Source organism: Bos indicus x Bos taurus, chromosome 4, assembly GCF_003369695.1.
Source record: "Bos indicus x Bos taurus breed Angus x Brahman F1 hybrid chromosome 4, Bos_hybrid_MaternalHap_v2.0, whole genome shotgun sequence".
Classification (NCBI taxonomy): Eukaryota; Metazoa; Chordata; class Mammalia; order Artiodactyla; family Bovidae; genus Bos; species Bos indicus x Bos taurus.
In genome coordinates this window covers 37,035,977-37,103,054 of record NC_040079.1, presented here as the reverse complement: position 1 = coordinate 37,103,054, position 67,078 = coordinate 37,035,977, and the positions used below count along the sequence as shown (strand labels likewise).

General features: G+C 40.6%; 1 protein-coding gene and 3 gene segments (V, D, J or C); all 4 read left to right on the top strand.

The window, feature by feature from the left end:
• Positions 1 to 7,363: 7,363 nt before the first annotated feature.
• Positions 7,364 to 21,840, top strand: LOC113890894. Its single transcript, XM_027538431.1, has 4 exons — positions 7,364 to 7,442; positions 7,596 to 7,913; positions 21,331 to 21,607; positions 21,759 to 21,840. The coding sequence occupies exons 1-4, from the start codon at positions 7,400 to 7,402 to the stop codon at positions 21,838 to 21,840; spliced, it is 720 nt and encodes a 239-aa protein (XP_027394232.1). The 5' UTR covers positions 7,364 to 7,399.
• A 6,364-nt stretch (positions 21,841 to 28,204) lies between these two features.
• On the top strand, positions 28,205 to 39,766 carry LOC113891295. The segment is given in 5 exon segments: positions 28,205 to 28,534; positions 34,886 to 35,215; positions 36,843 to 36,899; positions 37,689 to 37,742; positions 39,161 to 39,766. Coding segments are annotated over 4 exon segments (564 nt in total).
• Positions 39,767 to 49,680: 9,914 nt separating this feature from the next.
• Positions 49,681 to 50,554, top strand: LOC113891293. The segment is given in 2 exon segments: positions 49,681 to 49,777; positions 49,908 to 50,554. Coding segments are annotated over 2 exon segments (690 nt in total).
• An 8,074-nt stretch (positions 50,555 to 58,628) lies between these two features.
• The window catches only part of LOC113891294, an 11,351-nt gene continuing 2,901 nt past the window's right edge, over positions 58,629 to 67,078 (top strand). The window contains 3 exon segments of the C gene segment in view: positions 58,629 to 58,949; positions 65,094 to 65,423; positions 67,055 to 67,078. The exon segment at positions 67,055 to 67,078 is cut by the window's right edge and continues 33 nt beyond it. Coding sequence covers positions 65,114 to 65,423; positions 67,055 to 67,078 — 334 coding nt within the window.

The window sequence follows — 67,078 nt, the reverse complement described above, 5'->3', positions numbered from 1 at the left end:
CCTATTGAGTGCAGCACTTTCACAGCATCATCTTTCAGGATTTGGAATAGCGCAACTGGAATTCCATCACCTCCACTAGCTTTGTTTGTAGTGATGCTTTCTAAGGCCCACTTGACTTCACATTCCAGGATGTCTGGCTCTAGGTCAGTGATCACACCATCGTGATTATCTGGGTCATGAAGATCTTTTTTGTACAGTTCTTCTGTGTATTCTTGCCATCTCTTCTTAATATCTTCTGCTTCTGTTAGGTCCATACCATTTCTGTCCTTCATCGAGCTCATCTTTGCGTGAAATGTTCCTTTGGTATCTCTGATTTTTTTGAAGAGATCCCTAGTCTTTCCCATCCTGTTGTTCTCCTCTATTTCTTTGCATTGATCACTGAAGAAGGCTTTCTTATCTCTTCTTGCTATCCTTTGGAACTCTGCATTCAGATGTTTATATCTTTCCTTTTCTCCTTTGCTTTTCGCTTCTCTTCTTTTCACAGCTATGTGTAAGGCCTCCCCAGACAGCCATTTTGCTTTTTTGCATTTCTTTTCTATGGGAATGGTCTTGATCCCTATCTCTCCTTCAGTATTAAATAACTAACGAGCAGCCAGGTTGAGGCAAGTGACTGAAATAGTTCCAGCATTGCCAGCTCAGATCTCAGGCACAAGGAGCCATCACAGAACTCATTATACAAGTGTACAATGTGCTTTACTCTGAAAGTGACTAGCATCCACTTATCAATTTCACAAGGAAATAAAACATACATACTAAGTTTATGTGCCTGGATGTTCATTCGTTGTAGTACCATTTACTACAGCCCCTAGTGAACCATAATCCGCAATAAGAAACTGAAAATAAATGATGTCATGTGACAGACTGCTTTGCATCTTTAAAAAATGTAGATTATTTTTAGAAATGGAACATCAATCAGGAAGCGTCATTGAAAAAATAATTTCTGCATTATGAAAGTGAAAGTCACTCAGTCGTGTCTGACTCTTTGTGACCCCATGGATTATACAGTCCCAGGAATTCTCCAGGCCAGAATAGTGAAGCGGGTAGCCTTTCCCTTCTCCAGGGAATCTTCCTAACCCAGGGATCGAACCCAGGTCTCATGCATTGCAGGTGGATTCTTTACCAGTTAAGCCACAAGGGAAGCCCAAGAATACTGTAGTGGGTAGCCTATCCCTTCTCCAGTGGATCTCCCTGACCCAGGAATTGCACAGGCTCTCCTGCACTGTAAGCAGATTCTTTACCAACTGAGCTATCAGGGAAGCCAATCTTCATTACAGTATCCATCAAAAATTTTGGATAATATCTTTGCATGGATCAAAAATACACCAACTAACCTTGCTTGAGCCATTGTATTTACCTTTCTTCCTCTTTAACATTCTGCTTTTGCTTTCTCTGAATCTTTTATAGCAAATATGAGTGTACGTATGAATGTATATGCATGTATACATATTCTAACTTCCCTCTTTATACTCAAAGGTAGCATTCAGCATATATTGTTTTGAACTTCTCTGTACTTACACAACCTAGAGCTCTTTTTCTGCAAATGTACAGAGATGCTCGAATAGCTAGGTTAATAAATAATAATTTATAAAATAATTTCCTGTCATAATACACTATTATCTTACACATTTTGCTATTATTTTTAAAATGCTGAAATCATAATAGTGTTTTATATCATGAAGACTGTGTGTATTTGTCATTTTTATGGGGAAAAAAAGTGAAAGTGCAGTGTAAAGGATCCGCCTGCCAAAGCAGGAGACTCAGGTTCAATCCCTGGGTAGGGAAAATCTCCTGGAGAAGGATATGGCAACCCACTCCAGTATTCTTGCCTGGGAAATCCCATGGACAGAGGAGTCTGTTGGACTACAGTCCATGGGGTCGAAAAAAGTCAGCCATGACTTAGCAACCAACTTTCACTTCACTTTTTTTTCTCCACTCACAAAGTATATGAATGTCGGGAGAGTGTTGTGAAATGTGGGATTTTGCTACTTGGACAAGTGAAAATAGATAAAATCTAATCTACTCAACTCCTTGCCATTTAGTCGCTGAGGTGTGTCTGACACTTTTGGGACCCTACAGACTGTAGCCCTCCAGGCTCCTCTGCCCATGGGATTATCCTGGCAAGAATATTGGAGTGGGTTGCTATTTTCTCCTCCAGGGGATCTTCCCAACCCAAGGATCGAACTTGGGGTCTCCTGCATTGACAGGTGGATTCTTTACCGCTGAGCCACTTGGGAAGTCCAGATCAACTCCTTGGTTCTTAGGAATTTGATCCGACTTCTTTAGACGAAATATGTGGCCCTGGTCTTAGAGATTTGGAACTATTTATTCACTGTGAAAAAAACAGTGTATTTAAGTGTAGAAGGCAAGAAACGGAAACGTGCAAATCACTGAAAGTTTTATGCAGCTGATGTCACAGTCAGGGCCCTGCTGGGCGTGTCTCCTGTGGTTTCCAACTTCTCAGCAACCTCCTGCCCCAACTTGCCCTGGACTGCCCTAGCCTGGGAGGGGCAGAGAGGGAAGGGTAGTGGGCCTGGGGGTGACAGTCTGCGTGGCAGCAGGAGGGGGTTGATGTGCTGATGTGTTGATCAGGTTTCATTTTCTCAGGCTTCTTTGTTCACCTGCTCTGTGGAATGTGGTTGATTCATGGAAAATGCTCAAACTGGCCTCTACTGGTTGGGACTGTGCAAGGAAACGAGAACAGTTAAACCACAGCCAACTTTGCTCACTTTCAAAGGATCACAGCTAATGGAAGAAAAGATCCTTCTGCAAGCACATGTGATTGTTATCAAACACACTCTAGACTTTGTGACCCGAATTCCTCATTATTTCTTTGTATAGTTCCTCTGATGAGCTCCTACGTGAGTTGGGAACTTTATGCTCAGGATGTTCATATCTGTATTTTTGTCTATGCTCATGACCCTGAAGAAAGGAGCAGACAGGACCCCTTGCAGCACTAAGATCATCCCTGACTTTCCACCAGCCACCTAGGGTCTTCCATGATTTGTGATTTTCTGAGGCTGCTACTTCTTGGTTTCATTTTTCTCTGTGTAGACTAGGTGACATAAGACCCAATCTTTGAACCAAGCTTCATGGACAGATGTGACATGCTTGGTTCCTCACAAGAACAGAGATTTGGAGGCCCGATCTCACCTGTGCAATTGAGTCTGTCATGTACTAAGTCATGTAAGTTCTCTAAAAGGGAAAACATGATTTCATAGTCAATCTGAGCAAGGCTTCCTAGGGGCACTAACATCAGGTGACAATGTAACAGGTGAATGACAGAGGGCTGCTCAGACACATCAGGATGAAGAGCAGGTGTCCCACCCCCTCCCCACCTAGCAGGCCCAGGATGGGGGTCCATGTCCTGGATTCCATCTGTCCAGTCTCAGAGGGAAGCAGAGGGAAGCAGTCTCAGACGGAAGCAGTCTCAGAGGGACCACTGCTGAGGTCATGGCTTCAGCTCTCACATTCTGACCTCAGGGCACATTCAAGTCACATCCTTCATTCCTCCTGGTCTCTGCTCTGAGAGCCAACATCTAGGGAGCCTTGCCCTCCTAGGAGGACTGGCTGCATCTAACTGGTGCAGCCAGTGTGTCAGGAGTGGAGTCCTTTCTCAGGTTAAAGTCACATCCTGACGTCCAGCTCAGGCCCCATCTGTGGTGCTGCTGTGGGCACGAGACCACTCCTGACTCAGGACAAATCATTGTGATGACACTACTGAATTCTTGAGGTTTGAGTCCAAGGCCAGACTCAGCATGTTCTCCATGTAAGGAGCTCTCCCTGCTTAGACCCCATCCTCCCAGGGAGCCTCTGTCTGCATTTCTGTCCTGTGGCCCATTCTTAGACCAAGCATGGATGGAGTTGATTAGATCACATAAATGACCAGTTTCCACCCGAGCCAGACCATTTCCTTCATTACTTGAATGACGGTACGTAATGAAAGGAAACTGACAGACACGCTGCCTTCCCATGAAGCATTGCATTGAGTATTTCTGTTTTACAAAGGCAACTCAAAATATAATTGAGTTCATTTGAGTTCAGACTGGCTAAACACAAGGGAAAATGATTTCATAATGTGGGCTCAAAATAAGAGTATTCAGACTACCTTAGGGGCTACATCTGTAAGAAAATTGTTATTTCATGATACATAATACAAAATGCCTGGTACCTTTTATATACATTCAAAACCCATCATGTCTTCTTGTTGTGATCCCAGTCCTTCAGGCCAAATACATAATGCAAAATAGGAAAAACAAAACTAATCATTTTGATATTTCAATATTACTACTTTTTACAATAGTACAAATAGTGCATGTGCATGAAGTAAAAACCTGAGAAGAAATGTAAGGTGTTGAAAAACATAAAAAGAAATCTGAGACATGAAACAAGAATTACCTTCTGCAAATCAAAACAGAAAGAGATTTTGCTTACAAATAAATGCTACGTGAATTTACTAAGAGGTTTTTTGATCAGGAACACAACACAAAACTTTTCTCCAACTTTTCATTAAGAGATCACTCAGTCTCACTGAATATAGGGTGGATCTGAACATTATCTTACCAGCCACAGTCAGGTGTATATATATATATGTGTGGATATGATACCATGTCTGTGAATCAATAAATTCTTTACTAGCCATTCACTAACATCAGCAGTGGGTGTCCTCATTTCAACTTTCAAAACGGAGACACCATCTTCAGTTTTTTCCCTTCTGGTGACTTTCAATTACGTTTTTAAAATTAATTAATTAATTTTTTATTGAAGGATAATTGCTTTACAGAATTTTGCTCTTTTCTGTTAAACCTCAACATGAATCAGCCACAGGTATACATATAACCACTCCCTTTTGGAACTCCCTCAATTATGGTTTTTTTTCATGCTTAAAAAGACAGAACCCCTAAAATTTGAGATGCAATATGAAAAGCAAAAAGCTATATTTTACTCTGTATTTTTATAGCAGTTTATGTATCAAACATGAGGCATGAGATAAACAGTGAAGAGACCAAGGATGAAGTCACCCAAGAATTTAAAGTATTTTAAAAAAGGATCATACTCTTCACATGCCCACATTTTTGCTTTATGTCTGAACACTGTTTTGGAAAAGAGGCCAGAGTGTCTTGGGAACCATGCATTCAGGGCAGGGCTCCTGTATGCTGCAACTGGCTGTTTCTGCCTGCTTGCTTGCTCCTATGCCTGCTGCGCAGATACTCCATTCAACCCACTACTTTTCTCTCTTTTTTAAAAACATATTTTAAAAATTAAATATTATATTATTTTCAGTTATACAAGATAGAAATTTGATATTTTATATATATTGAAATGGTCATCACATTAAGTCAATATCCTTCACTGTATATAGTTACAGATTATTTTTTTCTTATAAGGTAAAATTGTAAGATCCACTCTTTCCCTTCTTGGTTAAATATTTAAGCAGAGTTACGCTTACTCCTTGGAAGAAAAGTTATGACCAACCTAGATAGCATATTGAAAAGCAGAGACATTACTTTGCCTACAAAGGTCCATCTAGTCAAGGCTATGGTTTTTCCAATGGTCATGTATGGATGTGAGAGTTGGACTGTGAAGAAAGCTGAGAGCCAAAGAATTGATGCTTTTGAACTGTGGTGTTGGAGAAGACTCTTGAGAGTCCCTTGGACTGCAAGGAGATCCAAGGAATCCATTCTGAAGGAGATCAGCCCTGGGATTTCTTTGGAAGGAATGATGCTCAAGCTGAAACTCCAGTACTTTGGCCACCTCATGCGAAGAATTGACTCATTGGAAAAGACTCTGATGCTGGGAGGGATTGGGGTCAGGAGGAGAAGGGGACGACAGAGGATGAGATGGCTGGATGGCATCACTGACTTGATGGAGATGAGTCTGAGTGAACTCCGGGAGATGGTGATGGACAGGGAGGCCTGGCGTGCTGTGATTCATGGGGTTGCAAAGAGTCAGACACGACTGAGCAACTAAACTGAACTGAACTGTTTTTATAATTGACTGTATGTTTATATGCTCATGTTTGTGAGACTGAAATATTTTCGTTGATGTTTGGAAGGGACTGAACAATATTATCTGACCTGGATGCACATGGATTCCATCTTCTCTAGCTAGACCACATCTGTCATCGAAGAAGCTCCAAAACACTCCAGTAGAGTGCTGTAAATCCACCACATAATTAGGGTACAAAATGGTAGTTATCTCTCTCTCTCTCTCTCTATATATATATATATATACAAACATACAACACACATATATACCATATATATATGTATGTACACACATATATACCACACCTAGTTTATCTGTCCATCTGGTTTTGGGCACTTAGGTCGTTTTTGTGTCTTGGTTGTTATAAACAATGAACATAGAGGTGCTGGTATCTCTTAGTATTTTTTTTCCTATGGATAAACACTCAGAAGTGAAGTTGCTGGATCGTGTGGTAGTTCTATTTCTAACTTGTGGAGGAAGCTCCATACTGGTTTCCATAGTGACTACACCAGTTTACATTCCCAACAATGGTGCACAAGGCTTCTCTTTTCTCCACATCTTTAACACTTGTTATTTCCAGCCTTGTTGATATTAGCCATTCTGACAGGAGTGAGGTGAAATCTCATTGTTGTTTTGATTTGCATTTCCCTGAATTTCAGATAAACAAAATATACATTTTTAGTTTAAGTTTGTTCCAAATATTGCAAAGCTCCTTGCTTTATTTATTTTTGTTGTTTTGAGAAACGTGGAAACCCAATGTGAGGTGGCTTTTTACTTAGGGATGAACATACACTCTCTATCAAAATGATTCGTAACGCAGACACACACACATATATCCCTTTACTGCTGCTACTGCTACTGCTACTGCTAAGTCATTTCAGTTGTGTCTGACTCTGAGAGTCAAATGCAGACCAACATTATAACCTTAATTTTAATAAAGTGGGCTCAGTTCTTACTGGATTTGCTGTTTGTTGTCTCAAAGTTTGCTTATAGCTATAAGAGGAAAGGTAGCTCGGGGAAGGACTATAGACGTTTCATCACTGGAGAAGACCACGGCAGCAGCATTAACCTTGAACTGCAGGGAACTTAGCCTGATTCAGATCTGCTCACTCCACTAGGCAACAGGCAAGTATTGTCCGTGTTTTTCCATCCACCCCTCACCTGATCCCTCTGCTTGCAGTTCTGAGCTTTCAGAGCTCAGGCTTCTCTTCTCCCGTCGGGGAGGTGGCTGCTCCCAGCCTGCCACAGGGGGCCCTCAAGAAAGGGGTTGGTGTAGAGAGGCGGGGCTCCTCTGTGGGCCTCCCCCAGCACCCACCCCTTCTGGGCTCAGCCTGGTGGTCTTTAAGAGAGATCCTCGCTAACTCCCCTGCCCGTCACATCTGCTGGGAACCCCAGTCTCACTATTGTCCCAGCCATGCTGCGGGCCCCAGTGCTGCTTCTGGTGTTCCTGGCTCTTGGTGAGTGTGTTGCCTGGATGCTCCTGGGATTTTTCTGTATTTTTTGGCAATGGTGTGTATGTATGTGTGTGGTGTGTGTGTGTGTGGGGGGGGTCATACTAAGAAATGCTGTTTCCTCTTCCTCAAGATTTTTTGTTGCTTTTCCCATTGCAGTCACTCAGGTATCTTCCAACATGGAAGGCGACAGGATGTCAATCACCAGGGCAACTGGGTCCTCTGCTGTAATCCCGTGTGATCTTCCTACACAAAACAAGCAATATATCCACTGGTACAAATTCCAGGAGGGAACCGTACCCCGACGCCTTCTCTACTACGATGTCTCCTACTCAAAGGTTGTGCTGGAACCAGGAATCAGTCCAGGGAAATACCATGGCTATGAAGACACAGACAAGATATATACATTTGTAATCTCAAATCTTCAAGAAAGTGATTCTGGCGTGTACCGCTGCGCTGTCTGGGAGAAGCACATTGGTTCAGCCCTCCTTTACACTGCACTGAAATTTTGCTTGTCACTGCCAAAAAACAGCCTGATACACAGGATAGACCAACACCTGCCTCACTTCCTGCTGTCAATGCCAATTCTCTTTACTCTGAACAAAGTGAAATCCTGAGCTCATCGCCCATCCCCCAACTTTAATAGTCAATTGTCACTCACCCCTCCCCACCAAAGCCACAGTTTTTTCTAAAAGCAGGCTTCCATTTTCACGCCTCAGACAAGCAACTGTCAGGCTTCATCTTCTTTTAACTGGCCTAGGAGCTGCTGGAATCTATTCAACCTCCTCTTTAGGAGACAGGGCACCTAGGGTTGATCTGTTAAGGGAAGTATTTAGGAGAGCATGGAAAGGTTGGGAACCTCACGGTGGTTCAGTGTTTAAGAATCTGCCTTGGAATGCAGGGTGCTTGTGTTCTGGAGCAACTACACCTGCATGTTTTGAAGACCCTGTTCCACAACTAGAAGTTCCTGTGCCACAAGGGAAGACCCCACATGATGCAAAAGAGATCCTGCATGTCGCAACTAAGACCTGATGCAGAAAGTAAATAAGTTATCAAAAATAACAAAAATCACAAACATAAAAAATAATGAAAACTTTAGCTATGCTGAATCATTTATCTGATCATTATCCAGAGAAAATGGCCGAGAATGAACCATCTTCAATATTTAGGAGTATGAAGAGTAAGAAAAGAGGAAAATGAAAACTTGGACTTCCTGAACCTCAACCTAGTACCATATTTCTCTTGGACAAACTGACATTTTCCTCATATAACCAATCAGGGCATGGTTATATGTTTGTGCTCTCAGCTTGGACAGAGTGGGGTGCCAGTAAGAGAGGGGGGCGAAGTTTGAATAGTGAGTTTCACTACAGGTAGTGAAAGTGTAGGAAAACAGTGATTTCTGTAACAATGTCAACCATTGTACTCTTCTTCCACTTTGTTTTGAATTCAGTCAGTCCACAACCAGAACTGTTCTGCATTAAACAAGTCAAGCCAGGGGTTCTTTCCACCCTTACCCTCTAGATTAACATGGCAAAGTCCCAAACTAGAATGAGATTTATCAGATTATTTTTTTCTCAGGAATTCATTGTAAAGAATGCTTTGGGTGAACAATTAGACAGTGAATAGTATCTCTTTCAGCTGAAAAGTCATACATGAAAGGAGTATGGCTTTCTTATTGGGCTAGATTTAAGGACGTGCAATTCCTGGTGGCTCAGCGGTAAAGAATTCACCTGTAATTAAGGAGCTGCAGGAGACCTGGGTTCGATCCCTGGGTCAGGAAGATCCCCTGAAGGAGAGCATGGCAACTCACTCTAGTGTTTTTGCCTGAAGAATCCCATGGACAGAGAAGCTTGGTTGGTTTCAATCCATTGGGTCACAAAGAGTCGGACACAACTGAAGCAACTTAGCACGAACAGAAATGTTAGATTCACATGTATGTGATCTCCTGTGTATTGGATCCTCCAAATTTCTATCAGAGGAGTGTTTCTTCAACTGTGGTCCATTGACCACTTGCAGCAGAAGCACCTGAGTTGGGATAATAGTGCTAGTTCTAGGTGACATCCAACACCATGAATACAAACATAGGAATGAAGGCTGAAAATCTGCATTTTTCAATAAACTCCATAGCTGATTCTTATTCAAGTTGGTTTTTAAGAACTGCTGTCCTGGTGGTAACAGATAAAGTGACACACTTGTCTCTGAAATGGACAGGTTCCCAGCCTGACACACAAATGCATTCCAGAATGGTACTCATGGGCTTGTTTCTAACCCAAAACCCTTCCTGTCTTGTTGCACCCTGGATACTCCTGCTCTCCCAGGTCATCCTATTTTTGCTTGAGAACCCACAACCACAGGGCAAGTTTCAGGTTCTTCTTATTTCTGTAATTGCAGGGAAGAAGGAATTGGATAGTAAACAAACCAACTTTAACTTGGTCTCTTATATCAGGGACCATGTGTTTAAACTATTTTACGACTTTAAAAAAGACTGAAGCAGTTATATTTCCAGTTTTTTAAGGAATCTCCACACTGTTCTCCATAGTGGCTGTACTAGTTTGCATTCCCACCAACAGTGTAAGAGAGTTCCCTTTTCTCCACACCCTCTCCAGCGTTTATTGCTTGTAGACTTATGGATTGCAGCCATTCTGACTGGCGTGAAATGGTACCTCATAGTGGTTTTGATTTGCATTTCTCTGATAATGAGTGATGTTGAGCATCTTTTCATGTGTTTGTTAGCCATCTGTATGTCTTCTTTGGAGAAATGTCTATTTAGTTCTTTGGCCCATTTTTTGATTGGGTCATTTGTTTTTCTGGAGTTGAGCTGCCTTATGATCCAGCAATCCCACTGTACCCCAATGTTCATCGCAGCACTGTTTATAATAGCCAAGACATGGAAGCAACCTAGATGCCCATCAGCAGATGAATGGATAAGAAAGCTGTGGTACATATACAGAATGGAGTATTACTCAGCCATTAAAAAGAATACATTTGAATCAGTTCTAATGAGATGGATGAAATTGGAACCTATTATACAGAGTGAAGTAAGCCAGAAATAGAAACACCGATACAGTATACTAACACATATATATGGAATTTAGAAAGATGGTAACAATAACCCTGTGTACGAGACAGCAAAAGAGACACTGATGTATGGATCAGCCTTATAGACTCTGTGGGAGAGGAAGAGGGTGGGGTATTTGGGAGAATATCATTGAAACATGTATAATATCATGTATGAAATGAGTTGCCAGTCCAGGTTCGATGCACGATACTGGATGCTTGGGGCTGGTGCACTGGGATGACCCAGAGGGAGGGTATGGGGAGGGAGGAGGGAGGAGGGTTCAGGATGGGGAACACAGGTATACCTGTGGTGGATTCACTTTGATATTTGGCAAAATGAATACAATATTGTAAAGTTTAAAAATAAAATAAAATTAAAAATAAATTAATTAATTAAAAAAATAAAAAAAATAAAAGCTAAAAAAAAAGACTGAAGCATAAACTTATTGTCATTTATATTTTTCTAATATTGTTTAGGTTTTGTTCTGCATATTTATTTCCCTGATCTGCTTTACACTGAAATTTTGTGTATTGGGAAAATGTAGAGAATTCTCTGCAGAGGGACTTTTTATGCAATGAATTTTTCCTGACTTCTGAGTTCTAGGAATTGTTTTTCAAGGCAAAAAGACATGACAAATCTCTTGAGCAACAGAAAATCATCAAGATGAAACACTAAGATGCCCTTTGATTACTGCATTTGGGGTTGCACTGCCCCATCTACCCTCCTGGGAAAGACAGAAATATTCTTCACAGGTCATGGAAAAGGTAAATGATTTCCTGCTCAATCATGGGGACTGAAGTGAGAGGTTGGTTTGACTGGAGTTCTTCACTGGAATTCTTCTGGACGCACTCCAGACCTCACTGTTAGCAGCCTGAGACAAGCTTATAAATGAAAAACCTTTAGTGGTGAGAACCTGAAGTTTAGGGTGTATGGTGGCAAGGAGGTCATTGTACCCGAGCTGAGTGAGGATAGGTTCATGGAGGAGGTGGCCGCCATATTGAAAAAAAATTCAAAAGTGAATCAAGGATTTTTGGAGGCATCTGTACAAAGACTTATGGACTTATTGTGTGCAGTTCAAAAATTGTGATGAAGCATGTCCCTTTCCACCTCAAAAACCCATTTTTTTCTAATATGCATTGGTGCCCCCACACAGGACACTCAATTACCCTGTTCAACATTCTCAGATTCAGTCTCTCCCAGTTAAAGGGTTGTAATAAGTGTTCCCACCTTGGAGGGTTTGTGGACAATTCATTGGGTCAATCCATGTAAAGAACTTAGACCCATGCTTGTCACACAGTATGAGTTCAATAACTGTTAGTGCTTGTAACTGTTATCTGTGGCCTGGCCTCCATGTAAAGAATATACAGATGAAGCAGACAGGAGTCTTCCTCCCAGGAGCCACTTGCAGTCCAGACAGTTGAAGACAAAACTGCAGCCTTGGCTGAGATGGCCCCATTACCCTGTGCTTCCTCTGTGGCTACTGGGAATACTTGGCAATGGCTGAGCACCAAGTAATTTCCAGACCTGAACTTGACCTCATTTTTCTGACTTAGGTACTATCATATCCTCCCCCACCCCTAATGCATGGTGAACTTGGGATTCAGAGAAACTCTGTAGCATCCAAGATCACAAAGGCATTGATATCAGAAGAGACACAGTTGGAAGCCAAGTATAAATGTCATTTAAACCTATGCTTTTCCCGACACTCTACCCAGAACCAACAAGAAGTAATGAAAGGATAAAGAAGAGAAGTGGGGGAGTCAGGGTGATCTGTATATTCACAGAGATGCAGCATGTGTTCTTGCAAATGTATCCAGGTAGGAAATTGATCCTCTGATGAAAATGGTTGGAACAGAAAGAATTCCCATCTTTTGGATAAAACATGATTAAGCAATATAACAGCTCACATATTTAGAAAACGATGATAGGAATTGCACTGATATTTACTATGTACCTCAAAGGAAATATCAAGTTAAACTAATGATTTGTTCATTTCCTCTAGTCAGAAATTAATGGACCGTTGAGAATGCTTTGTGGAGCCAGAAGATCCAAGTCAATATGTAGCCGAAAAGTGAGAGGGTCTATATATGTCATACTTTGCATGGTTGAACCAATAAGAAGGATCAGTAAATACCTTCTGTAGTTAAGTTTTCTATACTGAAGGGATAAATATTTGTAAAATAGCAGCCTGAATTTTTGATCATCCTCTATCTGGTTGGTACAGGAAAAATAGAATATTTACACCCAGCTCCTAACTTGCCCCTGATTGCTGTGAGATGGGTAGGAATTTCCCTGAAGGACAAGGATGTGTGTGGCTGCCCCACAACCTTGACCATGAAGCTTCACCACACAGAATGTGTCCCAGGATGTTAAAACATCTTTTTCTTTATTTTCAACCTTGCTAATGGTCATTTTATTTATCTCGTGAATTCCTTAGAAGCTCTGACAAACCTGCTAATATTTATTGCACCAGCCCTTCTATGCATCCCCACTGTGTCAGTACAGTGACCTGGGTCCTCAGAGACCTCTCAGTGGCTCATGGCGACCGTCTCTGAAACACGTCTGCTTCCCCGGGATTGCTCCCCTGAAACCAACCTTCCTGCTATTTTTCTTTCTAAAGCACAGATCTGATCATATCACTTTCCTCCCTATCACCGTCAGTATTTCCTCATCATTCATTCTTTTCTAAAAATATATATTTGAAAATGCTGTAAAAATTGCTCACATTCCTACTTTTTAAAAAATAACTATTAAGTAAGGATGTCTCCTGTTCTCTTTCTATTTGAAGTTTCTCTATTCAAGGAGTCAATTAGTCTCTTCAGATCAGATCAGATCAGATCAGTCGCTCAGTCGTGCCCGACTCTTTGCGACCCCATGAATCGGAGCACACCAGGCCTCCCTGTCTATCACCAACTCCCGGTGTTCACTGAGACTCATGTCCATTGAGTCAATGATGCCATCCAGCCATCTCATCCTCTGTCGTCCCCTTCTCCTCCTTCCCCCAATCCCTTCCAGCATCAGAGTCGTTTCCAATGAGTCAACTCTTCGCACAAGGTGGCCAGAGTACTGGAGTTTCAGCCTCAGCATCATTCCTTCCAAAGAAATCCCAGGGCTGATCTCCTTCAGAATGGACTGGTTGGATCTCCTTGCAGTCCAAGGGACTCTCAAGAGTCTTCTCCAACACCATAGTTCAAAAGCATCAATTCTTCGGCGCTCAGCCTTCTTCACAGTCCAACTCTCACATCCATACATGACCACAGGAAAAACCATAGCCTTGACTAGACGAACCTTTGTTGGCAAAGTAATGTCTTTGCTTTTGAATATGCTATCTAAGTTGGTCATAACTTTCCTTCCAAGGAGTGAGCGTCGTCTAATTTCATGGCTGCAGTCACCATCTGTAGTGATTTTGGAGCCCAGAAAAATAAAGTCTGACACTGTTTCCACTGTTTCCCCATCTATTTCCAATGAAGTGGTGGGACCAGATGCCATGATCTTCGTTTTCTGAATGTTGAGCTTTAAGCCAACTTTTTCACTCTCCACTTTCACTTTCATCAAGAGGCTTTTGAGTTCCTCTTCACTTTCTTCCATAAGGGTGGTGTCATCTGCATATCTGAGGTGATTGAGATTTCTCCCAGCAATCTTGATTCCAGCTTGTGTTTCTTCCAGTCTAGCGTTTCTCATGATGTACTCTGCATAGAAGTTAAATAAACAGGGTGACAATATACAGCCTTGACGAACTCCTTTTCCTATTTGGAACCAGTCTGTTGTTCCATGTCCAGTTCTAACTGTTGCTTCCTGACCTGCATACGAATTTCTCAAGAGGCAGGTCAGGTGGTCTGGTATTCCCATCTCTTCCAGAATTTTCCACAGTTGATTGTGATCCACACAGTCAAAGGCTTTGGCATAGTCAATAAAGCCGAAATAGATGCTTTTCTGGAACTCTCTTGCTTTTTCCATGATCCAGCGGATGTTGGCAATTTGATCTCTGGTTCCTCTGCCTTTTCTAAAACCAGCTTGAACATCAGGAAGTTCACGGTTCACATATTGCTGAAGCCTGGCTTGGAGAATTTTGAGCATTACTTTACTAGCGTGTGAGAAGAGTGCAATTGTGCGGTAGTCTGAGCATTCTTTGGCATTGCCTTTCTTTGGGATTGGAATGAAAACTGCCCTTTTCCAGTCCTGTGGCCACTGCTGAGTTCCAAATTTGCTGGCCTATTGAGTGCAGCACTTTCACAGCATCATCTTTCAGGATTTGGAATAGCGCAACTGGAATTCCATCACCTCCACTAGCTTTGTTTGTAGTGATGCTTTCTAAGGCCCACTTGACTTCACATTCCAGGATGTCTGGCTCTAGGTCAGTGATCACACCATCGTGATTATCTGGGTCGTGAAGATCTTTTTTGTACTGTTCTTCTGTGTGTTCTTGCCATCTCTTCTTAATATCTTCTGCTTCTGTTAGGTCCATACCATTTCTGTCCTTTTCGAGCTCATCTTTGCATGAAATGTTCCTTTGGTATCTCTGATTTTTTTGAAGAGATCCCTAGTCTTTCCCATTCTGTTGTTCTCCTCTATTTCTTTGCATTGATCACTGAAGACGGCTTTCTTATCTCTTCTTGCTATTCTTCGGAACTCTGCATTCAGATGTTTATATCTTTCCTTTTCTCCTTTGCTTTTCGCTTCTCTTTTCACAGCTATTTGTAAGGCCTCCCCAGACAGCCATTTTGCTTTTTTGCATTTCTTTTCTATGGGAATGGTCTTGATCCCTATCTCTCCTTCAGTATTAAATAACTAACGAGCAGCCAGGTTGAGGCAAGTGACTGAAATAGTTCCAGCGTTGCCAGCTCAGATCTCAGGCACAAGGAGCCATCACAGAACTCATTATACAAGTGTACAATGTGCTTTACTCTGAAAGTGACTAGCATCCACTTATCAATTTCACAAGGAAACAAAACATACATACTAAATTTATGTGCCTGGATGTTCATTCGTTGTAGTACCATTTACTACAGCCCCTAGTGAACCATAATCCGCAATAAGAAACTGAAAATAAATGATGTCATGTGACAGACTGCTTTGCATCTTTAAAAAATGTAGATTATTTTTAGAAATGGAACATCAATCAGGAAGCGTCATTGAAAAAATAATTTCTGCATTATGAAAGTGAAAGTCACTCAGTCGTGTCTGACTCTTTGTGACCCCATGGATTATACAGTCCCAGGAATTCTCCAGGCCAGAATAGTGAAGTGGATAGCCTTTCCCTTCTCCAGGGAATCTTCCTAACCCAGGGATCGAACCCAGGTCTCATGCATTGCAGGTGGATTCTTTACCAGTTAAGCCACAAGGGAAGGCCAAGAATACTGTAGTGGGTAGCCTATCCCTTCTCCAGTGGATCTCCTTGACGGAGGAATTGAACAGGCTTTCCTGCATTGTAAGCAGATTCTTTACCAACTGAGCTATCAGGGAAGCCAATCTTCATTACAGTATCCATCAAAAATTTTGGATAATATCTTTGCATGGATCAAAAATACACCAACTAACCTTGCTTGAGCCATTGTATTTACCTTTCTTCCTCTTTAACATTCTGCTTTTGCTTTCTCTGAATCTTTTATAGCAAATATGAGTGTACGTATGAATGTATATGCATGTATACATATTCTAACTTCCCTCTTTATACTCAAAGGTAGCATTCAGCATATATTGTTTTGAACTTCTCTGTACTTACACAACCTAGAGCTCTTTTTCTGCAAATGTACAGAGATGCTCGAATAGCTAGGTTAATAAATAATAATTTATAAAATAATTTCCCATCATAATACACTATTATCTTACACATTTTGCTATTATTTTTAAAATGCTGAAATCATAATAGTGTTTTATATCATGAAGACTGTGTGTATTTGTCATTTTTATGGGGAAAAAAAGTGAAAGTGCAGTGTAAAGAATCCGCCTGCCAAAGCAGGAGACTCAGGTTCAATCCCTGGGTAGGGAAAATCTCCTGGAGAAGGATATGGCAACCCACTCCAGTATTCTTGCCTGGGAAATCCCATGGACAGAGGAGTCTGTTGGACTACAGTCCATGGGGTCGGAAAACAGTCAGCCATGACTTAGCAACCAACTTTCACTTCACTTTTTTTTCTCCATTCACAAAGTATATGAATGTCGGGAGAGTGTTGTGAAATGTGGGATTTTGCTACTTGGACAAGTGAAAATAGATAAAATCTAATCTACTCAACTCCTTGCCATTTAGTCGCTGAGGTGTGTCTGACACTTTTGGGACCCTAGGGACTGTAGCCCTCCAGGCTCCTCTGCCCATGGGATTATCCTGGCAAGAATATTGGAATGGGTTGCTATTTTCTCCTTCAGGGGATCTTCCCAACCCAAGGATTGAACTTGGGGTCTCCTGCATTGGCAGATGGATTCTTTACTGCTGAGCCACTTGGGAAGTCCAGATCAACTCCTTGGTTCTTAGGAATTTGATCAGACTTCTTTAGACGAAATATGTGGCCCTGGTCTTAGAGATTTGGAACTATTTATTCACCGTGAACAAAACAGTGTATTTAAGTGTAGAAGGCAAGAAACGGAAACGTGCAAATCACTGAAAGTTTTATGCAGCTGATGTCACAGTCAGGGCCCTGCTGGGCATGTCTCCTGTGGTTTCCAACTTCTCAGCAACCTCCTGCCCCAACTTGCCCTGGACTGCCCTAGCCTGGGAGGGCCGAGAGGGAAGGGTAGTGGGCCTGGGGGTGACAGTCTGCGTGGCAGCAGGAGGGGTTTGATATGCTGATGCGTTGATCAGGTTTCATTTTCTCAGGCTTCTTTGTTCACCTGCTCTGTGGAATGTGGTTGATTCATGGAAAATGCTCAAACTGGCCTCTACTGGTTGGGACTGTGCAAGGAAACGAGAACAGTTAAACCACAGCCAACTCTGCTCACTTTCAAAGGGTCACAGCTAATGGAAGAAAAAAATCCTTCTGCAAGCACATGTGATTGTTATCAAACACACTCTAGACTGTGTGACCCGAATTCCTCATTATTTCTTTGTATAGTTCCTCTGATGAGCTCCTACGGGAGTTGGGAACTTTATGCTCAGGATGTTCATATCTGCATGTTTGTCTATGCTCATGACCCTGAAGAAAGGAGCAGACAGGACTCCTTGCAGCACTAAGATGATCCCTGACTTTCCACCAGCCACCTAGGATCTTCCATGATTTGTGATTTTCTGAGGCTGCTACTTCTTGGTTTCATTTTTCTCTGTGTAGACTAGGTGACATAAGACCCAATCTTTGAACCAAGCTTCATGGACAGATGTGACATGCTTGGTTCCTCACAAGAACAGAGATTTGGAGGCCCGATCTCACCTGTGCAATTGAGTCTGTCATGTACTAAGTCATGTAAGTTCTCTAAAAGGGAAAACATGATTTCATAGTCAATCTGAGCAAGGCTTCCTAGGGGCACTAACATCAGGTGACAATGTAACGGGTGAATGACAGAGGGCTGCTCAGACACAAGCATGAAGAGCAGGTGTCCCACCCCCTCCCCACCCAGCAGGCCCAGGATGGGAGTCCATGTCCTGGATTCCATCTGTCCAGTCTCAGAGGGAAGCAGAGGGAAGCAGTCTCAGATGGAAGCAGTCTCAGAGGGACCACTGCTGAGGTCTTGGCCTCAGCTCTCACATTCTGACCTCAGGGCACATTCAAGTCACATCCTTCATTCCTCCTGGTCTCTGCTCTGAGAGCCAACATCTAGGGAGCCTTGCCCTCCTAGGAGGACTGGCTGCATCTAACTGGTGCAGCCAGTGTGTCAGGAGTGGAGTCCCTTCTCAGGTTAAAGTCACATCCTGACGTCCAGCTCAGGCCCCATCTGTGGTGCTGCTGTGGACACGAGTCCACTCCTGACTCAGGACAAATCATTGTGATGACACTACTGAATTCTTGAGGTTTGAGTCCAAGGCCAGACTCAGCATGTTCTCCATGTAAGGAGCTCTCCCTGCTTAGACCCCAACTTCCCAGGGAGCCTCTGTCTGCATTTCTGTCCTGTGGCCCATTCTTAGACCAAGCATGGATGGAGTTGATTAGATCACATAAATGACCAGTTTCCACCCGAGCCAGACCATTTCCTTCATTACTTGAATGACGGTACGTAATGAAAGGAAACTGACAGACACGCTGCCTTCCCATGAAGCATTGCATTGAGTATTTCTGTTTTACAAAGGCAACTCAAAATATAATTGAGTTCATTTGAGTTCAGACTGGCTAAACACAAGGGAAAATGACTTCATAGTGTGGGTTCAAAATAAGAGTACTCAGACTACCTTAGGGGCTACATCTGTAAGAAAACTATTATTTCATGATACATAATACAAAATGCCTGGTACCTTTTATATATATTCAAAACCCACCATGTCTTCTTGTTGTGATCCCAGTCCTTCAGGCCAAATACATAATGCAAAATAGGAAAAACAAAACTAATCATTTTGATATTTCAATATTACTACTTTTTACAATAGTACAAATAGTGCATGTGCATGAAGTAAAAACCTGAGAAGAAATGTAAGGTGTTGAAAAACATAAAAAGAAATCTGAGACATGAAACAAGAATTACCTTCTGCAAATCAAAACAGAAAGAGATTTTGCTTACAAATAAATGCTACGTGAATTTACTAAGAGGTTTTTTGATCAGGAACACAACACAAAACTTTTCTCCAACTTTTCATTAAGAGATCACTCAGTCTCACTGAATATAGGGTGGATCTGAACATTATCTTACCAGCCACAGTCAGGTGTATGTATATATGTGTGGATATGATACCATGTCTGTGAATCAATAAATTCTTTACTAGCCATTCACTAACATCAGCAGTGGGTATCCTCATTTCAACTTTCAAAAAAGAGACTCCATCTTCAGTTTTTTCCCTTCTGGTGACTTTCAATTACGTTTTTAAAATTAATTAATTAATTTTTTATTGAAGGATAATTGTTTTACAGAATTTTGCTCTTTTCTGTTAAACCTCAACATGAATCAGCCATAGGTATACATATAACCACTCCCTTTTGGAATTCCCTCAATTATGTTTTTTTTTTCATGCTGAAAAAGACAGAACCCCCCAAAATTTTGAGATGCAATGTGAAAAACAAAAAGCTACATTTTACTCTGTATTTTTATAGCAGTTTATGTATCAAACATGAGCCATGAGATAGACACTGAAGAGACCAAGGATGAGGTCACCCAAGAATTTACTTTAAAGCATTTTACAAAAGGGTCATACTCTTCACATGCCCACATTTTTGCTTTATGTCTGAACACTGTTGTGGAAAAGAGAGGCTGGAGTGTCTTGGGAACCATGCATTCACGCAGGGCTCCTGTTTGCTGCAACTGGCTGCTTCTGTCAGCTCTTTTGCCCCTATGCCTGTTGTGCAGATACTCCATTCAATCCACTAATTTTCTCTCTTTTTTGAAAACATATCTTTAAAATAAAATTGACATAAAATATTACATTATTCTCAGTTATACAAGATAGAAATTTGATATTTTGTATATATTGAAATGGTCACCACATTAAGTCAATATCCCTCATTGTATATAGTTACATATTTTTTTTTTCTTATAAGATAAAATTGTTAGATCTACTCTTTCCCTTGTTGGTTAAATATGTAAGCAGAGTTACTGCTTTTATAATTGACTGTATGTTTATATGTTCATATTTGTGGGACTGAAATATTTCCTTTGATGTTTGAAAGGGACTGAACAATATTAGCAGACCTGGATGCACATGGATTCTGTCTTCTGTAGCTGGACCACATCTGTCATCTCAGAAGTTCCAAAACACTCCCAGTAGAGCTCTCTAAATCCACCACATAATTAGGGCACAAAATGGTAGTTATCTCTCTCTCTGTCTCTGTCTCTCTCTCTATATATATACAACACACATATATACTATATATATATATATATATATATATATTTATTCACATATATACCACACCTAGTTTATCTGTCCATCTGGTTTTGGGCACTTAGGTTGTTTTTGTGTCTTGGTTGTTATAAACAATGAACATGAGGTGCTGGTATATCTTAGTATTTTTGTTTTCTATGGATAAACACTCAGAAGTGAAATTGCTGGATCATGTGGTAGTTTCATTTCTAACTTATGCAGGAAGCTCCATACTGGTTTCCATAGTGACTACACCAGTTTACATTCCCACCAACAGTGCACTTGTTTTTTCCAGCCTTGTTGATATTAGCCATTCTGACAGGAGTGAGGTGAAATCTCATTGTTGTTTGATTTGCATTTCCCTGAATTTCAGATAAACAAAATATATATTTTTAGTTTAAGTTTGTTCCAAATATTGCAAAGCTCCTTGCTTTATTTATTTTTGTTGTTTTGAGAAACGTGGAAACCCAATGTGAGGTGGCTTTTTACTTAGGGATGAACATACACTCTCTATCAAAATGATTCGTAACGCAGACACACACACATATATCCCTTTACTGCTGCTACTGCTACTGCTACTGCTACTGCTAAGTTATTTCAGTTGTGTCTGACTCTGAGAGTCAAATGCAGACCAACATTATAACCTTAATTTTAATAAAGTGGGCTCAGTTCTTATTGGATTTGCTGTTTGTTTCAAAGTTTGCTTATAGCTATAAGAGGAAAGGTAGCTCGGGGAAGGACTATAGACGTTTCATCACTGGAGAAGACCACGGCAGCAGCATTAACACTGAAACCTTGAACTGCAGGGAACTTAGCCTGATTCAGATCTGCTCACTCCACTAGGCAACAGGCAAGTATTGTCCGTGTTTTTCCATCCACCCCTCACCTGATCCCTCTGCTTGCAGTTCTGAGCTTTCAGAGCTCAGGCTTCTCTTCTCCCGTCGGGGAGGTGGCTGCTCCCAGCCTGCCACAGGGGGCCCTCAAGAAAGGGGTTGGTGTAGAGAGGCGGGGCTCCTCCGTGGGCCTCCCCCAGCACCCACCCCTTCTGGGCTCAGCCTGGTGGTCTTTAAGAGAGATCCTCGCTAACTCCCCTGCCCATCACATCTGCTGGGAACCCCAGTCTCACTATTGTCCCAGCCATGCTGCGGGCCCCAGTGCTGCTTCTGGTGTTCCTGGCTCTTGGTGAGTGTGTTGCCTGGATGCTCCTGGGATTTTTCTGTATTTTTTGGCAATGGTGTGTATGCATGTATGTGGTGTGTGTGTGTGTGTGGGGTCATACTAAGAAATGCTGTTTCCTCTTCCTCAAGATTTTTTGTTGCTTTTCCCATTGCAGTCACTCAGGTATCTTCCAACATGGAAGACGAGAGGATGTCAATCACCAGGGCAACTGGGTCCTCTGCTGTAATCCCGTGTGATCTTCCTACACAAAACAAGCAATATATCCACTGGTACAAATTCCAGGAGGGAACTGTACCCCGACGCCTTCTCTACTACGATGTCTCCTACTCAAAGGTTGTGTTGGAATCAGGAATCAGTCCAGGGAAATACCATGGCTATGAAGGCACAGACAAGATGTATAAATTTGTAATCTCAAATCTTCAAGAAAGTGATTCTGGCGTGTACCGCTGCGCTGTCTGGGAGAAGCACATTGTTTCAGCCCTACTTTACACTGCACTGAAATTTTGCTTGTCGCTGCCAAAAAACAGGCCGGATACACAGAATAGACCAACACCTGCCTCACTTCCTGCTGTCAATGCCAATTCTCTTTACTCTGAACAAAGTGAAATCCTGAGCTCATCGCCCATCCCCCAACTTTAATATTCAATTGTCACTCACCTCTCCCACCAAAGCCACAGTTTTTTCTAAAAGCAGGCTTCCATCTTCATGCCTCAGACAAGCAACTGTCAGGCTTCATCTTCTTTTAACTCGCCTGGGAGCTGCTGGAGTCTATTCAACCTCCTCTTTAGGAGACAGGGCACCTTGGGTTGATCTGTTAAGGGAAGTATTTAGGAGAGCATGGAAAGGTTGGGAACCTCACTGTGATTCAGTGTTTAAGAATCTGCCTTGGAATGCAGGGTGCTTGTGTTCTGGAGCAACTACACCTGCATGTTTTGAAGACCCTGTTCCACAACTAGAAGTTCCTGTGCCACAAGGGAAGACCCTACACGATGCAACAGAGATCCTGCATGTCGCAACTAAGACCTGATGCAGAAAGTAAATAAGTTATCAAAAAATAACACAAATCACAAACATAAAAAATAATGAAAAGCTTAGCTATACTGAATCATTTATCTGATCATTATCCAGAGAAAATGGCTGGGAATGAAGCGTCTTCAATATTCAGGAATATGAAGAGTAAGAAAAGATGAAAATGAGAACTTGGACTTCCTGAACCTCAAGCTAGTATCATATTTCTTTTGGACAAACTGATACTTTCCTCATATAACCAATTAAGGCATGGCTGACATAGTGAAAGTGTAAGAAAACAGTGATTTCTGTAACAATGTCAACCATTGTACTCTTCTTCCACTTTGTTTTGAATTCAGTCAGTCCACAACCAGAACTGTTCTGCATTAAACAAGTCAAGCCAGGGGTTCTTTCCACTCCTGCCCTCTACATTAACATGGCCAAGTCCCAAACTGGAATGAGGTTTATCAGATTATTTTTTTCTCATTAATTCATTGTAAAGAATGCTTTGGGTGAACAATTAGACAATGAATAGTATCTCTTTCAGCTGAAAAGTCATACATGAAAGGAGTATGGCTTTCTTACTGGGCTAGATTTAAGGATGTGGAATTCCTGGTGACTCAGCGGTAAAGAATTCACCTGTAATTAAGGAGCTGCAGGAGACCTGGGTTCGATCCCTGGGTCGGGAAGATCCCCTGAAGGAGAGCATGGCAACTCACTCCAGTGTTTTTATCTGGAGAATCCATTGGGTCGCAAAGAGTTGGACACAACTGAAGCAACTTAGCACGAACAGAAGTGTTAGATCCACATGTTTGTGATCTCCTGTGTATTGGATCCTCCAAATTTCTATCAGAGGAGTGTTTCTTCAACTGTGGTCCATTGACCACTTGCAGCAGAAGCACCTGAGTTGGGATAATAGTGCTAGTTCTAGGTGACACCCAACACCATGAATACAAACATAGGAATGAAGGCTGAAAATGTGCATTTTTCAATAAACTCCATAGCTGATTCTTATTCAAGTTGGTTTTTAAGAACTGCTGTCCTGGTGGTAACAGATAAAGTGACACACTTCTCTCTGAAATGGACAGGTTCCCAGCCTGACACACAAATGCATTCCAGAATGGTACTCATGGGCTTGTTCCTAACCCAAAACCCTTCCTGTCTTGTTGCACCCTGGATACTCCTGCTCTCCCAGGTCATCCTATTTTTGCTTGAGAACCCACAACCACAGGTCAAGTTTCAGGTTCTTCTTATTTCTGTAATTGCAGGGAAGAAGGAATTGGATAGTAAACAAACCAACTTTAACTTGGTCTCTTATATCAGGGACCATGTGTTTTAACTATTTTACGACTTTAAAAAAGACTGAAGTATAAACTTATTGTCATTTATATTTTTCTAATATTGTTTAGGTTTTGTTCTGCATATTTATTTCCCTGATCTGCTTTACACTGAAATTTTGTGTATTGGGAAAATGTAGAGAATTCTCTGCAGAGGGATTTTTTATGCAATGAATTGTTCCTGACTTCTGAGTTCTAGGAATTGTTTTTCAAGGCAAAAAGACATGACAAATCTCTTGAGCAACAGAAAATCATCAAGATGAAACACTAAGATGCCCTTTGATTACTGCATTTGGGGTTGCACTGCCCCATCTACCCTCCTGGGAAAGACAGAAATATTCTTCACAGGTCATGGAAAAGGGTAAATGATTTGCTGCTCAATCATGGGGACTGAATTGAGAGGTTGGTTTGACTGGAGTTCTTCACTGGAATTCTTTTGGACACACTCCAGACCTCACTGCTAGCAGCCTGAGAGCTGCTCATAAGTGAAAAACGTTTAGTGGTGAGAACCTGAAGTTTAGGGTGTATGGTGGCAAGGAGGTCATTGTGCCCGAGCTGAGTGAGGATACGTTCAAGGAGGAGGTGGCCGCCACATTGAAAAAAAAATTCAAAAGTGAATCAAGGATTTTTGGAGGCATCTGTACAAAGACTTATGGACTTATTGTGTGCAGTTCAAAAATTGTGATGAAGCATGTCCCTTTCCACCTCAAATGCCCATTTTTTTCTAATATGCATTGGTGCCCCCACACGGGACACACAATTACCCTGTTCAACATTCTCAGATTCAATCTCTCCCTCAGTTAAAGGGTTGTAATAAGTGTTCCCACCTTGGAGGGTTTGTGGACAATTCATTGGGTCAATCCATGTAAAGAACTTAGACCCATGCTTGTCACACAGTACAAGTTCAATAACTGTTAGTGCTTGTAACTGTTAGCTGTGGCCTGGCCTCTATGTAAAGAATATACAGATGAAGCAGACAGGAGTCTTCCTCCCAGGAGCCACTTGCCGTCCAGACAGTTGAAGACAAAACTGCAGCCTTGGCTGAGATGGCCCCATTACCCTGTGCTTCCTCTGTGGCTACTGGGAATACTTGGCAATGGCTGAGCACCAAGTAATTTCCAGACCTGAACTCGACCTCATTTTTCTGACTTAGGTACTATCATATCCTCCCCCACCCCTAATGCATGGTGAACTTGGGATTCAGAGAAACTCTGTAGCATCCAAGATCACAAAGGCATTGGTATCAGAAGAGACACAGTTTGAAGCCAAGTATAAATGTCATTTAAACCTATGCTTTTCCCTACACTCTACCCAGAACCAACAAGAAGTAATGAAAGGATAAAGAAGAGAAGTGGGGGAGTCAGGGTGACCTGTATATTCACAGAGATGCAGCATGTGTTCTTGCAAATGTATCCAGGTAGGAAATTGATCCTCTGATGAAAATGGTTGGAACAGAAAGAATTCCCATCTTTTGGATAAAACATGATTAAGCAATATAACGGCTCACATATTTAGAAAATAATGATAAGAGTTGCACTGTGCTATTTCCTATGTACCTCAAAGGAAATATCAAATTAAACTAATGATTTGTTCATTTCCTCTAGTCAGAAATTAATGGACCATTGAGAATGCTTTGTGGAGCCAGAAGATACAGGTCAACATGTAGCCGAAAAGTGAGAGGGTCTATATATGTCATACTTTGCATGGTTGAACCAATAAGAAGGATCAGTAAATAGCTTCTGTAGTTAAGTTTTCTATACTGAAGGGATAAATATTTGTAAAATAGCAGCCTGAATTTTTGATCATCCTCTATCTGGTTGGCACAGGAGAAAATAGAATATTTACACCCAGCTCCTAACTTGCCCCTGATTGTTGTGAGATGGGTAGGAATTTCCCTGAAGGACAAGGATGTGTGTGGCTGCCCCACAACCTTGACCATGAAGCTTCACCACACAGAATGTGTCCCAGGATGTTAAAACATCTTTTTCTGTACTTTCAACCTTGCTAATGGTCATTTTATTTATCTCGTGAATTCCTTAGAAGCTCTGACAAACCTGCTAATATTTATTGCACCAGCCCTTCTATGCATCCCCACTGTGTCAGTACAGTGACCTGGGTCCTCAGAGACCTCTCAGTGGCTCATGGCGACCATCTCTGAAACGTATCTGCTTCCCCGGGATTGCTCCCCTGACAGCCAACCTTCCTGCTATTTTTCTTTCTAAAGCACAGATCTGATCATATCACTTTCCTCCCTACCACCATCAGTATTTCCTCATCATTCATTCTTTTCTAAAAATATATATTTGAAAATGCTGTAAAAATTGCTCACATTCTTACTTCTTAAAAAATAACTATTAAGTAAGGATGTCTCCTGTTCTCTTTCTATTTGAAGTTTCTCTACTCAAGGAGTCAATTAGTCTCTTATTTGTTCCTTTTAACTTACATCTCTCAGTTCAGTTCAGTCTCTCAGACATATCTGACTCTTTGTGACCCCATGGACTGCAGCACACCTGGTTTCCCTGTCCATCACCAACTTCTGGAGCTTGCTCAAACTCATGTCCATAGGGTTGGTGATGCCATCCAACCATCTCATCCTCTGTCGTCCCCTTCTCCTCCTGCCTTCAATCTTTCCCAGCATCAGGGTCTTTTCCAGTGAGTCAGTTCTTCACATATGGTGGCCAAAGTATTGGAGCTTCACATCTCTAGACGTTTTTTAATATGAACTTCACATATATTGTGTTTGATAGAAAATTATTTCTGTTTTCCCAACAGATTATCAATTATCCTAATCTAGTTTTAAGATAACCTCTTTGTTTCCCTACAATTTAAAAACGACTTACCATATTTTTATATCAACATATACTTGAAGTATTTGCTAGAGGACTTCTGTTTCATTTATGTCTCACTATTCATACACCATTATCATGTTATGTCAGTAACTTTGCAATAAAGGTTTACATCTATTAGGCCAAATGTCTATTCAATATTATTCTTAATCATATTTAATGTTATTTAACTTGCTAACCCTGAACCCTTATATCATAGAACAAAAAATGAAATATTTTCTTAATTCTCATAAGAATTATAGTAACTTCATAAATGTGAATTTAGGAAAGATCAGTATCTTTATGATATTTAGTTTTCCTTATACAAATATGATATGTCTCTTTATTTATTCAGGTTTAATTTTATGGCCTTTATAAAACCTTACACTCTTTCTTCTTATAGCTCTAGAATTTTCTTATAAATTTGACAAATGATTTTATAACTCTTTACTTACTCTTTTGCATTTTATTGGTAAAGCTTTCATAGGTTTGGAAAAATAGGCAACTCCTAAAGCTCCTGATAATTTGATTCATGGTCTAGAATAAGGAAAAACAGAGTACAAGCTACCAGAGAGGTACTGAGTGGTACCTCAGATACCACTGAGATCTCAATAGGTCCAAATGGTATTTGACAACCCAAAGTATGAATACTATTAACTTAATTTTCAATTAAAAAAAGCTTTCTAAACAAAATATTCATCCAGATCTCTCGTCTTCTGTGTATTAAGGGCTCAGCTACTATGAATGGACAGTTGGCACTGTGACCTATTTTCATTCTCAGGGCAAAGGCACTGCTTGGTGATAGGACTTAGGCCAGGACCAACCAGGTGGATCTGGCATGGACAGAAGGATACTTGATCTGTCTTGTGTGGGTCCTGGGGGATGGACAGCTCATGCATGCCAGAGGAGCACCCAGATGCCTCTGACAACCTTTTTTCACCCTGATCCAAGATGAGTATCTCCAGATTACGAAACAGTCTCCAAGAGTCTTCTTACAACTTATCAGATAAATGGATATTGTTTTTAAGTTTTAGTTTCAATAAGGAATCTATTATTTCAAAGGAGAGAAAATTCTACAAATTTCTTCTTAAATCCTAAGGGTGAAAAGAAAAACTCATCACAGAACTTATTTTCTCATCTTGTGTTGCCATGGTAAAGAATGTTACCCAGTGAATGGAGAACTTTGCTCACATTTTCCAAGTACACTTGTGATGGAGTATTTACATTTTCAGTGACTGAAGAGTTACCTCCTTTCAACAATATAGCCCCAAATCCCTAAGGGAGAGGTTCTGGTGTTTGTGAGAACGGAAGGGTCTTTCTTTGATGCAAACTCTGAGCAGTTTCAACAGAGTTGAACACCTGGAAATTAAAAAAAAAAAAAAGGCTTAATTCTTTGAATACTATTACTGGAAATTTAGGAAGGCAGGTGGTTAACCCGTTGGTGGTGAACTCTTCTTTTCCTGTTTTTCTTCCTTTCATCTTTCATCAGTGCCTTCAATAATTTCTCCTCCATGGAAAGCAGATATTTGGGTCCATTTGTCTGAGGAAAACTAATAAAACATCAGATACCATAAAACCTATGTTTAAGGACTTTCAAAAGAATCCATAAGATCAAATTTCCAGTACAAAATGTTTAACTTCCAGTCATGATATGAAGTTAGGAGAAGGCTAAGATTATTGTAGGAGCTTCAACCAGTGTGATAGTGCAGGCTGGAAGAAGATATTTGGAAAAGCAACTGAGCTCATAGTAGCTCCTCCTGGTAAGTAATGTTTTTCTCTTTTTTGCCTTAGTTATGGGAAAGTGACAAGTGTTTTTGTAGAGAAAACAATCTGTGCTGTGTGTTAAGTCACTTCAGTCATGTCCGCCTCTTTGCGACCCTGTGGACTGTAGCCTGCCAGGCTCCTCTGTCGATGGGATTCCACAGGCAAAAATTCTGAAGTGGGTTGCCATTTCCTTCCCCAGGGTATCTTCTTGACCCAAGGATCTAAAGTATTCACTTTGTCTAACTGCCGCATGCTTGGTCTTAGCATATGAACAATAATTCTGCAGGTACTGGTTGCTGTATATGGAAACTCAACTATTTTGTAAATGATTTATTCTCTCCTCAAAAACAGAATGGAATTTTTCTTTTAAAATACACACACACAAACATAAACCATTAAAATAGACTCAGACTAGATAGTAAAATGGAGATGTAGAAATGGAGAAGGAAATGGCAACCCACTCCAGTGTTCTTGCCTGGAGAATCCCAGGGACAGGGGAGCCTGGTGGGCTGCCGTCTATGGGGTCGCACAGAGTCAGACACGATTGAAGCGTCTTAGCAGCAGATAGTAAAATATTTGAGGATCATGTCTTTTTTACTGTTTCGTTTATGTGTCAATATTCTTACACCATTAACATATGTCATTACATTGGTATAAGCTATTGATTAAATTTCCTTTTCTTCTAGACAATCTATTAAGTGAGAATCACTTTTCTTAATTATTTCTTCTCTACACTTTGAGATAAAACACAGTGTCCTTGTCTCCCAATATTTTACAAAACTACATTATCGGTTTTCATCCCATCCTAAAATCGGTACATAAAAATTCTTATAGTAAATGACTATAGAACATAGATAAATCCCATTTCTTATTACTGTAGCTTCTTAGAGGGAGGCTGAGATAAGTTGAAATGTATGTAGTCACATCTCTTGTTACATTGCCTGGATATGGATCAGTTTCATGGAATTTGTGAGCTCAATGAGCCCTGTCTTCCCTGGTGGCTCAGGTAGTAAAGAATCTGCCCGTGATGCTGGAAACCCAGGTTTGATCCCTGGGTGAAGAAGATACCCTGGAGAAGGGAATGGCTACCCACTCTAGCATTTTTGTTTGGAGAATTTCATGGACAGAGGAACCTGGTGGGCTACAGTCCATGGGGTTGCAAAGAGTCAGACATGACCAAGAGACTTTTACTCCCTCTCTTATGAGCCATGTCAGCTCCAAAGTCCATGAAAACAGTTTACATGGTTGAATATCCTCATCTGCCCATTCTCTCAGCATTTATTTATTGAGGACAGTTTCTGTGTTGGATGCTGGAGATAAAAGAGTAAGCTAGACAAAGATAGAGCGAGTCCCAACAGTCAAACAGTTTCTATTCTACCAGATGAGCTTTATAGATTCTGCCATGATTAGGACCCATGTTCTATGATCCGTGGCTGCTAGACAGACAGCAGATCTTGGATTGATGGGCTTGTTTCTTTCTCAATTGATGTAATATTTATAGCTTATAAAACTCATGTATTTTATCTGGTGGAAGAATTTAATGAAATGTCCTTACCTTAAGTCGTCTCACTAAAGAGAATTTTAGTATCAGCTGCTATTTACTGAGAATCAGACAGCATAAGAAGTTTCAGTGCTGTATCTCATTCCTCAGCAGGAATCATCTTATTCCTAGTTCATATATAAGGACACTGAGGTTTTAAGAAGCTCAGTTACTAGCCTACAGTCACCTAACAAGATATATTGCAAAGTTTAGGATTCAATAGGGATTTGTCTATTCCAAAGTACATGATCTGGACTGTTATTGATGTTAGAAACATTTAAGTCATGTTTGTATATCCTGAGTATTTACAGTTCCGTAGCCTGACCTTTTCCAGTATCCTCACCTGAAAAATCCCATGGTCAGAGGAGCCTGGCAGGCTGCAGTCCAAAGGGTCTCAAAGAGTCAGACACAACTGAATGACTAAGCACTCAGCCTCACCTTTTAAACGACTACTTTGATTGACTATTTAGTAGCTTATAATTTGCTTTACTGTCATTTGTGAAAACAATGCTTCTGTTCCTCTTTGGTAATGAAAGACATATTTACTCTAAGTGACACTCTTGACCAGGAACTGACTTTACACTGAAAACACTTTTTGAAAGGAGATTTAAAAAGATTCAGGCAAAATAGTGAAAAAAGATGCAACTCTACTCCCAATGGATGTGGGATGGAAACAGAGGTAATCCAAGCAGCCCAGAGAGAGCAGGGAGAGTTCTTCAGTTCTCGGCACATTCTTACCTTATGTGGTTTGCTGAAAGTCACCTCTGTGTCACCGTAGCAGGGTCAACTTCTCCATATATTTATGTAAATATTGAAAAAAGTTGGACAGAAATTCAAAACAGACACAGTTCTCTATGTCTTGCATCTATCTCACAGAACTAGGATTTGCAAACATGTTATCTGATTCCTCATGCTCTGTTGGAGTTGCTGCTGCTGCTGCTAAGTCGCTTCAGTCATGTCCGACTCTGTGCGACCCCATAGACGGCAGCCCACCAGGCTCCCCCGTCCCTGGGATTCTCCAGGCAAGAACACTGGAGTGGGTTGCCATTTCCTTCTCCAATGCATGAAGGTGAAAAATGAAAGTGAAGTCACTCAGTCGTGTCCGACTCTTCGCAACCCCATGGACTGCAGCCTACCAGGCTCCTCCATCCATGGGATTTTCCAGGCAAGAGTACTGGAGTGGGGTGCCATTGCCTTAGAACTTACTAAATTATCAAAATCCAAGGCAGAAAAAGAAACATGCTATTTGTTATTTTATGTAAGTTGCTTGCTTCCAAACTTTATTTGAGAAGAACTCTGGGAGTTGGTGATGGACAGGGAGGCCTGGCCTGCTGCGATTCATGGGGTCGCAAAAAGTCGGACATGACTGAGCAACTGAACTGAACTGAAGATAAAAACACACATACAGGGACTTTCCTGCTGGATCAGTGACTGGGTCTCTGAATTCCCAGTGCGGGAGCCTGGGTTCATTCCCTGATTGGGGAACTAGATCCTGCATGCTGCAAAGAAGATCCTGTGTGCCACAACTAGAGACCTGATGCAGCCAAATAAATGAATACTTAAACACACACACACACAGGTTCAGGCAGGGCAAAAATAGGAATAGAAAATCAAAGACACTCATGGAAGTAGAAGGAAAAAGGCCTGTGAAGACCTGGCAGGAAACACAGTGTAAGATTTCATTCTCAGAGATAGGAGAGATATGTGTATGTTCTATATCTATAAACAAGTGATTGAAAATTTTAAAAGTTGAAAAAATGTAGTGGAATGATATTTTTAATAAAGTGATAAAGAAGCATACCAAATTTTCCAATAAACTATGTTAAAATAATATTAGAAAGAGATCTCAATGCAGGAGTCTTTGGGAGGAAAATGAAGTAATAGGTGGACATTGGCTTCAACACCTATTATATAAAATGGAAGAAATGGTTTTTAAATAAATCCAGTTCTTGCTTCCAGGGCATCAATGTTACGAACATCATAAAGTTTAATGTCATTCAGAGATGACCCTGCAGAGAGAGTCAGGCAGGGAAGGTTTTCATGATGCAATATGACTCTAGGGGAATTTGAGGACCAGGTATCCTGCCATTTCTCTAGTCATCCTGTCTTAAAGGCCCACTGCAAGGACTCACAAGTTGAACTCTGTTCATGAGCTGGATAGAAGTCAATTCAAGGCTAAAATTTCTAGTCAAAGCTTGGAGCCAAAATCAATTGTGGTCTTGACTGGGGGGAATGCCATTTGTTTTTTTTTTTTGGGGGGGGGGGGCTGTTAGCAGGACTGGAAACAAAGCGACCTTCCTCTGCCCCCCTCCTCAACTCCACTGGGGCCACGTAAAGTCCTATCCCTGCCTCCCAACCCGTCTTCTCCACAGCTTACAAGAAAAAAACAAAAAAAAACATTTTATTTCTTTGGAGGTTGGCCCCGGGACAAACGGCGACGTGAACAGGATGGGGTGTATTCCCTCTGCCATTTGTTTTGAACAAAACAAGTGAAGCAGTTTCATATACTAACTGAATATATTAGGCTTTAGCCAATGTTCCTTTTGATTTTTTTAACCCTGGAAATACATTGGCTAAGACAAGACTAATAATTGCCTATCAATTTGGTTTGTGAAAGGCATGTTTCCTGTGATGATAGAGTTGAGGATTTCAGACAATTGAGAGCACAGTGGAATTGCAATCAAGGGAACCAGTGTCCAAGGTTAATTGGCAGGGATTCAGTTGCAACCAAAATACTGAATTCTGATCAGTAAGGATGAGCTCTGGTACCATGATATAAAAATGTCATGTTGGAACACACAATCAACACAAACAAATCACTAATAATGAGAACTATTATCTCTTATTTCCATAGCATTTTTAATCAACTTACTTTTCACATCTTGTTTCGTTTTGGTCTCACTGCAGCACTGGTTTGCTGTTGTTGTTTAAATGCTAAGTTGTGTCCGACTCTTTTGCAACCCCATGGACTGTAGCACATCAGGCTCCTCTGTCCAGGGGATTTCTGGGGCAAAAACACTAATGATTTACATGAACTTCATTTTCAAATAAATAAAGTATCAAAGGCTTTAATTGACCCAGTTGGCTCAGTCACAGAACTTATGAGGAAAATGAAGCAGGACCAGAAGCCTGGTCTCTTGAACTGAAGGCCACCATAGTTTCCCTAGGATATGAAGAAGTCAGAGAAGCTAAATTAGTCTAACGATTTCTATATGGGTTGAATAATTTTGAAATTATTATAGAAAAATGTTTGTTAACGGAATAAAATTTTTGTCATAGGTAGATAGCAGGAGAAAGCAATTTTTTTTTTCAAGGGAATTGGGGAAGGCAAGAAACAATTCAAGGAAAAATATATGGTTCTTTGGAAGGAATGATGCTAAAGCTGAAACTCCAGTACTTTGGCCACCTCATGTGAAGAGCTGACTCATTGGAAAAGACTCTGATGCTGGGAGGGATTGGGGGCAGGAGGAGAATGGGACGACAGAAGATGAGATGGCTGGATGGCAACACCGACTCGATGGATGTGAGTCTGAATGAACTCCGGGAGTTGGTGATGGACAGAGAGGCCTGGCGTGCTGCGCTTCATAGGGTCGCAAAGAGTCGGACATGACTGAGCAACTGAATTGAACTGAACTGTAGAATGTTTAGGAAAAAATGGGAATGTGAAAGAGGATTAGATGTGGAAATCTTAGGAAGAATTTTAAAACAAATCCCTGTTTGTAAAAGACAGTATGGAAAAACACTGTGCAAGGAACCTAATAGGATTTGTCTTGTGTACATGTGGACTACTACTAAGGATTCATGTATAAAGTGTCCAGTCATTTTGAAAGTGTTTGGCCCAAGGTTTAAATTTGTTATTACAAGTAAGTTTTGTGAGTTGACATATTTCCTTTCCTGATGTGGAAGAGTGTTTTCAACGAACCTGGGCTTTGGAATCATGTGGACTTGGAACTTCAGGTGTACCACTTATGCTTATGTGAATTTGGGCAATTATTTTCTGGCCTCAGTCTCTAATCCATAAAGTGGGATAATAATGTATACCCAGTACGGGTTGTATGAAAACTAAATGAGATAATGTGTAGCTATCATATTTGGTACATTGTCTTGGCAGATGATAGGGAATGTATATATGTACCTACACTCAATTCAAATGTTAAGGGAGAATTTTATCCAGTAGGGAGTTGTTTGCAGACAAGAATGCTGACTGAACAAAAATTCTCCAGAAAATACAGCTGTACTTTTAATTCCTCAAATGGAAAGTTATCTTACTGTCCACTCACACACAAAAAATTGAATTTGGAGATATTTGTCTCTCTTTAGCATACTTTTTCTCACTTGACAAGAAAAATGAGTTATAAATATGTTTTTTAATATGCCCTATAGAGACATTTTCATAGTTACCTGGTCTTCTCCCTCAATCCATTCCCACCACGCACTCCCATTCACCCTAAAACAGTCTCCATTATAATAAAATAAAATAGATTTTTAAACAATAAATGTGTTCATGAAGGCTGGAAGCCTTGATATGGGGCAGTTAAAAGTCAAACCCCATTGTAACATGCGGAGAAAGAACAAATGTCAAGGTTAATCCAGCCTCTGTTACATATTAGCTGGGACTTTAAGTTTTATGATGTCTTGAACCTCTCTTCCCATTGAAAACAAGAACAATAAAACACACCTCACCACCTTCTGTGGATGAACAACCAGGCTATCTTCCTCTTACCACTTGCTAGGTTGTTCCAAATAACACCAACATTTGTGTTTGTGTAATAACTCTTTTTAATTACTGTTTCATTTTCTCCTACAGATAGAGACCTTGATATAGACATGTCCCCCAAGCCCACTATGTTTCTTCCTTCGATTACTGAAATCAAGCGTGAGAATACTGGAACATATCTTTGTCTTCTGGAGAATTTTTTCCCTCATGTTATTAAGGTTTATTGGAGAGAAAAAAGAGGCAACAGAGTTTTGCCATCCCAGCAGGGAAATACCGTGAAGACTGCTGACACATACATGAAGTTCAGCTGGCTGACCGTGTCTGGAAACTCCATGGATAAAGAACACATATGTATCGTCAAACATGAGAAAAATAAAAGAGGAGATAATCAAGAGATTCTTTTTCCGCCAGTGAATGAAGGTATGTGAATAGAAATATAAGTATAACTTCCTAGAACAATTTTTCAAAGGGATACTCCACCTCTTCTGTCAAGCATTAATGAAAAACAAATGCAAAACTTTCTTAAATTGAAAGCTATTTCCTTACAGAATAAAAAAAAAAGTGTAGTGTTTGAAATAAAAAAGAAAGAGAAAAGTTCACCTAAACTTTGTCAGCCTTGGTTCATCATCCAAAATATTAAGGTCATAATATAGTATTTTGGGGTTGTTATATGGTTTAAATCAAACAACATATATGGAAGTACCTAACAATTTAGCACACTATAAACACACAAAAAGAGATTCCACTGTTGAAGATCTTAGTTTATTAGGAAGTAAGAATAATTGTATGTCTTTTATGAGTGTTCTATTCATCAAACAAAGTCATCTAACTTCAATCTTGCTTTACTCAAACTGTAGTCCAGAAACGAGTCTTAACATCAAATTGATGTTCTTATGCACGAGCCAGATTGCAGATCAACAGAAATCAGAGTAACTTGGCTACTGTACATTTATTATGGTCCATGGTGTTAGGTTTTTAAGATTTGGATTTTTTTATATATCACTTGGAGTAGAAATTTGTGATTAAAGATGGGGTGAGGCTAGAGCACACAGACTTACTTGCATTCTACATAATGAATGTATTTCTTGCCATTGGAAAATGCCTCTCACCAACTTTCATTGCAGCCTAGCACGTTACGTGCCAGGCCTGAAAGGAGTGTGTACCCATGCCCCTTGCATTGGCAGGCAGATTCCTATCCACTGCTCCACCAGGGACGTCCTCCCCTTAGTTAGAGGACTATAAATGTGATTTGGCCTATTTTTCAGTCCTCAAAAGAATTGCACTGAAATGCTGAGCTCCTGTAATAAAATCATCATTGCTAAAAATATTTAAGAAAGGAAGCTATTTTTGGTGTGGAATTCTGTTTTCTGTCTATAGATTAATTTTTCTGCATTTCTATGGATTATTTCTACAAAGTACTTTTCTCAGCTTTGTCTCATTTAATCTCCCTCAACAATCCTTAGAGTTCTGGCTCTGCCATCACTGATATGACTCTAAGCAAGTTACTTACCATCTAATTCTTACTTACTCCTTTGTAACATGGAATCCTCCAAAATACACCTCAGTCCAGTGTCAGTGGGGGAGTAAATGACGTATTGCATGTGCAGTATGTAAGTGAGTGCCTGGCACAGTAATAATCACTCAATGGCTATCAGCCTTATTAGTATTGTTTTCTTTATTCCCACACATATCACAATTGCAAGAGTATCGGATGCTGGAGATATGAGTGATATAGAAAGGTGTGGCTGGTTTTTTATTTTTCCTCGATGGGAAATTTGCTGGAGCCAGACTCCTTCAAATAAGAGATTCTGTTTTATTTTCTGGGATTGGATGAATTTATTTTGATGCTGACCTGATGTACTGAATTACATAGAATCAGACCAACTCTTCCTGGATTGTAGGGCTCATATTTCTTAATGAATGTTTCTTTCTCAGCAGATTATCTACTTATATATGTGTGTTTTAATAACACATATATAAACATAAATGCACATTGCCAAATAACAGGCGTGAAAATTTGACTAATAATTGTTCTCATTTCTTGTAGTTGTCTCTTCAGTTGTCACTACTACTAAACCTCCAAATGATGGTTTGAAGGATAAAAGTAAGTTTTTGTACACGTTTGCCTTTATGTCATGCTTCAGTCTTTTTTTCCTTCTTATTCCACATCTCCTGCATCTCTTGCATTGCTTTCTGATGAATTTCCCTTTTGAAGTCTACCTGGCTTAAAGTAAAAAGACCAATTACCTGCAATTGTGGGGCTCATCATTGTTATACTTTTAATGACTCCTCTTCTGTCAGGAGAATGTATTCTATCAGGAGAATACATATATGTGTACAGACATATAGACAGACTAAAATAATAGGCAGGGATAATATATATATGACTTCCCAATATAAAGAATCTGCTTGTAATGCAGGAGACCCGAGTTTGATCCCTGGGTCAACAAGATCCCCTGGAGAAGGAAATTGCAATCCACTCCAGTATTCTTGCCTGGAAAATCCCGTGAACAGAGGAGCTTGGTGGGCTATAGTTAATGGGGTCACTAGAGTTGGGCATGGCTTGGTGACTAAACCACAACCATGGCTTCCCAGGTGGCCCAGTGGTAGGGAATCCACCTGCCAGTGCAGGAAATGCAGGAGATCTGGGAGATGTGGGTTCAATCCCTGCGTCGGGAAGAGCCCCTGGAGGAGAAAATAGCAACCCATTCTAGTATTCTTTCCAGAAGAATCCCACGGACAAGGAATCTGACAGGCTAAGTCCATGGGGTAGCAAAGAATTGGACAGGACTCAGCAACGGAGCATGCATATAGATGTCTATATGCACATACGTATCACACTGTCAAAAATAGTTATACACAATCAACTAATACTTGCTTTCCTTTCTTCTAGAAAAACAAGTCCCTGTTGTAAATTCTACAAAAGCATGTCTGAAAGATGAAAACAGTAAGTTTTTGTTTAGTTTTGCTGTTATGTCAGCTATAGCACTTTTGTCCACCATATAAATTAACTTTTGAACTTACTTGGTTTAATGTAAAAAAAGCTATACTGTTGGGATTTGCAGAAATAGACTGAGTGGTATTTTAAGTAAATCTATCATCATTTCTTGGGCTTGGTGGCTCAGTGGTAAAGAATCTGCCTACCAATGCAGGAGACATAAATTCAATCCCTGGGTTGGGAAGATCCCCTGGAAAAGGAAGTGGCCACCCACTCCAGTATTCTTGCCTGGGAAATCCCATGGACAGAGGAGGCTGGTGGGCTACAGTCCATGGAGTCTCAAAAGAGTCGGACACGACTTACCCACTAAACGTTATCATTTCCTAGGGGTCATCTTAGCACAATAAATGCTGGTTTTGGTGTGAGATGACTCTAAATTAGAAACTGTTCATGATAAACTCTGAACTATTTACACAGTGGATTTCATTTGTTAGTGTGGCTTTTGTGTCTAATGACCAGGAAACATGATATGTTTTTGTGTCTAGTATTTTGATTGTGCTGGTAGTTAATACGTGAAATGACACTTACTGAAATCTTCTTATATGGAAGGTATTGTGCTGTATCTTGCACGCATTTTCTGTGAATGCAATGTTCTCTTTACTAAACCCCACTATCCACCCTCTGTGAACACCAGAAAACTTCATGGATTGTAACTTTTGTAGGAATCTCACTAACGCACAACATATAATGGCTCAGATGCTTCCAAGTCAGCAGTTCCACTTGATGTTTATGCTAAGACTTTCCTGTCTGGAGTATTTATCTCATGTGGAGATGCAGGACTCCAGAGCAGTTAAGAATGTGTTCTTTACAGTCAGATTGCTGGGAATAAAATACGGTTTCTGGTATTTTCTAAATGTGTGACATCTGGCAAATTCATTCTCTCCATTCACAGTTGACTTGTAAAATGGAAATGAAAATAACAATCTTATGAATTATTGTGAAATGAAGTAAGATTAGAGCTTTGCTTGCAAAGCTCTCAGAATAAATGCCTGGTATTTGGGGTTAATGAAGATTAGCTGTTTTTATTACTTAGAGACATAGTGAGGGCAAAGAAAATGCTAAAATCTCTTAAAAATTCTTTTTTCCCACTGCATGAATTCATTAAAAACACAAACTTATTTTTAATATTTAGAAAGGTTCTAAGTGAACGTAGCAGAAGTTGTCGATTGGCTTGAACTTTGAGTTGGATTCTGAGTAGTTCTGGTGGTGGTGTGATGGTAGTGGTGGTCCTTGTTGACTGTGGGGATTGGTGATGCTGGCGTGTCACTTTATAGTAGGTCGTCAGAAAGAAAGAATTGTGACCTGCTCCCATCACTGTGTACTGACCTTTCAAAAGAACAGGCAACTAATCAAAGGACTTCTCCTAGATACCCTGCAGCTGCACCTCATGAACACCTCTGCCTATTACACATACCTCCTCCTCCTCATTACGAGCACGGTCTACCTTGTCATCATCACCTCCTGTGTGTTCAGGAGAACAGGCGTCTGCGGCATTCAGAAGAGCTCGTGATAGAGGGGCCCCATAAGAGGATCAACGTTCCTTCATCATCTATGGTCTCTAAAAGCTCTGCTCAGAATCTAGCCTGGTTTTTATTCTGGATTTGGGTTATTCCAATCCATGTGTTATTTTTATATTATGTGTTTATTTTGTAAGAGTTTTTCAAACCATTGGGCAAACAGTTTGACTCTGTAACAAGAAATTCTGCCATTACCCGGGGCCAGGACCCAGGGTGGGTCCGGAGAGCCTCTCCCCTCACTGTCCCCACAACCTCATCAGCTCCCTGGGCTCCTGAGTCTTCACACCTTCTCAGCGCACACAGTAGGCAGCTCCCCGTCTCTTCCCTCAGCACCTCCCCCCAGATCCTGACCCTGACCCTCCCTGCCACACACCCTGGGGCTGCCAGCTTTGCTACTTGAATTCTGTATTCTATTTCATAATAGATGAGGTTAATAAAAAGAAAAACTAAAAAGTCCATTTTTGTCTGTGTGTACTTTAACTTTATGAAATCTAACTAAGGTAAAAGACAGCATGACAACTGAGCTATCAAATTCAGCCCTGGTTATAATAATGATCAACAACACATGTCTAAGCCTTTCCCTGGGATGGTGGTTATGGTGCTTTCTTTGGGGCACTGGCCCCAAGAGGATCCATAGTCAAAGAAAGGTGCCTGGGTTCTTTCTCTTTTAAAGTCAGCGGATTCAAACTTATTGGTTTGGGACATTTCTGTGGTGACTGACACTCAGCATGACTTTCACAGTGTGTGCTCAGATCTGTGCTAGGGTCTCATAAGCACTGCCTCCGGATCCTCATATTAACCCCACGAGAACTGCCCCAACACCAGAGGGGCATCAGGTAGAGGAGGAGCATGCAGACTCTAATCCCCGAGGGCCTGCATTTGAACCCTGGGTCTGTGTTAGCATCTGTGTGACCCCAGGCAGTGATTTGAACTCTCTGCATGATGAAGTTACAGTGCCCTGTCTCCTGGAGCAGGTGAAGTAGATAAGTTCATGATGCGTGGTCCATGTAAACCCTAAGCAACATTAGCATCTACTGTTGGTAGCTCTACTGTAGAATCCATAGATTTCACAATTACACAAATGCACTGAGAATTTTCTCTAATCTCATTCCCCACGGACAGTTTAGATGTAGATGGAACAGGGATTCAGTTGCTACAGTTCACCCAGATAATTCCATTAATCCTCTAAGCACCCTTGGAAGAAGCTACAGTTAGAGGCCACAGTTTTCAGATGAGAGAGGTTATCTGCTCATCACATCTACTTTTAAAGCAATAGTTATTTAGAACTGGATTTCTCTGACTTCTGAGCCTATATTTTGTTGCCCAACATCTCTAATTCACCGACAAGAAGATGAGGTCCCAGAGAGGTTATGAAATATGCCCAAAGGTAAACACAGAGCAGTGCCAAACTCCACTTGGGCCAGGTCTGCCTGACTTAAACCCTGCTCCCTTTTTCAGTACACCAGTGGCTCTCTTATTATAGCTATAAATAAATGATTAGAGAAATAGATTGATAAATGTATAAGAAAAAAAGTCACTGATGTCCAGACTACATCACAGGCCAGGCATCACACTTTAAAAATCCTCCTTCATTAATCCTAATGTGCAGCCGGGTTGAGGCATCAAGTGACTGAAACGGTTCCAACGTTGCCCGCTCAGATCTCACGCAGCGAGGGGCCATCACCGAGCTCATTACACAAGTTAGAATGTGCTTTACTCAGAAAGCGATCTTAACATCCACTCATCAATTTCCTAAGGAAATAAAATGTACTAAGATTTATTTATGTTCATTAACTGCAGCCCCCAATGAATCCTAGTCCCCAATAAGAAGCTAAAAAATAAACTAAAAGACCATTATGCGTCTTCCAAAACATATATATTGTGCATATTTATTGATTATCCCAAAGCCTTTGGCTGTGTGGATCACAACAAACTGGAAAATTCTTCAAGAGATGGGAATACCAGACCATCTAACCTGCCTCCTGTAGGGAGGTCAAGAAGCAACAGTTGGAACCGGACATGGAACAGACTGGTTCCAAATCAGGAAAGGAGTACATCAAGGCTGTATATTGTTACCCTGCTTATTTAACTTATATGCAGTGCACATCATGTGAAATGCTGGGCTGGATGAAACACAAGCAGGAGTCAAGATTGCTGGGAGAAATATCAATAACCTCAGATATGCAGATGACACCACCCTTATGGCAGAAAGTGAAGAAGAATTAGTCTCTTGATGAAAGTGAAAGAGGAGAGTGAAAAAGTTGGCTTAAAACTTAGCATTCAGAAAGCTAAGATCATGGCATCTGGTCCCATCACTTCATGGCAGGTAGATAAAGAAACAGTGAAAACAGTGACGGAGTTTATTCTCTGGGGCTCCAAATCACTGAAGATGGTGACCTCAGCCATGAAATTAAGACACTTGCTCCTTGGAGGAAAAGCTATGACCAACCTAGACAGCATACTACAAAGCAGAGACATTACTGTGCCAACAAAGTTCCATCTAGTGAAAGCTATGGCTTTTCCAGTAGTCAGGTATGGATGTGAGAGTTGGACTATAAAGAAAGCTGAGCAAGGAAGAATTGATGCTCTTGAACTGTGGTGTTTGAGAAAACTCTTGAGAGTCCCTTGGAGTGCAAGGAGATCCAACCAGTCTATCCTAAAGGAAATCAGTCCTGAATATTTATTGGAAGGACTGATGCTGAAGCTGAAACTTCAACACTTTGGCCACCTGATGGGAAGAACTGACTCATTTGAAAAGACCCTGATGCCTGGAAAGACTGAAGGGAGGAGGAGAAGGGGACGATATAGAATGAGATGGTTGGATAGCCTCACTGACTCAATGGACATGAATTTGAGTAAGCTCTGGGAGTTGGTGATGGACAGGGAGGCCTGGTGTGCTGCAGTCCATGGCGTCACAAAGTTGGACACGACTGAGCAACTGAACTGAACTGAACTGGTCTTAGAGATGTAGAACTATTTCTTCATTGTGAAGAATCAGTGCATTAAATGTAGGAGGCAAGAAGGGAAATTTGCAAATCACTGAAAGTTTTGTGCAGCTGATTCCACAGCTAGGGCCCTGCTGGGCAGTATCTCTTGTGGTTTCCAACTTCTCAGCAACCTCCTGCCCCAACTCTCCCTGGGCTGCCCTGGCCTGGGAGGTGCAGAGAGGGGAGGGCCTTGGGGATGGGGTGACAGCCTGAGTGGCAGCAGGAGGGCGCTGGTGTGGCTGATGGGGTTTCATTTTCTCAGGGTTTTTATGTTTACGTGCTCTGACAAATGTGGTTGATTCGTTGAAAATGCTCAAACTGGCCTCTAGTGGTTGAGGCTGTGCAAAGGGTAGCTGGGGTGTCACAAGGAAATTAGAACAGTTAAACCACAGCCGACTTCCCGCAAGCAACTCCTGTGTGAGCTGGGGACCTTATGTCCAGGATGTTCAGTGGCTGCATTTCTGTCTATGCTCAGGACTGTGTTCTGGAGGAAAGAGCAGACAGGACTCCTTGCAGCACTAAGATCACCCCTGACTTTCCACCAGCCACCCAAATCAACACCATTTTCATCACACAGAGTTTAATTTTTCTGAAATGACACAAGTGAATAATGAAAAGGAACTTACAGACATGCTGCCTTCCCATGAAGCACTGCATTGAAAATTCCTGCTTAACAAAATCAGCTCACAGTATGAGTTAATTTTAGTTCAAACTAGCTAAACATACGGAGAAGGTAGTGGCACCCCACTCCAGTACTCTTGCCTGGAAAATCCCATGGACGGAGGAGCCTGGTGGGCTGCAGTCCCTGAGGTCTCACAGAGTCGGACACGACTCATGCGACTTAGCAGCAGCAGCAGCTAAACATAAGGAAAATTGATGGCAATGATGTCATAGAATGGATTCAAAGTAAGAGTACTTGGAGTGGTTTAGAAGATATGTTTAAGAGAGAAACATTTCATGCTACGTAATAGTTTGATACTTTTACATGTATTTGCAAGCCATCTTGCCTTCCTGTTATAATTCAACACTGTAGGCCAAATACATAATGCAAATCAGGAATGAAACTAATCATTTTAATAGGTTCAGGGTTTTTTATTTTGTTTTATTTTTTAGCTGCAGTGAAAGTGCTGAGTCCTAGCCACAGGACCATCAGGGAACTCCCGACATACTCTGTTTTCTTACTTTTTACAATTGTACAAATATTGCATGTGCATGAATTTAAAAACACAGTAGACAGGTAGGGTGTTAAAAAAGATATTAAAAAGAAGGCCAAGTGCCGGAGCCAGCCGGCAAAGTCGATCAGGTCCCGAGAACGTGCACGGCGGGGCTAAGAAAGAAACTAAAGCAAGAGACTACAAAGATGGGGTCGAGAGGTTCAGACACGTCACCACGAAGGGACGCAGTCTGACACCAACTTTATTCAACATCTCATATTTATACAGAAAAGCGTGAGAGAGACAAAACAGTTGACATTTTTTCTTGGTTAGCCTATACATCTTACAAACAGTCACAAGAAATCTTGAGAGCATGGGAATGGCTCCCTGTTATTATTTCTTACACCAGATAACATTTCTCTGTGCGTGAGAAGTTTGCACAGAACTCCAGGTGCCTGCAGTAAATAAGCGCCTAATCTCTGGGGTGGCGGGACAGAGAGCTATGTTTGCAAGCAAACCCTCAAGGACTGAGGCAGCTCCCAGAGCTGTGTCCTTCGGACAAAGGACCCCGTTCTCACGGGCAGCTCCCCGCAGCCAAGACACAAAAGGAAAAAATACCCTCCATTCTGCAAATCAAAATAAAATAAAAAATAAAAAGAGATTTTGCTTACAAAGAAATGCTCCTCCAATATATTAAGAGATCTTTTGGTTAGGAACAAAGCACAGGTCTTTTTCCCAACTTTTCATTAAGAGATCAGACTCAGTCTCATGGAATACAGGGTGGATCCTGACACAACCTTATCAGCCACAGGCAGGCAACTAAGTCTAGGGTGCCATGTCTGTGAAGTACTACAATCAATAAAACCTTTATTAACCCCTGAATAATATCAGCAGTAGATTACCGGTTCAGTTTTCAAAAAGAATAACCAATTTCCAGTCTTTTTTCCCCCTCTAGTGACTTTCAATGAAGGTTTTTCATGCAGAAAAAGAAAGAACACAAAAATTATTTGAGATGTAGCATGAAAAGGCTAAATATTGCATGTTACTTTGTGTCTTTTTTATAACAAAGTCTATTATTTCATGGGCTGTGAAATAGACACTGAAGTGTCTATATGATTTAGGCCACCCAAGAATTTATTTTAAAGCATTTTAGAAAAGGATTTACTCTTCACATGTCCAAATTTTTGCTTTATGTCTGAACACTGTTGTGGAAACAAGAGGCCCAAGTTTGTTGAGAACCCCAGATGCAGGGCAGGGTCTCTGTTTGCTGTGACTGTGGCTGCCTCTGCTGGCCTGCCTGTCCCTATATCAGCTGCCCAGCTACTCCATCCAGTCCTCTGCTTTCCCCTTCTTTTAGAAAAGATTTTATTAGCTTTCAGTGGGGCTATACTTGACATGAAACATTATATTAGTCTCAGTTATCAGCATAATGATTCCATATTTATAAATGGTCCCTGGGCTTCCCTGGTGGCTCAGCGACATGAAGTTTTAAGATCTACTCTCTTTTCCCTTCTATGGTTCAATAATTATGCAGAGTCACTGCTATTACAACTGATCATATGTTTATTTGCTTGTGTTTCTGAGGTTGAAATGTTTCTTTGGTGACTTGAGGGACTGAACAATGAATGTTCCTGGACTTGGAGGCACATGCAGCTGCACTGCTGGCACTGGACGGTGTCGGTCATCTCAGAAGCTCCAGTGTGCTCCAGAGACACCCACTGGTGCAGGATCAGCACGGATCCTGGTACCAGACACGGAGCCTGAGTCCTGGCTCTGCCTGTCAGTCGTGGGACCCTGGACCAGTCACTCACCCTCGGCCTCACCCGTCTCCGTGTAAGTGGAGACAAGGACGGTACCAACCTCCCAGGACTGCTGCCCTCACTGCCTGCAGAAGTTAGGGTTTGTAGATAAACCATGTCTGCCACAGAGACATTCTGGTTACATAAATAAAAGTGAACTAAGTCATCCTTATTTGGAAAGTTGGGACTCTGGGGTGATTTTCATGCTTCACAAATTTGTACCTAAAAATAAAAGGTTAAAAAAAATCTCACCTTATAAAATCATATTCCTGAAATTTTACTTTGAATCTACTCAAAGAAAGGCTCCATATTTAACTACTTTGTCATACAGTTTCATTTTTCAAAGACTTACTTTAACAAAAGAGTTCTCATTGTCCTGAAAGTGGTTTTTCACTATCCTGCTTTTCTTCTGCTTCTCCTGAAGATCCTAGATGGTGGAAAAGAGGAAGGAGAAAAAGTACTGCGTTTGATTGCAGTAACAAATGATTTCTTTTACATTGCAGTACACATGGTTAGAATATAAAATGAGAGGTACGTAGGTTTAATCCTTGAGAGATTTAGGTTAACACAATGCCAAGTGCAAACTAAAGTTTTATTTTATTTCTTGTCAGAGGAAAACCTGTATAACAGGAGCTACCTGTTGCACTAATTTGTCAAAAGGGGTTTCACGTATGTCCATCTAAAAATATTCATCTAGCCCGAGAACTATTATCCACCGTCCCTCCTCCTGCATTTCTTTACTGACAAGCTTGTGCAGGTTCATCAAGTGCAGTTAGTTTGGACTTTGGTACAAATAATTTACCCTTCATATTTGGACAAATGGCTACATTCAGTTAGTGAGAGAGTTCCTAGTGCGGAGATAAAACCGACAGTCATGCTCTCATGCGAGCAACCATTGTGTTACAATCTTCCTTGGTCAGTGTCTCCTGAACCTTTTATTGTTGTTGAATTTTACCCAGACATCCACTCCGGAGTTATCTCCAAACTACACTGTTATACATCTATTTAATGTATGAATATGCTTGATATAATAAATAATATGTCTTTCTTTCTCTCTTTATATATATTAACTTCCTGCATATTTTCCCTATCTATCTCTCCGTCTCTCTGTACTATTGCACAATAACACTGTATGACAAACATCCCAAAGCATACTGGTTTAAAACAGCAATCATTTATTAATCCTCATTAACTCTCTGGTCAGCTGGGCTGTTCTCCTGATCTGAGTCACACTCAGCTGGTGACCACCTAGGCTCCAGCTAACCCATCAGCGGAATACCAGGTGACTAGGTCAAGGTAGCCTGGGCTAGGATGAATCTGCTCTGTACGCGGTGGGTCTTCATCCTCCAGGACTTGTTGTCATGACAATGGTGGGGATTCAAGAGACCTGCCAGAATCTCATTAGGCCTTTTAAGGTCTAGACTCAGACCTGGAACCCCATTCTAATGGGGGAAGAAACTACAGCCTTTGATTAAGGAACTAGGAATTCACATTGCAAGGATTGAGTTCCAATCTGGAAAATTTGCCGAGAAGCACATTTGACCTTTGGATATCTCTTACTAAATGCAACTAACACCCATGATTTTGGGAGCTGCAAAAAATAAATGACAGCAAGTATTTTGCAAAAGGAAATCATAAAGTTAGCACCACTGAACTGATGGTGAGTTTCTCTTATTTTTCTTTTGGTCTCCCCTAGCTGGCACTCAAAGAAGCCTGAAGCCTGAATGTGCATCAGGTACAGAGAGAGGGACGGGGTGCTCAGTGGGCCAGGAGCACTGCTTTTCTGTTTTTGCTTGTGCTTCTTTTGTCCTTTTCCATTCTCTCCCACTCTTACCATCCCACATGCACACTCCCAACCCAGGCCATCCCAGTGTCTGTGAAAGCAGCCGTGACTGCATGGAGGTTGAGCCCCGAGGGAAGGGACCTTCTTGCTCACACAGGAAACTGTGGTCCCAAGAGCACATGGAGAATCCCAGTGGTTTTTTTCTCTCTGTCCTCTTCCTTCTTGGTGTGGAAGGGAGACACAGTTGCAGGAATGCACAGCAGAGCAAATATACTAAAGACCACTTATCTGGTCTAAGAGCCAGAAGGATGATTCCTGTGAGCTGGAAAGTGGTACAGAGCTTGCAGAGAGGAGAGAGATTAAGAAAGAAACCTCATAAGGGTGTTTGACAGCTAGGATCACAGCCCCCCTAGCTGCACATTCATAAAGTGAAAAAAAAGTGAAAGTGAAGTCGCTCATTCTTGTCTGACTCTTTGAGACCCCATGGACTGTAGCCTACCAGGCTCCTCCATCCGTCCATGGGATTTTCCAGGCAAGAGTACTAGAGTGGGTTGCCATTTCCTTCTCTAGCATATGCATAAATGTGATCCAAAACAGACTTTGAAAACTGATTTGAGTGTAAACAAACACCCAGGGCTACTGGGTGGCACACACAGTGCAGTGTGAATAATACTGCAAGTGCTTTGAAAACTGTACTATGTGGACCTGCCCATCAAAGACAGGTAGGGATTTATATTCCACAACTGAATTATTTCCCAGCAAACAAAAAATCAACACGTGCAAGATATAATCCAAAATTACTCAACTTATAGAAAGCCAGGAAAAGCTCAACACACTAATGTAGAAAAGTCAGTTAACAGATGCCAGTCCTTAAATAGGGCTTCCCTGACAGCTCAGCTGCTAAAGAATCCACCTGCAATGCAGGAGACCCCGGTTCCTGAATATCACACATGTTGGAATGACAGAGAAATTAAAATAGTTATGAGGACCGTGGGAGGAAATGGAAAGAGGGAGAGATAGAAAGTAAAATAGGTAAGAGATATAAACAGAGAAATAGAACAGGAAAGGCAGGTGGTGGATGTAGGCAAGTAGAGAGATAGAAAGAGTCAGAAATAGAGATGAGGAAAGAAATAGTAAAACAGAAGAGAGATTAAAGAGAAAGAGAGAAGGGGAAGAAGTCAGAGCTGAAAAGAAAGAGGGGACAGGTGTAGCAATAGGAAACAGAGAAGATCTGTGAACATAGAGATGGACAGACAGAGGGATATAAAGAATGGTGCATTGGGGAGACAGAGAAACAGAAACGTGATAGGAGAAAGCGCGTCAGTCAAGAGACAGCTGTAAAGCAGTCAGGAGAGTCGTCTAAACCCATCACATAATTAGGGGCCATATAATGGTAATTTCATGTATTCATATAACCACAGCTACTTTACCTGTTCATCTGTTGATGGGCACTTAGCTGTTATAAACAACGAACTTAGGAGTACAGGTATCTTTTACTGTTTTTGTTTTCTTTTGATAAACACTCAGAAGTAGAATTGCTGGATCATGTGGTAGTTCCATTTTTAACTTTTTGAGGAACATCCACATTGTTTTCAGTAGTGACTGAACCAATTTACATTCCACCAAAAGTGTACTTAGATGGCAAAGAATCCCTGGTGGCTCAGATGATAAAGAATTTGCCTGCACTGCTGGAGACCTGAGTTCTGTCCCTGAGTTGGGAAGATCCCCTGGAGGAGGGCATGGCAACCCACTCCAGTACTCTTGCCTGGAAAATCCCCATGGACAGAGGAGCCTGGTGGGTTACAGTCTATGGTGTCACACAGAATCGGACACAACTGAGCGACTAAGCACAGTGAAAATGTACAAGGGTTCTCTTTTCTCCACATCCTTACCAACATGTGTTGTTTGTGTTCTTTTTGATAATAGCCATTCTGACAGATGTTAGATGATATCTCATTGTTGTTTCGATTTGCATGTACCTGAATTTCAGATAAGTAAATTTTTTTTTCCTTTGTGGATGTTTCAAATATTGCAAAGTTCCTTGCATTTTTTTCCCCACAAAATCTGGAAACCCTAAATGAGACAGTCTTACTTGAGAATGAACATAAATCCCCCATTAAATTGTTTTATGAGGCATGCACACACACAAACACATATCTGTTTACTTTAAAGGAGAGTCAGATGGAGACCAGTATAACTGATATTAATTTCTTTTAATAAGGCTCATTCAATTCTTATTGGATTTGCTGCTTGAAGTTGGCTTACAGGTGTAAAAGAAAAGGTAGTTCAGGGAAATGATATAAAGATGTTTAATCACCAGACAAGACCACGGCATCAACATTAACACTGAAAGGCTGAACTGCAGGGAATTTAGCCCGATTCAGGTCTTCTCACTCCACCAGGTAACAGGCAAGCTTTGTCCATGTTTCTCCCCCCAGCCCCCAATCTGATTGATCCCTCTGCTTGCAGTTCTGAGCTCTCAGTGCTCAGGCGTCTCTTCTCCTGGGTGGGGGAGGTGTTCCCAGCCTGCCACAGGGGCGTCTTCAAGAAGAGGGTTGGTACAGAGAGGCACAGCTCCACCCAGGCCTCTTCTGACACCACCCCCTCTGGGCTTAGCCTGGTGGTTTTAAAGAAAGATCCTCTTTGACTCCCCTGCCTGTCACATCTGCTGAGAACCCCAGTCTAGCTCACTGTCCCAGGCATGTTGTGGGCCCTAGTGCTGCCTTTGGTTTTCCTGGCTCTTGGTAAGTGTGTTGCCTGTATGCTCAGTGGATTCTTCTGTATTTTGTGGCATTGGTGGGGGCAGGGAAGGGTCATACTCAGAAACTGGTGTTTCCTCTTCATCATTATTTTTTGTTGCTTTTCCCATTGCAGTCACTCAGGTATCTTCCAACGCCAAAGGGGCCCAGATGTCAGTCACTGGCAAGACTTGGGAGACTGCTTCTTTCACTTGCGATCTTACACAAGAAGCCACATATATCCACCTGTACAAACAACAGGAGGGGATGGCTCCCCGACGCCTTTTCTACTATGATGTCTACTACTCCAAGATTCAGTTCGAATCAGGAACCAATAAAGAAAAATACAGTGTTTATAAAGTCACAGGAAGGAGCTACAGATTTGCAATCCTAAATCTGGAAGACAGTGATTCTGGGATGTACTACTGTGCTGTCTGGGATAAGCACATTGGTTCAGACTTCCTGTACACTGCACTGGAAATTTTGCTTGTGGCTGCCAAGTGCAGCTCTGGTAACAACCCCTGCCTCACTTCTTCCCCCAGATTTTCTTTACTCTGGACAAAGAGAAACCCTGAGCTCAATGCCCATTTCCGAAGTTTTATATTCTATAGCCACCTCCTCCCTCTCCACAACAGCCATAGTTTTTTCCTGAAAACAGACCTTCATCCCCAGGCTGTAAGCAAGCAATATAGCAGGCAGCATATCCTCACTCTCCTAGGAACTGATAGAGTTCATATAATTTTTTCTTTAGAACAAACAGGGGATCTAGGATTGATCTCTTAGGAAAGACGTTTAGAAGAGCAAAATGGAAAGGCTAGACAATATGGAATCATTAATTCCATCATTATCCAGAGAAAATGGCTGGGGATGGAGCATCTTTATTATTCAGGAATATGAAAAATAAGAAATGATGGAATGAAAACTTGAGACTTCTTAAACCTCAAGCTGGTATCTGATCTCTCTTTTGAACAAATAGATATTTTCCTCATATAACCAACTAGGGAATGACTGACATAGTGAAAGTATAGGGAAAAAGTTATTGTTTTAGGTAAGCCAACCATGATATTCTACTTATACCTTCTTTTGAAGTTCAGCCCACAGCCAAAACTGGTCTGGTCTGGTAACAGATAAAGTGGTATGTCTCCCTTTGAAATGGACCAGGTCCCAGCCTGACACAGGAGTGCATTCTAGAAGAGTGCTTGTGAGCTTCCTCCCAACCAAGAAACCCCTCCTCTCTTACTGCACCCCTGGGCACTGCTGCTCTCCCAGGTCATCATATTTGTTCATGATAACCCACAACCACAGGTCAAAGCTTCACATCCTTCCACTTCTGTGACTGCAAGGAAGATGAGATTGGCTAGTAAATGCACAAACTTTAACTTGCTGTACTGCTCAGCAAGCTCTTGGAGTTGGTGATGGACAGGGAAGCCTGGCGTGCTGTAGTCCACGGGGTCGCAAAGAGTCGGACATGACTGAGCAACTAAACTGGACTTGAACTGATCAGCAACCACGTGGTTTAACTGTTTGCAGCTTTAGGACAGTCTGAAGGATTAAATATATTTTATTTTAAATTTTTCCAGGGGTGGTAAGATTTTGTTCTGCACATTTGTTTCTTTGATCTGCTGTGATTTCAATTTCTGTGTATGACGGTAAGGTAGCAATCTTAATATGGAGATCCAGTTTCTTCCCCAATTACTGACAAATACATCATTACACCACTGTTTTTCATCATCACGTAGTGATAACTATCTTTTCATATGCTCACATTTTCTCCCTCCTCTTCCACTCTCTATCTGCTTATACAGGCCAGTTTCTCCAAGGGCAAAACTAGAGGTGGAAGTTACTGTGTACACACAAGAAACACAATCACAATCATGTGTAGGATAAAAAATATGCTATACATAACCTGTGTGTGACCAAAGAAATCAGAGAAAATAAAAATACTTGAAGACAATAAAAATGGAAATGAGTGAAGCAAAAGTCGCTCAGTTCAGTTCAGTTCAGTTTAGTCGCTCAATCGTGTCTGACTGTTTGCGACCCCATGAATCAAAGCACGCCAGGCCTTCCTGTCCATCACCAACTCCCAGAGTTCACTCAGACTCCCGTCCATCGAGTCCGTGATGCCATCCAGCTATCTCATCCTCTGTCGTCCCCTTCTCCTCCTGCCCACAATCCCTCCCAGCATCAGAGTCTTTTCCAATGAGTCAACTCTTCGCATGAGGTGGCCAAAGTACTGGAGTTTCAGCGTTAGCATCATTCCTTCCAAAGAAAACCCAGGGCTGATCTCCTTCAGAATGGACTGGTTGGATCTCCTTGCAGCCCAAGGGACTCTCAAGAGTCTTCTCCAACACCACAGTTCAAAAGCATCAATTCTTTGGTGCTCAGCTTTCTTCACAGTCCAACTCTCACATCCATACATGACCACTGGAAAAGCCATAGCCTTGACTAGACGGACCTTTCTTGGCAAAGTAATGTCTCTGCTTTTCAATGTGCTATCTAGGTTGGTCATAACTTTCCTTCCAAGGAATAAGCGTCTTTTAATTTCATGGCTGCAGTCACCATCTGCAGTGATTTTGGAGCCCCCAAAAATAAAGTCTGACACTGTTTCCACTGTTTCCCCATCTATTTCCCAGGAATTGATGGGACCAGATGCCATGATCTTCATCACTCAGTCAAGTCTAACTCTTTGCTACCCCATGGACTATGCAGTCCATGGAATTGTCCAGGCCTGAATACTGGAGTGGGTAGCCTTTCCCTTCTCCAGGGGATCTTTCCAACCCAGGGATCAAACCCAGGTCTCCTACAGTGCAGGTGGATTCTTTACCAGCTGAGCCACAAGGAAAGCCCAAGAAGACTGGAGTGGGTAGCCTATCCCTTCTCCAGTGGATCTTCCTGGCTCAGGAATCAAACCGGGGTCTCCTGCTTTGCAGACGGCTTCTTTTCTAACTGAGCTATCAGGGAAGCCCCAAAATAGAACATCATAAAAATCTGTGGCACACAGCAGAAGCAATTCTAAGAGTAAGCTGTATAGTGATACAAGCCTATCTCAGGAGACAAGAACAACCTGAATAAACAGCCTAAACTAACACATAAAAGAACTAGAGGGAAGAAGAACAAACAAACCTAAAAGTAAGTAGAAGGAAAGAATAATAAAGATCAGAGCAGATATAAATAAAATAGAGCCTAAAAGAACAATAGAAAATATCAGTGATATCACGAACTGGTTATTTGAAAAGACAAATTGGAAAAACAAATTTATCAAGTAAAAAAGAGAAAAATCTCAAATATGCAAAATTAGACTTGAAATAGAAGAAATTGCAATTGACACCATCAAAATACAAACGATAATAAGACATTACTGCAAATAATCATTTGCCATGCAAGAAAACAGACAACCTAGAATAAATGGATAAATTCCTAGAAATGTAAAATCTCTCTACTTAACCAGGAAGAAATAGAAAATATAAATACACCATCAGAAATGAAACTGCATCAGTAATCAAAAGCATTCCAAAAACAAAAGTGTAGGACCAGACAACTTCTCAGATTAATTCAACCTAATATTTATAAAAGAATATCTGTCTCAAAATATTCCAAAAATATCAAAGAGGAAGGAACACTTCCCACCACATCATCAAAAATTAAATATTAAGTAATGATGTCTCCTAATGTTTAGTCCTTAAGTCACGTCCAACTCTTTGCAACCCCATGGACTATAGCCTGCCAGTTTCCTCTTTCCATGAGATTTCCCAGGCAAGAATACTGGAGTGGGTTGCCATTTCCTTCTCCAGGGGATCTTCCTAACCCAGGGATCAAACCCACATCTCCTGCATTGGCAGGTAGATTCTTTACCGCTGAGTCACCTGGAAAGCCAAAGATGTCTCTTTCCATCTTCTCATTCCAAGTTTCTTTACCCGAAGATCCAATCAGTCTCCTACTTGTTCCTTCTAGCTCACATTTCTAGATGCTTTTTAAAATAAACCTAATACTTTCAGGTTTATAGGCTAGGTTTAGAAAAGGTAGAGGAACCAGAGATCAAGTTGCCAACATTCTTCGGATCATAGAGAAAGCAGGAGAATTCCAGAAAAACATCTACTTCTGCTTCATTAACTATGCTAAAACCTTTGTGTGGATCACAACAAACTGTGGAAAATTCTCAAAGAGATGGGAATACTAGACCTGTCTCCTGAGAAACCCGAATGCAGGTCAAGAAGCAAGAGTTAGAACTGGACATGGAACAACTGACTGTTTCAAAATTAATAAAGGAGTATGGCAAGGCTGTATATTGTCACCCTGCTTATTTAACTTATATGCAGAGTACATCCTGGGAAATGCCAGGCTGGATGAAGCACAAGCTGTAATCAAGATTTCTGGGAGAATTACCAACAACCTCAGATATGCAGATGATTCCACTCTAATGACAGAAAGTGAAGAGAATCTGAAGCGTCTCTTGATGAGGGTGAAAGAGGAGAGTGAAAAAGCTGGCTTTTTCAACATTCAAAAAATGAAGATCATGGCATTCGGTCTCATTACTTCATGGCAAATAGAAGGAGAAAAAGTGGAAACAGTTGACAGAATTTTTTTTTTTTTTGGATTCCAAAATCACTGCAGACTGTCACTTTAGTCATGAAATTAAAAGACACTTGCTACTTTGGAAAAAAAAAAAAAAAAAAACCTGTGACTAACCCAGATAGTGTATTAAGAAGCAGAGACATCACTTTGCTAACAAAATCTGTATAGCCAAAGGTACAATTTTTCTAGTAGTCATGTATGGATGTGACAGTTGGATCATAAATAAGGTTGAGTGCCCAAGAATTTATGCTTTCAAATTGTGCTGGAGAAGACACTTGAGAGTCACTTGGACAGCAAGGAGATCAAACTAGTCAATACTAAAGGAAATCACCCTGAATCTTCATTGGAAGGCCTGATACTGAAGCTGAACCTCCAATACTTTAGCCACCTGATGCAAAGAGCTGACTCATTGGAAAAGAACCAGATGCTGGGAAAGATTGAAGACAAAAGGAGCAGGGGGAAGCAAAGGATGAGATGTTTAGATAGCAATACTGACTCGATGTACATGAGTTTGAGCAAACTCTGGGAGATAGTGGAGGTCAGAAGAGACTGGTGTGCTATAGTCCATGGGGTTACAAAGAGTCAAACATGACTTAGCAACTGAACAAGAGCAATCATTTATATGGTATTTGATAAAGAGCTTTTTTGTTCTCCCAACAAATGATCAGTAGCTCAAAGCCAGTTTTAAAATAATCTCTCATTTCCCTAAAATTTAAAAATTCCTTATCATATTTTTACATTAATATATGCTTGGAGTGTTTTCTGTAGGACTTTTGTTTCATTTATGTTTCATAATTCTTACAACATAATTAGCTCAACCCCAATCCTTACAACATACAACAACAACAAATAAAGTTTATCTTAACTTTGATTGGAATTATAGTCAGTTTATGTGATTTTAGGAAGGATTAGCATGTTTATGATATGGAGTTTTTCTTTCATGAATATATGTCCCTCTATTTATGCAGGCCTGGCCTCTATGTAAAGAATATACAGATGAAGCAGACAGGAGTCTTCCTCCCAGGAGCCACTTGCAGTCCAGACAGTTGAAGACAAAACTGCAGCCTTGGCTGAGATGGCCCCATTACCCTGTGCTTCCTCTGTGGCTACTGGGAATACTTGGCAATGGCTGAGCACCAAGTAATTCCCAGACCTGAACTTGACCTCATTTTTCTGACTTAGGTACTGTCATATCCTCCCCCACCCCTAACGCATGGTGAACTTGGGATTCAGAGAAACTCTGTAGCATCCAAAATCACAAAGGCATTGATATCAGAAGAGACACAGTTTGAAGCCAAGTATAAATGTCATTTAAACTTATGCTTTTCCCTACACTCTACCCAGAACCAACAAGAAGTAATGAAAGGATAAAGAAGAGAAGTGGGGGAGTCAGGGTGACCTGTATATTCACAGAGATGCAGCATGTGTTCTTGCAAATGTATCCAGGTAGGAAATTGATCCTCTGATGAAAATGGTTGGAACAGAAAGAATTCCCATCTTTTGGATAAAACATGATTAAGCAATATAACAGCTCACATATTTAGAAAATAATGATAGGAGTTGCACTGTGCTATTTCCTATGTACCTCAAAGGAAATATCAAGTTAAACTAATGATTTGTTCATTTCCTCTAGTCAGAAATTAATGGACCATTGAGAATGCTTTGTGGAGCCAGAAGATCCAAGTCAATATGTAGCCGAAAAGTGAGAGGGTCTATATATGTCATACTTTGCATGGTTGAACCAATAAGAAGGATCAATAAATAGCTTCTGTAGTTAAGTTTTCTATACTGAAGGGATAAATATTTGTAAAATAGCAGCCTGAATTTTTGGTCATCCTCTATCTGGTTGGCACAGGAAAAATAGAATATTTACACCCAGCTCCTAACTTGCCCCTGATTGCTGTGAGATGGGTAGGAATTTCCCTGAAGGACAAGGATGTGTGTGGCTGCCCCACAACCTTGACCATGAAGCTTCACCACACAGAATGTGTCCCAGGATGTTAAAACATCTTTTTCTGTACTTTCAACCTTGCTAATGGTCATTTTATTTATCTCGTGAATTCCTTAGAAGCTCTGACAAACCTGCTAATATTTATTGCACCAGCCCTTCTATGCATCCCCACTGTGTCAGTACAGTGACCTGGGTCCTCAGAGACCTCTCAGTGGCTCATGGCGACCATCTCTGAAACGCGTCTGCTTCCCGGGATTGCTCCCCTGACAACCAACCTTCCTGCTATTTTTCTTTCTAAAGCACAGATCTGATCATATCACTTTCCTCCTATCACCGTCAGTATCTCCTCATCATTCATTCTTTTCTAAAAATATATATTTGAAAATGCTGTAAAAATTGCTCACATTCCTACTTCTTAAAAAATAACTATTAAGTAAGGATGTCTCCTGTTCTCTTTCTATTGAAGTTTCTCTACTCAAGGAGTCAATTAATCTCTTACTTGTTCCTTTTAACTCACATCTCTCAGTTCAGTTCAGTCTCTCAGACATGTCTGACTCTTTGTGACCCCATGGACTGCAGCACACCTGGTTTCCCTGTCCATCACCAACTTCTGGAGCTTGCTCAAACTCATGTCCATCGGGTTGGTGATGCCATCCAACCATCTCATCCTCTGTTGTCCCCTTCTCCTCCTGCCTTCAATCTTTCCCAGCATCAGGGTCTTTTCCAGTGAGTCAGTTCTTCACATATGGTGGCCAAAGTATTGGAGCTTCACATCTCTAGATGTTTTTTAATATGAACTTCACTTATATTGTGTTTGATAGAAAACTATTTCTGTTTTCCCAACAGATTATCAATTATCCTAATCTAGTTTTAAGATAATCTCTTTGTTTCCCTACAATTTAAAAATGACTTACCATATTTTTATACCAACATATACTTGGAGTATTTGCTAGAGGATTTCTGTTTCATTTATGTCTCAGTGTTCATACACCATTATCATGTTATGTCAGTAACTTTACAATAAAGGTTTAGATCTGTTAGGCCAAAGGTCTATTCAATATTATTCTTAATCATATTTAATGTTATTTAACTTGCTAACCCTGAACCCTTATATCATAGAACAAAAAATGAAATATTTTCTTAATGCTCATAAGAATTATAGTAACTTCATAAATGTGAATTTAGGAAAGATCAGTATCTTTATGATATTTAGTTTTTCTTATACAAATATGATATGTCTCTTTATTTATTCGGGTTTAATTTTATGGCCTTTATAAAACCTTACACTCTTTCTTCTTATAGCTCTAGAATTTTCTTATAAATTTGACAAATGATTTTATAACTCTTTACTTACTCTTTTGCATTTTATTGGTAAAGCTTTCATGGGTTTGGAAAAATAGGCAACTCCTAAAGCTCCTGATAATTTGATTCATGGTCTAGAATAAGGAAAAACAGAGTACAAGCTACCAGAGAGGTACTGAGTGGTACCTCAGATACCACTGAGATCTCAATAGGTCCAAATGGTATTTGACAACCCAAAGTATGAATACTATTAACTTAATTTTCAATTAAAAAAAGCTTTCTAAACAAAATATTCATCCAGATCTCTTGTCTTCTGTGTATTAAGGGCTCAGCTACTATGAATGGACAGTTGGCACTGTGACCTATTTTCATTCTCAGGGCAAAGGCACTGCTTGGTGATAGGACTTAGGCCAGGACCAACCAGGTGGATCTGGCATGGACAGAAGGATACTTGATCTGTTTTGTGTGGGTCCTGGGGGATGGACAGCTCATGCATGCCAGAGGAGCACCCAGATGCCCCTGACAACCTTTTTTCACCCTGATTCAAGATGAGTATCTCCAGATTATGAAACAGTCTCCAAGAGTCTTCTTACAACTTATCAGATAAATGGATATTGTTTTTAAGTTTGTTTCCATAAGGAATCTATTATTTCAAAGGAGAGAAAATTCTACAAAATTCTTCTTAAATCCTAAGGGTGAAAAGAAAAACTCATCACAGAACTTATTTTCTCATCTTGTGTTGCCATGGTAAAGAATGTTACCCAGTGAATGGAGAACTTTGCTCACATTTTCCAAGTACACTTGTGATGGAGTATTTACATTTTCAGTGACTGAAGAGTTACCTCCTTTCAATAATATAGCCCCAAATCCCTAAGGGAGAGGTTCTGGTGTTTGTGAGAACAGAAGGGTCTTTCTTTGATGCAAACTCTGAGCAGTTTCAACAGAGTTGAACACCTGGAAATTAAAAAAAAAAAAGGCTTAATTCTTTGAATACTATTACTGGAAATTTAGGAAGGCAGGTGGTTAACCCGTTGGTGGTGAACTCTTCTTTTCCTGTTTTTCTTCCTTTCATCTTTCATCAGTGCCTTCAATAATTTCTCCTCCATGGAAAGTAGATATTTGGGTCCATTTGTCTGAGGAAAACTAATATAACATCAGATACTATAAAACCTATGTTTAAGGACTTTCAAAAGAATCCATAAGATCAAATTTCCAGTACAAAATGTTTAACTTCCATTCATGATATGAAGTTAGGAGAAGGCTAAGATTATTGTAGGAGCTTCAACCAGTGTGATAGTGCAGGCTGGAAGAAGATATTTGGAAAAGCAACTGAGCTCATAGTAGCTCCTCCTGGTAAGTAATGTTTTTCTCTTTTTTGCCTTAGTTATGGGAAAGTGACAGGTGTTTTTGTAGAGAAAACAATCTGTGCTGTGTGTTAAGTCACTTCAGTCATGTCCGCCTCTTTGCGACCCTGTGGACTGTAGCCTGCCAGGCTCCTCTGTCGATGGGATTCCACAGGCAAAAATTCTGAAGTGGGTTGCCATTTCCTTCCCCAGGGTATCTTCTTGACTCAAGGATCTAAAGTATTCGCTTTATCTAACTGCCGCATGCTTGGTCTTAGCATATGAACAATAATTCTGCAGCTACTGGTTGCTGTATATGGAAACTCAACTATTTTGTAAATGATTTATTCTCTCCTCAAAAACAGAATGGAATTTTTCTTTTAAAATACACACACACAAACATAAACCATTAAAATAGACTCAGACTAGATAGTAAAATGGAGATAGTAAAAATGGAGAAGGAAATGGCAACCCACTCCAGTGTTCTTGCCTGGAGAATCCCAGGGACAGGGGAGCCTGGTGGGCTGCCGTCTATGGGGTCGAATAGAGTCAGACACGATTGAAGCGTCTTAGCAGCAGATAGTAAAATATTTGAGGATCATGTCTTTTTTACTGTTTTGTTTATGTGTCAATATTCTTACACCATTAACATATGTCATTACATTGGTATAAGCTATTGATTAAATTTCCTTTTCTTCTAGACAATCTATTAAGTGAGAATCACTTTTCTTAATTATTTTTTCTCTACAGTTTGAGATAAAACACAGTGTCCTTGTCTCCCAATATTTTACAAAACTACATTATCGGTTTTCATCCCATCCCTAAAATCGGTACATAAAAATTCTTATAGTAAATGACTATAGAACATAGATAAATCTCATTTCTTATGACTGTAGCTTCTTAGAGGGAGGCTGAGATAAGTTGAAATGTATGTAGTCACATCTCTTGTTACATTGCCTGGATATGGATCAGTTTCATGGAATTTGTGAGCTCAATGAGCCCTGTCTTCCCTGGTGGCTCAGGTAGTAAAGAATCTGCCCGTGATGCTGGAAACCCAGGTTTGATCCCTGGGTGAAGAAGATACCCTGGAGAAAGGAATGGCTACCCACTCTAGCATTCTTGTTTGGAGAATTTCATGGACAGAGGAACCTGGTGGGCTACAGTCCATGGGGTTGCAAAGAGTCAGACATGACCAAGAGACTTTTACTCCCTCTCTTATGAGCCATGTCAGCTCCAAAGTCCATGAAAACAGCTTACATGGTTGAATATCCTCATCTGCCCATTCTCTCAGCATTTATTTATTGAGGACAGTTTCTGTGTTGGATGCTGGAGATAAAAGAGTAAGCTAGACAAAGATAGAGTGAGTCCCAACAGTCAAACAGTTTCTATTCTACCAGATGAGCTTTATAGATTCTGCCATGATTAGGACCCATGTTCTATGATCCGTGGCTGCTAAACAGACAGCAGATCTTGGATTGATGGGCTTTTTTCTTTCTCAATTGATGTAATATTTATAGCTTATAAAACTCATGTATTTTATCTGGTGGAAGAATTTAATGAAATGTCCTTACCTTAAGTCGTCTCACTAAAGAGAATTTTAGTATCAGCTGCTATTTACTGAGAATCAGACAGCATAAGAAGTTTCAGTGCTGTATCTCATTCCTCAGCAGGAATCATCTTATTCCTAGTTCATATATAAGGACACTGAGGTTTTAAGAAGCTCAGTTACTAGCCTACAGTCACCTAACAAGATATATTGCAAAGTTTAGGATTCAATAGGGATTTGTCTATTCCAAAGTACATGATCTGGACTGTTATTGATGTTAGAAACATTTAAGTCATGTTTGTATATCCTGAGTATTTACAGTTCCGTAGCCTGACCTTTTCCAGTATCCTCACCTGAAAAATCCCATGGTCAGAGGAGCCTGGCAGGCTGCAGTCCAAAGGGTCTCAAAGAGTCAGACACAACTGAATGAGTAAGCACTCAGCCTCACCTTTTAAACGACTACTTTGATTGACTATTTAGTAGCTTATAATTTGCTTTACTGTCATTTGTGGAAACAATGCTTCTGTTCCTCTTTGGTAATGACAGACATATTTACTCTAAGTGACACTCTTGACCAGGAACTGACTTTACACTGAAAACACTTTTTGAAAGGAGATTTAAAAAGATTCAGGCAAAATAGTGAAAAAAGATGCAACTCTACTCCCAATGGATGTGAGCTGGAAACAGAGGTAATCCAAGCAGCCCAGAGAGAGCAGAGAGGGTTCTTCAGTTCTCCGCACATTCTTACCTTATGTGGTTTGCTGAAAGTCACCTCTGTGTCACCGTAGCAGGGTCAACTTCTCCATATATTTATGTAAATATTGAAAAAAGTTGGACAGAAATTCAAAACAGACACAGTTCTCTATGTCTTGCATCTATCTCACAGAACTAGGATTTGCAAACACGTTATCTGATTCCTCATGCTCTGTTGGAGTTGCTGCTGCTGCTAAGTCGCTTCAGTCATGTCCGACTCTGTGCGACCCCATAGATGGCAGCCCACCAGGCTCCCCCGTCCCTGGGATTCTCCAGGCAAGAACACTGGAGGGGGTTGCCATTTCCTTCTCCAATGCATGAAGGTGAAAAATGAAAGTGAAGTCACTCAGTCGTGTCCGACTCTTCGCGACCCCATGGACTGCAGCCTACCAGGCTCCTCCGCCCATGGGATTTTCCAGGCAAGAGTACTGGAGTGGGGTGCCATTGCCTTAGAACTTACTAAATTATCAAAATCCAAGGCAGAAAAAGAAACATGCTATTTGTTATTTTATGTAAGTTGCTTGCTTCCAAACTTTATTTGAGAAGAACTCTGGGAGTTGGTGATGGACAGGGAGGCCTGGCCTGCTGGGATTCATGGGGTCAAAAAAAGTCGGACATGACTGAGCAACTGAACTGAACTGAACTGAACTGAAGATAAAAACACACATACAGGGACTTTCCTGCTGGATCAGTGACTGGGTCTCTGAATTCCCAGTTCGGGAGCCTGGGTTCATTCCCTGATTGGGGAACTAGATCCTGCATGCTGCAAAGAAGATCCTGTGTGCCACAACTAGAGACCTGATGCAGCCAAATAAATGAATACTTAAACACACACACACACAGGTTCAGGCAGGGCAAAAATAGGAATAGAAAATCAAAGGCACTCATGGAAGTAGAAGGAAAAAGGCCTGTGAAGACCTGGCAGGAAACACAGGGTAAGATTTCATTCTCAGAGATAGGAGAGATATGTGTATGTTCTATATCTATAAACAAGTGATTGAAAATTTTAAAAGTTGAAAAAATGTAGTGGAATGATATTTTTAATAAAGTGATAAAGAAGCATACCAAATTTTCCAATAAGCTATGTTAAAATAATATTAGAAAGAGATCTCAATGCAGGAGTCTTTGGGAGGAAAATGAAGTAAAAGGTGGACATTGGCTTCAACATCTGTTATATAAAATGGAAGAAATGGTTCTTTAAATAAATCCAGTTCTTGCTTCCAGGGCATCAATGTTACGAACATCATAAAGTTTAATGTCATTCAGAGATGACCCTGCAGAGAGAGTCAGGTAGGGAAGGTTTTCATGATGCAATATGACTCTAGGGGAATTTGAGGACCAGGTATCCTGCCATTTCTCTAGTCATCCTGTCTTAAAGGCCCACTGCAAGGACTCACAAGTTGAACTCTGTTCATGAGCTGGATAGAAGTCAATTCAAGGCTAAAATTTCTAGTCAAAGCTTGGAGCCAAAATCAATTGTGGTCTTGACTGGGGGGAATGCCATTTGTTTTGAACAAAACAAGTGAAGCAGTTTCATATACTAACTGAATATATTAGGCTTTAGCCAATGTTCCTTTTGATTTTTTTAACCCTGGAAATACATTGGCTAAGACAAGACTAATAATTGCCTATCAATTTGGTTTGTGAAAGGCATGTTTCCTGTGATGATAGAGTTGAGGATTTCAGACAATTGAGAGCACAGTGGAATTGCAATCAAGGGAACCAGTGTCCAAGGTTAATTGGCAGGGATTCAGTTGCAACCAAAATACTGAATTCTGATCAGTAAGGATGAGCTCTGGTACCATGATATAAAAATGTCATGTTGGAGCACACAATCAACACAAACAAATCACTAATAATGAGAACTATTATCTCTTATTTCCATAGCATTTTTAATCAACTTACTTTTCACATCTTGTTTCGTTTTGGTCTCACTGCAGCACTGGTTTGCTGTTGTTGTTTAAATGCTAAGTTGTGTCCGACTCTTTTGCAACCCCATGGACTGTAGCACGTCAGGCTCCTCTGTCCAAGGGATTTCTGGGGCAAAAACACTAATGATTTACATGAACTTCATTTTCAAATAAATAAAGTATCAAAGGCTTTAATTGACCCAGTTGGCTCAGTCACAGAACTTATGAGGAAAATGAAGCAGGACCAGAAGCCTGGTCTCTTGAACTGAAGGCCACCATAGTTTCCCTAGGATATGAAGAAGTCAGAGAAGCTAAATTAGTCTAACGATTTCTATATGGGTTGAATAATTTTGAAATTATTATAGAAAAATGTTTGTTAACAGAATAAAATTTTTGTCATAGGTAGATAGCAGGAGAAAGCAATTTTTTTTTCAAGGGAATTGGGGAAGGCAAGAAACAATTCAAGGAAAAATATATGGTTCTTTGGAAGGAATGATGCTAAAGCTGAAACTCCAGTACTTTGGCCACCTCATGTGAAGAGCTGACTCATTGGAAAAGACTCTGATGCTGGGAGGGATTGGGGGCAGGAGGAGAATGGGACGACAGAAGATGAGATGGCTGGATGGCAACACCGACTCGATGGACGTGAGTCTGAGTGAACTCCGGGAGTTGGTGATGGACAGAGAGGCCTGGCGTGCTGTGGTTCATAGGGTCGCAAAGAGTCGGACATGACTGAGCAACTGAATTGAACTGAACTGTAGGATGTTTAGGAAAAAATGGGAATGTGAAAGAGGATTAGATGTGGAAATCTTAGGAAGAATTTTAAAACAAATCCCTGTTTGTAAAAGACAGTATGGAAAAACACTGTGCAAGGAACCTAATAGGATTTGTCTTGTGTACATGTGGACTACTACTAAGGATTCATGTATAAAGTGTGCAGTCATCTTGAAAGTGTTTGGCCTAAGGTTTAAATTTGTTATTACAAGTAAGTTTTGTGAGTTGACATATTTCCTTTCCTGATGTGGAAGAGTGTTTTCAAAGAACCTGGGCTTTGGAATCAGGTTGACTTGGAACTTCAGGTGTACCACTTATGCTTATGTGAATTTGGGCAATTATTTTCTGGCCTCAGTCTCTAATCCATAAAGTGGGATAATAATGTATACCCAGTACCGGTTGTATGAAAACTGAATGAGATAATGTGTAGCTATCATATTTGGTACATTGTCTTGGCAGATGATAGGGAATGTATATATGTACCTACACTCAATTCAAATGTTAAGGGAGAATTTTATCCAGTAGGGAGTTGTTTGCAGACAAGAATGCTGACTGAACAAAAATTCTCCAGAAAATACAGCTGTACTTTTAATTCCTCAAATGGAAAGTTATCTTACTGTCCACTCACACACAAAAAATTGAATTTGGAGATATTTAGCATACATACATACATACTCTCTTTAGCATACTTTTTCTCACTTGACAAGAAAAATGAGTTATAAATATGTTTTTTAATATGCCCTATAGAGACATTTTCATAGTTACCTGGTCTTCTCCCTCAATCCATTCCCACCACGCAGTCCCATTCACCCTAAAACAGCCTCCATTATAATAAAATAAAATAGATTTTTAAACAATAAATGTGTTCATGAAGGCTGGAAGCCTTGATATGGGGCAGTTAAAAGTCAAACCCCATTGTAACATGTGGAGAAAGAACAAATGTCAAGGTTAATCCAGCCTCTGTTACATATTAGCTGGGACTTTAAGTTTTATGATGTCTTGAACCTCTCTTCCCATTGAAAACAAGAACAATAAAACACACCTCACCACCTTCTGTGGATGAACAATCAGGCTATCTTCCTCTTACCACCTGCTAGGTTATTCCAAATAACACCAACATTTGTGTTTGTGTAATAACTCTTTTTAATTACTGTTTCATTTTCTCCTACAGATAGAGACCTTGATATAGACATGTCCCCCAAGCCCACTATGTTTCTTCCTTCGATTACTGAAATCAAGCGTGAGAATACTGGAACATATCTTTGTCTTCTGGAGAATTTTTTCCCTCATGTTATTAAGGTTTATTGGAGAGAAAAAGGAGGCAACAGAGTTTTGCCATCCCAGCAGGGAAATACCGTGAAGACTGCTGACACATACATGAAGTTCAGCTGGGTGACCGTGTCTGGAAACTCCATGAATAAAGAACACATGTGTATCGTCAAACATGAGAAAAATAAAAGAGGAGATAATCAAGAGATTCTTTTTCCGCCAGTGAATGAAGGTATGTGAATAGAAATATAAGTATAACCTCCTAGAACAATTTTTCAAAGGGATACTCCACCTCTTCTGTCAAGCATTAATGAAAAACAAATGCAAAACTTTCTTAAATTGAAAGCTATTTCCTTACAGAATAAAAAAAAAAAGTGTAGTGTTTGAAATAAAAAAGAAAGAGAAAAGTTCACCTAAACTTTGTCAGCCTTGGTTTCATCATCCAAAATATTAAGGTCATAATATAGTATTTTGGGGTTGTTATATGGTTTAAATCAAACAACATATATGGAAGTACCTAACAATTTAGCACACTATAAACACACAAAAAGAGATTCCACTGTTGAAGATCTTAGTTTATTAGGAAGTAAGAATAATTGTATGTCTTTTATGAGTGTTCTATTCATCAAACAAAGTCATCTAACTTCAATCTTGCTTTACTCAAACTGTAGTCCAGAAACGAGTCTTAACATCAAATTGATGTTCTTATGCACGAGCCAGATTGCAGATCAACAGAAATCAGAGTAACTTGGCTACTGTACATTTATTATGGTCCATGGTGTTAGGTTTTTAAGATTTGGATTTTTTATATATCACTTGGAGTAGAATTTTGTGATTAAAGATGGGGTGAGGCTAGAGCACACAGACTTACTTGCATTCTACATAATGAATGTATTTCTTGCCATTGGAAAATGCCTCTCACCAACTTTCATTGCAGCCTAGCACGTTACGTGCCAGGCCTGAAGGGAGTGTGTACCCATGCCCCTTGCATTGGCAGGCAGATTCCTATCCACTGCTCCACCAGGGACGTCCTCCCCTTAGTTAGAGGACTATAAATGTGATTTGGCCTATTTTTCAGTCCTCAAAAGAATTGCACTGAAATGCTGAGCTCCTGTAATAAAATCATCATTGCTAAAAATATTTAAGAAAGGAAGCTATTTTTGGTGTGGAATTCTGTTTTCTGTCTATAGATTAATTTTTCTGCATTTCTATGGATTATTTCTACAAAGTACTTTTCTCAGCTTTGTCTCATTTAATCTCCCTCAACAATCCTTAGAGTTCTGGCTCTGCCATCACTGATATGACTCTAAGCAAGTTACTTACCATCTAATTCTTACTTACTCCTTTGTAACATGGAATCCTCCAAAATACACCTCAGTCCAGTGTCAGTGGGGGAGTAAATGACGTATTGCATGTGCAGTATGTAAGTGAGTGCCTGGCACAGTAATAATCACTCAATGGCTATTAGCCTTATTAGTATTGTTTTCTTTATTCCCACACATATCACAATTGCAATTGTGATATCGGATGCTGGAGATCTGAGTGATATAGAAAGGTGTGGCTGGTTTTTTATTTTTCCTCGATGGGAAATTTGCTGGAGCCAGACTCCTTCAAATAAGAGATTCTGTTTTATTTTCTGGGATTGGATGAATTTATTTTGATGCTGACCTGATGTACTGAATTACATAGAATCAGACCAACTCTTCCTGGATTGTAGGGCTCATATTTCTTAATGAATGTTTCTTTCTCAGCAGATTATCTACTTATATATGTGTGTTTTAATAACACATATATAAACATAAACGCACATTGCCAAATAACAGGCGTGAAAATTTGACTAATAATTGTTCTCATTTCTTGTAGTTGTCTCTTCAGTTGTCACTGCTA

Bases quoted from the DNA above. Each gene is read 5' to 3' on its own strand.
- LOC113890894 (XM_027538431.1), top strand. From the start codon at position 7,400: ATGCTGCGGGCCCCAGTGCTGCTTCTGGTGTTCCTGGCTCTTG. The intron at 7,914-21,330 runs GTTCAGCCCTCC...CTCTGCTTGCAG, and splicing joins TGTCTGGGAGAAGCACATTG to TTCTGAGCTTTCAGAGCTCA. The intron at 21,608-21,758 runs GTGAGTGTGTTG...TTCCCATTGCAG, and splicing joins TCTGGTGTTCCTGGCTCTTG to TCACTCAGGTATCTTCCAAC.